This window comes from Hordeum vulgare, chromosome 5H, assembly GCF_904849725.1.
Source record: "Hordeum vulgare subsp. vulgare chromosome 5H, MorexV3_pseudomolecules_assembly, whole genome shotgun sequence".
NCBI lineage: Eukaryota > Viridiplantae > Streptophyta > Magnoliopsida > Poales > Poaceae > Hordeum > Hordeum vulgare.
In genome coordinates, this window is record NC_058522.1 from 130425202 (window position 1) to 130481260 (window position 56059).

Below are 56059 nucleotides of genomic sequence, written 5' to 3' on the forward strand. Positions count from 1 at the left end.
TTACTCAAAAGCTTAAGATCATTGACGTTTCTATCCACACAAGCACTTAAATGACTAAGCATACGAGCATTATGTTCCAATTGTGTGCTAACATAATCATTGAAACTTTGTTGTTTGACAACAAAGTTATCAAATTCATCTAGGCATAAGCTAGCAGGCTTACCAAAAGGAATATCACTCTCATTGAATCTACGAAGAGAATTTACCTCTACTACCAGTTTCGGGTTATCAAGACCATGGATCTCTTCGATAGGTGGTAGATTTTTGATATCTTCAGATTTAATGCCTTTCTCTTTCATAGATTTCTTAGCTTCTTACATATCTTCAGGACTGGGGAATAGAATACCTCTTTTCTTTGGAGTTGGCTTCGGAGATGGTTCGGGAATAGTCCAAGCATTCTCATTGCATAAGATATTATTCAATAGGATCTCAGCTTGTTCCACAGTTCGTTCCCAGAAAACACAACCAACACAACTATCTAGGTGGTCCCTAGAAGCATCTATTAGTCCATTATACAAGATATCAAGTATTTCATTCTTTTCAAGAGGGTGATCAGGCAAAGCATTCAGTAACTCGACAAGCCTCCCCCAAGCTTGTGGGAGACTCTCTTCTTCAACTTGCACAAAGTTATATATATCCTGCAAGGCAGCTTGTTTCTTATGGGACGAAAAATATTTCTCAGAGAAGTAGTAGATCATATCCTGGGGACTACGCACACAACCAGGAGCAAGAGAAGTAAACCAAGTCTTAGCATCACCCTTTAGCGAGAAAGGAAACAACTTAATGATATAGTAATGGCGAATCTTTTCCTCACTCGTGAATAGGGTGGTGATACGTCTCCAACGTATAATTTTTTATGGTTCCATGCTATTATCTTGTCAAACTTTGGATGTTTTGTATGCCTTTTATATATTTTTGGGACTAACTTATTAACTCAGTGCCAAGTGCTAGTTCCTGTTTTTTCCGTGTTTTTGACCCTTTTGAGCGGAGAATATTAAACGGAGTCCAAACGTAATAAAACTTCCGAAAAGATTTTTTCCAGAACAGAAGATACGCACGGGGCGTGAGAACCAAGGTAGAGGCCACCAAGGGAGGCCACAAGCCCCCTAGGCGTGGCCACGGGGGGGGCCCGCACCTAACATGCCTTTGGTCCCCCTGTGGCTCGTGTGCCCTACTTCTTCCGCCTATAAATCCTCGAAAAATCCAACACCACGGGAGAGATCCACGAAAATACTTTTTCGCCGCTGCAAGCTTCTGCCTCTACAAGATCCCATCTGGGGCACGTTTTGGTGCCCTACCGGAGGGGGGATTCGGATACGGAGGGCTTCTATATCAACACCATTGCCTCTCCGATGATGCATGAGTAGTTCACCATAGACCTTCGGGTCCATAGCTAGTAGCTAGATGGCTTCTTCTCTCTCTTGGATCTTCAATACAAAGTTCTCCATGATCTTCATGGAGATCTATCCGATGTAATCTTCTTTTGCGGTGTGTTTGTCGAGATCTGATGAATTGTGGACTTATGCTCAGATTATCTATGAATCTTATTTGAATTTCTTCTGATCTCTTATATGCATGATTTCATATCCTTGTAATTCTCTTTGAGTTGTGGGTTTTGTTTGGCCAACTTGATCTATGATTCTTGCAATGGGAGAAGTGCTTGGTTTTGGGTTCATACCGTGACCTCACCCAGTGACAGAAGGGGTAGCGAGGCACGCATTGTGTTGTTGCCATCAAGGGTAAAAAGATGGGTTTTATATCTATTGCATGAATTTATCCCTCTACATCATGTCATCTTGCTTAAGGTGTTACTCTGTTCGTCATGAACTCAATACACTAGATGCATGCTGGATAGCGGTCGATGTGTGGAGTAATAGTAGTAGATGCAGACAGTATTGGTCTACTTGTCTCGGACGTGATGCCTATATGTATGATCATTGCCTTAGATATCGTCATGACTTTGCGCGGTTCTATCAATTGCTCGACAGTAATTCGTTCATCCACCATAATATTTGCTATTTTGAGAGAAGCCTCTAGTGAGCACTATGGCCCCCGGGTCTATTTCACACCATATTTTCAGCCTTACATGTTTACTTCGTTGCACTTTCCACCTTCATATCTCACTTGCAATCAATCTTGAAGGGATTAACAACCCCTTTATAGCGTTGGTGCAAGCTCGTTTGTGTTTGCGCAGGTACTCTGGACACTTGGCTTGATTCTCCTACTGGATTGATACCTTGGTTCTCAAACTGAGGGAAATACTTACTGCTATAGTGCCGCATCACCCTTTCCTCTTCAAGGGAAAAAACAACGCAAGCTCGAGAGGTAGCAGGTGGCTATATCATTCAGCTTAGTAAGATGTGCTACAACCGTTTCAGACTCATAATCATGAAAAGGATCAGATTCGACCAAAGTGATTAACTCAGGATTGACAGAGAATTCATAATCCTTATCAGTCACAAAGATGGGTGAAGTGGCAAACTTAGGATCATATTTCATTCTAGCATTCAGAGATTTTTCTTTCCACTTGCGCAATAAATTCTCAAGATCATAGCTATCCTTACAAGCAAGAAAGTCCTCAGCTAACTCTCCCTCCATAACATAACCCTCAGGTATATCAGGCAATTCATATCTAGGAGAGCTAGTTCTAACAGGTGAAATAGCAGGTTCTATTTCAATAATTTCAGCAGTTTCAGAAGTATCATCACATTCAGCAGCAACTCTAGCAATTTGTCAATCAAGGAATGCACCCAGTGGCAAAGCAGTACCAAGCAAAGCATCATCATAAGCATCATGGATAGCAGAAGTAGCATCATCAAGCACATGCGACACATTAGAATTTATAGTAGGTGGTGGTTTCGCAAACTTACTCATAACTGAAGGTTAATCAAGTGCAGAGCTAGATGGCAGTTCCTTACCTGTCCTCGTAGTTGAGGGCAAGACTTTAGTTTTTGGATCTCTCGGATTCCTAATAGTGATCAACAGACGTAAATCCCAAGTGACTCAGAGAATAGAGCTAGGCCTCCCCGACAACGGCGCCAGAAAATAGTCTTGATAACCCACAAGTATAGGGGATCGCAACAGTTTTCGAGGGTAGAGTATTCAACCCAAATTTGTTGATTCGACACAAGGGGAAGCCAAAGGATATTCTCGAGTATTAGTAGTTGAGTTGTCAATTCAACCACACCTGAAAGACTTAGTATCTACAACAAAGTTTTAGTAGCAAAGTAGTGTGATAGTAATGGTAGCAACGGTAACAGTAGCAGTAGTGACATCAGTAGCGGTAACAGTAGCAGCAATGACAGCAGTAGTGGTAAAGTAATGTAGCAAGGACCAGTAGGAAAAGATCGTAGGCATTCGATCGGTGATGGATAATTATGTCGGATGACATTCATCATGTAACGGTTATAACATGGGGTGATTTGTAATTAGCTCAAGTTCGTCAATCTAATGTAGACATGTATTCCGTATATAGTCATACGTGCTTATGGAAAATAACTTGCATGACAGCTATTGTCCATCCCTCCCATGGCAGCGGGGTCCTAACGGAAACTAAGGGATATTAAGGTCTCCTTTTAATAGAAAACCGGAACAAAGCATTAGCACTTAGTGAATACATGAACTCCTCATACTATGGTCATCTTCGGAAGTGGTTCCGGCTATTGTCACTCCGCGGTTGCCGGGTCATAACACATAGTAGGTGACTACAACTTGCAAGATAGGATCAAGAACACACATATATTGATGAAAACATAATAGGTTCAGATCTGAAATCATGGCACTCGGGCCCTAGTGACAAGCATTAAGCATAGCAAAGTAGTAGCAACATCAATCTCATAACATAGTGGATACTAGGGATCAAACCCCATCAAAACTAACTCGATTACATGATAGATCTCATCCAACCCATCACCGTCCAGCAAACCTACGATGATATTACTCACGAACGGTGAAGAGCATCATGGAATTGGCGATGAAGGATGGTTGATCATGACGACGGCGGCGATCTCCCCTCTCCGGTGCCCAGACTCCAGATTTGCCCTCCAAAGGAAGAACAGGTGGTGGCGGCGGCTCCGTGTCGTAAAACGCGATGAACTCTTCTCTCCTTGATTTTTTTCCGGACGAAAGGGACTAAATAGAGCTGGAGTTGGAGGCGGCGGAGCCCCGAGGGCCCCACAAGCCGGCTAGGCGCGTCCAGGGGGGCGCCTCCTGGGCTTGTGGGCTCCTCGTTCCACTCCTCCGGTTGAATCTCGCGCTAGTATTTTTTATATATTCCACAAAAAATCCTCGTAAATTTCCAGGTCATTCCGAGAACTTATATTTCTGCGCAAAAACAACACCATGGCAATTTTGCTGAAAATAGCGTTAGTCTGGGTTAGTTTCATTCAAATCATGCAAATTAGAGTCCGAAACAAGGGCAAAAGAGTTTGGAAATGTAGATACGATGGAGACGTATCACTGGGTGACTATAAAGGTGCTCTACAGTTATCTCCAAAGGTGTTCGTTTCGTTAGTATGGATCAAGACTAGGATTTGTCACTCCGTGTGACGGAGAGGTATCTCGGGGCCCACTCGGTAATACAACATCACACACAAGCCTTGCAAGCAATGTGACTAAGTGTAAGTCATGGGATCTTGTATTATAGAACGAGTAAAGAGACTTGCCGGTAACGAGATTGAAATAGGTATGCAGATACCGACGATCGAATCTCGGGCAAGTAACATACCTAAGGACAAAGGGAATGACATATGGGATTATATGAATCCTTGGCACTAAGGTTCAACCGATAAGATCTTCGGAGAATATGTAGGATCCAATATGGGCATCCAGGTCCCGCTATTGGATACTGACCGAGGAGTGTATCTGGTCATGTCTACATAGTTCTCGAACCCGCAGGGTCTGCACACTTAAGGTTCGATGATGTTTTAGTATAGTTGAGTTATATGTGTGGTTACCGAATGTTGTTTGGAGTCCCGGATGAGATCAAGGACGTCACGAGGGTTTCCGGAATGGTCCGGAAATGAAGATTGATATAGGATGGTTTCATTTGGTCACCGAAAAGTTTGGGCATTACCGGGAGTGTACCGGGAGTGACGAATGGGTTCCGGGTGTTTACCAGGAGGGGCCTACCCATCCGGGAGTGAGCCCATGGCCTTAGGGTGGCGCACCAAGTCCTTAGTGGGCTGGTGGAGTCAGCCCAAGAGGGCTATGGCGCCACAAGCAAAAATACCAAAGGAAAGAGAAAAAAAGGAAAGAGGGAGGTGGGAAGGAAGAGGAGGACTCCTCCTTCCCAAACCGAATCGGAGGAGGAGGAGTCCTCCACCCCTTCGGTTGGCGCACCCTTGGGGCCCTTGTGCCCCAAGGCTAGCCCCTCCCCTCCTCCTATATATATTTGTGGTTTAGGGCTTTTTGAGACACAACTTTGCCACGTGCAACTCTAGCCTATTCCACATAGTTTTACCTCTAGATCGGATTTCTGCGGAGCTCGGGCGGAGCCCTACAGGAGTAGATCATCACCACCACCGGAGCGTCGTCACGCTGCCGGAGAACTCATCTACTTCTCCGTCTTGCTTGCTGGATCAAGAAGGCCGAGATCGTCATCGAGCTGTACGTGTGCTGAACCCGGAGGTGCCGTCCGTTCGGCGCTAGATCTGAACCGTTCGTGGGACGGATCGTGGGACGACGGTGATTTGAATCACGAAGCTGTACCACTACATCAACTGCGTTTCTTAACGCTTCCCGCTTAGCGATCTACAAGGGTACGTAGATCTAATCTCCTCTCGTAGATGGACATCACCGTGATAGGTCTTCGTGTGCGTAGGATTTCTTTTGTTTCCCATGCAACATTCCCCAACAGATATGCATGCATGCACCCCTCTTTGTTTGATTTCGTTTATGCTTGCATGTCCATTTCCATATCCATTTGTCAATATGCTTGCATGCAATTCATTTGTAGGCATTCCAAGCTTTGGAGGCATTCAAGGTCCAACACGAAGGCAAGCCCTTCCACCGATCTCATTGTTGGAGGATCTTCAAAGATGAGGAGAAGTTCAAGGCACAATTTGCCTCCCTCATGGCGCATGAGGGGAGAAAGCCGCGGAGGAGGTTGGGGAGTGCGAGAAGCCACGACCATGGGGGGAGACCAACTCTAGGAAGGAGGACAAGCGGGATGCGGCATCCATCGCCTTGATTACAACCGTGGAGGACATGATGAACAAGAAGGACTCAAGGGAGGAGAAGCGCCGACAAGACAAGGAAGATCAAATGAACGCCTTCATGGAGATCCAAAAAGAGGAGGCTTGAGATGGATGTGGAGAAGCAAGCTAAGTTGCTTGAGATGGAGGCGGAGAAGCAAGCCAAGATGCTAGAGATCGAGGCCGCCAATGCCAAGACCAAGGCAAAAGAAGTGGTTCGCGCTAGCATGATGACGGGGATGGAGATCATGAAGGTGGATCTCAACACCGTGTCGCCAAGGAAGAGGTCCTAGTTCGAGAAGATGCATGCCAACATGCTGAAGTTCGATGACGGGTGATCTATGATGCAAGCATCATCCTTTTTTTATATGTCGGCAAGTGTGCTGGCATGACCATAGTCACGATGGCGTGGTCGAACTCCCGCCCCTTTTTGTGTGCTGGCATGTGTGCCGGATGCTGGCAAGTGCGCCAACATGAACTATGTGGTATATTTTTGAAGTTGACATTGTATGCCGACCGTTGGTATAGTGCCGGCATGAACTTCAGATGACGGCATGGTCGTGGGCTTGATCTACAACTGCATGCCTTTTCAAATGTGTATGCGAACATGAAACGAATCGCGGTCATTAGATGCACTATCGATTTAAATAAACAGGGCAGACGTCAAACGGACGGCCGATTCCAACAGATAAAAAATTGTAAAAGTGTCGTTCGTTTGGGTTTGGAGGTGCTCTTACTCCCAATTAGAACATTGATGGCGCGCGTTGCAGCGCCCATGCATTTTTTTAGTTGGATGATAGGAAAATTTTGTAATGCATGGGCTTGTGAAAATAAAGTTAAGTTTGTGTAGATAAAGAATATATGTTTGACAGTAAACGAAACATTCGATAATCTACATCAATATTGTCTTAGAAAACATGTTGACACATCAACTATTTGCCAACATGGGAGAAGAATTATAAACCACCATAGCTAAAAGATGTAACCTGCACGAAATACAACACCTTCAATGGGTAATATTTCACTGCAGAAAGGATGGAGTACTATCATAGGGTTCCACCAGAAGATGATCACCAACCTGGATTAGCAAGTCTAATTAGAGCAGAGACGGAAAAGCATTATCTTCAGGGGAAAGGCTCCGTGAGAAATATGCATATGATGGATTATTTTGATGGAAAGCAAAAAAGAAGAGCAAACTTAAGGTTTTTGTTATATAACAAAAGAGCCCGATTACAAAAAAAGCAAAGCAATATAGTACATACGACATCACTGAGCAAAACCGTTTAATAAGTTGTAAGTAATCTTTGGTTCCGTTTGTACAACTCCTACAATATTAACACTTCTACATTAACTTATAGAACAATTACCATTTTTAAAATTCTGCAATAGAAACAAAATGTTACACCTCATAGTCAAAAAATTGCTTGCTTCCAGGTAGAGGTCAATGTGATCTATAGTTACGTATCTAGAAGCAAAGGGCAATACAATTCGACTATGCACTACTATTGTACAACTAAATTGAACATGGAGGTTTAGTCAGCATTCGAAAAATACTGAACTATCATATCAAGGAGTGAGTTGGGTCATACATACAGGAGCAGAGCAAAAGGGTTGACACCAGGTGTACCCATTGACAGGAGATGCAGAGCCCCAACCGATGATGCAGTAGAGAAGGGAAGCCTCTGCCAATATCTTATGTAAGAAGATTGAATGCGAAAGTATGTAGTCCTATTAGATTCAAATCCTAATAGTTAATCCAATGATTAAATCATGACCAAGGCATGTTCCTCCAAACCAATGAGAACAATTCCACAACCATGAACCCATACTGTTTTGTAACTGTAGGTGCCCACACATATCCATAATCAGATCCATGATAACACATCAAGAAAAAATAGGAAAAAAAGGAATTGGTTGAACAAAACGGAACACTGTATAGGGAAGCAAAATGCTGACCAAGAGTCCAGCTCTGAAAAAGAGCAGATTGCTGGTATGTGGTATTGATGTCGTTGATGGAGAAAAAAAAAGTTCAATGGAAGGAGAACAAAAGTCCGCCATCATCTCCCTCACCTACAAGCCGCACCCTCGGGTGACATCCCATAGAAGTCCACTTGGACGCCGCTGCAGGGGTAGAGCAAACAATATGTTGTCGCTATCAGGTTCATGTTGTAGAGACTTATTTGTAACACAATCCACTACAAATAAAATATATAAATACGAAGTTTAGTTTGCATTGCTGAGGCTCACGCTGAACTATCTATGTATACCTACAAATATAATAAACCTAGTCAACATGTCTCATCATAAAAATGAAAATATTAGCAAATAATTTTTTTAAGAAAGTAGAATCAGAAAATAATAAGTGAAAATCCAGATAAGAGCAGACTTTGAGAAAAATATTAGAGTAAGGATATGGTGCATCTTGAATCTTAATACAACAGATAGAGCATAAGTGGCACTGGCAAGAAGCAGCTAATTTTTGACGGCATACTTAAATGTTCATTGAGTTATGTGCAGAGTAGTTACAACAAGTAGCAGACAGAGAATCAGCGAGGGAAGCTGATATTTACCTCTGTAATAGCGGATAAGGATCCTTCAGAAGTTTAAGTTTCCCATCGATTCAAAGTGAATACCATAAATTAGGAAAGAGTAGATGAAGTCATCATTTTGGAACCTGTTTGAGGAAAATATCAAAATGGATTCAGTTAAAAAAATCATGACAAGGGAAATAAACAATTACAAAATAAATAAATCACTGATGCTGATTCACATTAAGCACATCATCCTCCTCTCGCCTTTCTACTTTACAATAGAAAAATCCTTGTGGGGACAATAAACAAATATGGATATTGTGCAATTAAATTTTTGACATACTCACACAATGCACATTAGAATGAAACCATGTCTGTCTCAGATGGAACAGTAATCTAGATAAGAATGCATGTTGTTTTTAGCATATTGTGTATAATTATCTTTGCATGTAACTTTTAGTTTACATTGCCCGCAAAGCTGAACTTTAACTTGTGCATGATCTCCATGCCAGAAGTAACTAACACTTATTAGATATGGAATAGGAAGAAAATATACTGATCGATTGGCCTTCAGGCAGAACATATGCAAAGATTGCTATCCTGCAACATGAATAAACTGAGTAAAAGAACATATGCAAAGATTTGTAGCATAGATCAACATTCAACAAAAAGTAAGGACTTCACGGTAGAAAGCAGTAAAAAAAAGCAAAGTTCAGTGACGAGCATCCATGCATAGATTAACATGGATAATTTTGAGTAAAAGGGCACTGACGGCGGCCACTTCCTGATTGTCGTGGGATACTACTCGGCATGTGGAAAGTAGGCAAATCTGAAGATTAGAACATCCAAGATAAAGAGAAGTGATATTTGCATAGACATGGGGATGTAGGTCCGGACCCTTTCCCCTTGCCAAGACGACCTCTGCAGCAAAGTTCCTCCCTGTTGTATCGATCTGAGAGAAAACCCTTCGTCGTCAGCGATTTGAGAGTGAAGCCCATACCTGCTGCCTGCACCTTCAGAGCAAAGATTGTATAAGGACAACACAGCTGGCCACCGTCTCTCACGCCCGCTGGATACCCTCGTCTGCTGGATCCATTTCCCTCAAGCGCATCGGCTGAAGCGTGTCCCGCTGGATCCCCTCGACCGCCTCCCCTCACACCGGTTTTTGCTCCCCATGTGCTGGATCGGCTTGCTTCTCTCGCGCTCGATACCCTTGCAAGTGTGGCTACGGCTCCAAGGGGATCCGATGCTTAGTGGCATGCCCAATGGCGTCCCCACCAGGGAAGGCTCCGAGGAGCTTGGGAAGCTGTTGCGCCGCCATCGCTCAGATGGAGACGAGCGTGACAAGGCAAGTAGCGAGGAGGTGGGATGGGGTTAGGCCATCCATAAGCATATCACGACCGTTTGTTCGTGATCGGACGTTAACTCGTATAGGCGAATGAGAGGGCTTCAAACTGGCTTCGGGAGTAGCAGCCCCCAGGACAATCGGCCCGTTAGTAGCCCACGCGTGAGTAGAGATCAGACAGCCCGTATAGGCGAATGAGAGGGCTTCAAACTGACTTCGGGAGTAGCAGCCCCCAGGACAATCGGCCCGTTAGTAGCCCACGCGTGAGTAGAGGCGCATCAAACAGCCCAGTTCGTGACCTGAACATTGATTTGATGGTGATCTACATCCCACACGCGAAATCAACGGCTCACGAGCAGGATGCGTGAGAGAGCTCGGAATAGGTCCGGTTTTACTGTCCTTAAATAAAATAATGTGGCGAGCCACATGAAAACAGGCTTGCCCATGATGATGGCCCTGCTCCAACGTAGGCGCGCCACGTCAGTCAGACCAGGTTCCGTTCCACCAACCGCCCGGCCCACTGAGGAAACACGAGCGTCCGAAGCGAGACCCCAAGCTTCCACCAGCCGCCAGTTCCAAGGAACGAGGCATCCATCTTCCGCGAGCTGAAGCGCACGCTCCCCCTTCTCACCAACCACCGCCACGCCGCGCGGCCCATCCTCTGACGACGACGGCCATGGCGGCGGCGATGTCGGTGTCGGCCGTGGTCCCGCCGGCGGCAGCGGTGGCGCGCGCGCGGACGCTGATCTGCGTGCCCGCCACGGCGCGCGCGCCGCGGGATATGGCGGCGGAGGTGGCCGCCGCCGCCGCGCTCGGCGCCGACCTGGCGGAGCTCCGCCTCGACCGCCTAGCCGGGTTCGCCCCGCGCCGGGACCTGCCCGCGCTCCTCGCCAAGCCCCGCACGCTCCCCACCCTCGTCACATACAGGTGGGTTTGGGTTTTTATTTTTATTTTGTGCGAGAAGGCAGCAGTCTGGATTGTGTTGGGAGGTGTTATAGCGGGGTTTAACTGAATGGGGGATTTTTTAACTTCGCCATGCATCATCCTAAGCAAAACAACAGTATGCACTTGTTTGGTTAATTGCCTATAAACATCGCCTGTCGTAACTAAATGTATGTTGTTTATTGTTGGTTTCATAGGCCGAAGTGGGAAGGTGGTGAATATGAAGGTGATGATGAACCGCGATTCGAGGCACTTCAATTGGCAATGGAACTGGGAGCTGAATACGTTGATATTGAGCTTAAGGTTTGCACCGAGTAAAACATTTCTTTCTCTTCTGCGAATAGAATCACAAGGCTAATTCACTAGACAAATACTCCCTCTGTCCCAAAATAACTGTCTCAAATTTGTACTAGCTCTAGTACAGAATTGTACTAAGCTCAAGACACTTATTTTGGGACGGAGGAAGTAAATCTTTATGCTCTGGAATAGAAGAATTAACATTCCACCCGCATTGTGTGTGTGTGTGTGCCAGTTTGAGCTGATGCTACGAAGTTCTTAATTTAAGAGACACGTGCACTAAGATGAACCCTGTGTAAGGTTAACAAGATACTGCTGCTAATTAGCATTGCTTATTTTCCGGGATATGACTCTTGCCTTCTGCAACAATGAATAATTTGGTAGCTGCTTACAGTAATCTTTGTTATTGTGCAGGTTGCTGACAAATTTATTAAATTCATGTCCGGAAAGAAACCTGAAAACTGTAAGCTCATTGTTTCATCCCATAACTATGATAACACTCCTTCGGCAGAAGAGCTTGCAAGCTTGTTGGCTCAGATTCAAGCAACAGGAGCTGATATAGTAAAAATTGCGACCACTGCTACTGAAATTGTTGATGTTTCAAGAATGTTTCAAATACTTGTACACTGCCAAGTAAGTTTGCTGTCTAATTCTAAGCAAGCTCAGCACACACTAGTGTTAGTCGTTGCTATTTTTCGTGTTTATAGTATTGGTCCGCAAGACTGCTCTATATACCTCATTTAGCCTAACATCTGCTGATGAAGTGATGATCCCTTAAGCTAAGGTCGAAATGATAATATTCTCTATGAGGAATCTTCTCTAGTAGATCTGTACTTATATCATCATATCCAGTGTAAGGACGTCCAAATATTGCTATTTTTAGTATAAGTATTGTTGTAGATAAATAGATAATGTACTGCGATGGCCCTTAATAGCAGAGAAAACTGTAAATTTCTTAGCTGAGAATGCACTTTCGATGCACAGGCATCAATTTAGGGGTTCTCGCACTTGAGTGAGATATTATGCTATGTGACATGTCCATGACTCCATGCATGCTCCATTTCTCAGGTGCTTTAGCAGGATTCCTAGTTCACATTATCTTTTATTTGAATAATGCATTAGGAAAAGCAGGTGCCGATCATAGGACTGGTGATGAACGACAGAGGTTTTATTTCCCGAGTTCTTTGCCCCAAATTCGGTGGATACCTTACTTTTGGCTCTCTTGAAAAAGGAAAAGAATCTGCAGCTGCACAGCCAACCGCTGCAGACTTGATTAATGTGTACAACATTAGACAGATAGGCCCAGATACTAAGGTGTTTGGTATTATTGGAAATCCTGTTGGACACAGTAAAAGCCCGATTTTGCATAATGAAGCTTTCAGATCAGTGGGTTTGCATGCTGTGTATGTGCCATTTTTGGTGGATGACTTGGCTAAATTTCTTTCAACCTACTCTTCGCCAGACTTTGCTGGCTTCAGGTACTTAATCTTAGTGAGCCACATCATATACTCTGTTTCAACCAGAAGTTAATTCTTTCCATCCAATGAACTGGATTGCAGTTGTACAATTCCCCACAAGGAAGCTGCAGTTAGGTGCTGTGATGAGGTCGATCCTATTGCCAGGGTAATTTCATCCTCCCTTCTGCTTCTCCATTCATTGGATTGTTGAACCATTTAGGACACCTAGATTAACATTTGGGAGTATGACATTTTCTGCAGGACATTGGAGCTGTTAATACAATTATTAGAAAACCTGATGGGAAACTTGTAGGCTACAATACTGATTATGTCGGTGCAATTTCTGCTATTGAAGATGGAATAAGAGGTTTCTACATGCCACTATATACTGAACCATTGTACTATCGCTGATCAGTATTCAATTTAAGTGGCTGTTAAAACAAATTGGCAGCAACACAACCAACGCATTCTACCACGTCACCACTGGCTGGAAGGCTTTTCGTTGTTATTGGGGCTGGTGGTGCAGGGAAAGCACTTGCTTACGGTGCAAAAGAGAAGGGAGCAAGAGTTGTAATAGCAAACCGCACTTTCGGTATGCATTTCCTTTAGACCCTGTGTTATCGATATTGATCAGCATTCATAGAGCACATGCTACATATTAAAAGTCACATCATTTTTCATGTTGTATCCTTACGTCGCTTCATGTTTCAGGCAACTATACAGTTTGCCGTTACATTTGAATAATTCTGAGTGTGTTGTATCTCAAATGTAACATTCATTGTACTTTCCAGCACGTGCTCAAGAACTTGGTAACTTAATTGGTGGGCCTGCTTTGACTCTTGCGGAGTTAGAAAACTACCATCCGGAGGAAGGGATGATTCTTGCAAACACAACAGCAATAGGAATGCATCCAAATGTCAATGAAACTCCTCTATCAAAGGTTTAAATCTCCGTGTTTTTTGCTACTCCGAATTACAATGGAATATCTTCTGTGTTTCTACTTTCATATACTAATGATATAATTTTGCAGCAAGCGCTTAAATCTTATGCTGTTGTCTTCGATGCGGTCTACACACCGAAAGAGACGAGACTTCTTAGGGAAGCTGCAGAATGTGGAGCCACAGTTGTTAGCGGTTTGGAGATGTTCATAAGGCAAGCAATGGGTCAATTTGAGCATTTCACGGGCATGCCAGGTAAAAAATTGATGCTTATATTTTTGTGTCCTTGTCCATGAGTTCGTCTGTGGTAGTAAGTCTTACATCGTTTCTCCTATGGCTCGTCATACAGCTCCAGATAGCTTGATGCGTGATATTGTTCTGAGAAAGACATAATAAGGTTTGTTCAAAATGCATCCTTCGCTTCCATAGGACTGTTTGGAAAACTACTTAGGTGCCATTATCTTTGCATGTTTCCAGGTTTCCAGTTTTCACGTTTTCATGGTAGAATCACGATGTTTTTATTTTCTTTCTGTTTTCAAGGTTGTGTGGAAGACTAAAATGTGTTAAATATCTGAATGAGGTGGCGGTATATTGTTTGGAAATGAAGTTAGTGTGGCGGTGTGGCCATAATATCTGCAGTTTTATTTCTACGGATGCCCAATGGTAAATTTTGATATAACTATGTCTTTGTTTTCAGCGGTTGATGGTAAATTCCGAGCGCTGGCAATTTCTGTGGACAACCCTAGTGCCGTGAAGGGAAACAGGAGCACATCACTCAAGCCTCGCTTGTGATAGACACATCCATGTCTGCGGGTTTTCGCATAAGTTTTTGGATTTGGAATCAGCAATCAGTTTGAGTAGATTGTGAGATGGCCTCGCTTGAAAATTTGCATTGTATAGCCCAAATATATTTGTTTGCCAGAAGTTGGTGCAATCAGAAAACAGCAAGGAGGCTTCGCTTGCCAGATTGCATGAGTTTTCTAGAATACTAGTAATAGTGATAAATTAATGTACACCTGTGGAATTTGATCAGATTTGCTCAGCGCCTGTTACTAGATACGTATTATGTTTTCCCTTTAGAGTTTTGGACTTAAGACGATGAGTCCGAACAATCAAATCATCTATAATCTTTATCTTTACCTAATAATAAAGAGGTTATAAAACCCACCGAGGTGATTTTACAAAAAAGCCTTTACTATTTATGACATTAAACTCGTAGTATATATATATTTTTAATACTCATATCTTTTAAACCGTAACTTTAAATTTAACATATTATACATGAAATTTGATTAGAAAAATATGTAGAATTTAAATATGATATTATTTTATCTGTTAAACGTTTAATAAAAATACTATCTAGGGTGCAATCTTAATAAATAAGTCATTATTCGTCTTTCTTTCATACCGGTACTCATCCGGGTTGGGGATGAACACGTCAACAAAATCAAGATTAGAGATGAAATTGAAGGTCACTTGACTGATTCTTTGTACGTATTAAATCTACATGCAAGCCGTGTTAAAATAGAAGACCTGTGAAATTTTGAACTGCATTTTTATAGGATAAGACCATTTTTGTTTGTATCGTAACTATAAATTCTCAAATTATAGACATTTTTTATAAATTAAGAGCGTGTGTCGTGTGGTATTTCTTTCTCCCGTTGCAACGCATGGGCCCTTTTGCTATAATAATAAAGCGGCTATTGCTTCCGTCGGAAAACCCACCATGATTTTTTTTAAAAGCCCTTGTAATTTTTGTTATTCAACCCGCACTCCATTTATCTGCAACGCAAAAGGAAAAAACGATTCGCTGCAAAAATTATACCCGTACGCATCGCCTCCTCCCGTCGATCCTCGGCCACCCTGGCCTGTGCCCAGGCCGCCGCCACACCACTCGCCGCCGCGGCCGACCTCAATCGCCACCGCTGCCGATCTCAACCCACCCGCCTCCGCGGGTGTACCTCTCCCCACTCACTGCCCCCGTTGCGGCGCTCGAGCGCATCGCGTCGACCCTGGTCCACCCCTGGCCTGTGCCCAGGCCGCTGTCACACCACTCGCCGCCGCGGCCGACCTCAACCACCACTGCTGTCGATCTCAATCCACCCGCCTCCGCGGTCGTACCTCTGCCTGCTTGCTGCCCCCGTTTCGGCGCTCGAGCACAGCTTCTGGATCAAATCAACGCGATAGCTACAGCGACTTGGGATGATGCGTCCGCTCGATGCAGAACGGCGGTGGCGTGCGGATAAGGCACGACGGAGCGAAGTACTTACAGGTGGAGGCGGGCCTCCATGGCTCACACGGGGAACTCCGAGGTTATGGCGCGTCAACGGTGACTCCTTATGGCCAGATAGAGGCGTCTAACCCTTGCTCCCCTCAATGTATCCCCTCCTCTGGCAGGAACTCATCATTTGGTGAGATCCCCTCCCCATGCCTCCAACCGTGTGCCAAGCACCGACAAGAAATTTTGTTTTGTGGGAATTTGTTTGCTGATGAATGAATGTATTTAATGTAAGATTGCATTGTTGTAGAGAGAGAGAATGAAACACCACCTTCAGTTTGTCATCTCATCCCACATTCTCTACCCCATGAGTGAAATAAGATAACAGTCCATTGATCAATTCAGGTAGCCTCTTTGTTTTGCTTTGTTTGTCCCGCTCAATTTCTCATCATGATGGAATTAACAATGGACGGGTTGATTTTCCAACAAAATAGGATAGGACTTACTACATTAGTTAGTTAGCTTATTATTTTAATAAATCAAAATGATTATAAAAATTAAAAGCGTGTGATATTTTTTTCTTCCGTTGCAACGCACGCACGGGCCTTTTGCTAGTAACTCTAATAGTAGTACTAGCATCGATCTCTAGGTTTTGGAAGACTTTCTTGTTCCTAGCATCCCAAATCTTTCATAGAACGAGGAGGAACATGAAAGAGCTAACTGACCTAAGAACATGAGGAGGAACATCCCAAAATCTTCAGATGAAGAGGAAGAAGCTAATGCATATCAAAACTGAAAATACCAAATCAAAGAACATAAATGAGTCCCATCAATAAGAAAGAACAATTAGAGGAGATGTTGGGCTGGTGCAATATTAAACAAAAATATAGTTAAAAATAAAGAAAAAAAGAAGGTATACTACATACTCCCTCAACCCTCTGACAAGTATTTTTGAACGGAGGAAGTATATAAAAAGAAAACACAAAAGAAAAAGAAAAAATGTTTCTTCGTTTGACATGCAATTTTTGAACAAGTATTTCCGAACATAGGAAAGAAAAAAAAAATGTAACTTCGTTTGACATGCATTCTTCAACAAGTATTTCCGAATAGAAGAAATATAAAAAAGGAAAATACAAATCAAAAGAAACGAAAAAATTGGGGCATTCCGAGAATTGAACTCGGGACCTCTCGCACCCTAAGCGAGAATCATACCACTAGACCAAATGCCCTTTGTTGATGCTGACAGAGAGGAATCTTTCTAGTACATCTTTACCACAGACCAATTGCACAAACTAATTGTCGCTCTGTGCTTCTGTGGTGATTCAGGCGATAGTTCGTCCTTCTTCGACTCCCCCCCCACGTGAACCGGAGCAGGAATTGCAACAAGAACAAATTCCCAATTCCCTCCGCCCCGAGCTCAAATCTTGCCCCCGCCTGCTTGATCGCCTCGTCTCCCTCGTTTCTCCGTCTCGCGCGGCTTGGCCAGGGGGATCCGGCGCGGAGAGGAATGGCGTCGCCGATGTCCGGAGACGCACGCACGCCGCCCCGGGGGGCGGCGCCTTACGCCTTGTACCAGTTCGGCACCAGCGGCGCCGCCGTCGCCGTCGCCACCGCCGCCACGCATCCGCTCGGTCAGCCAATTGCTCCTGCACGCTCAGTATATATCGGGTTGGGTTTGATGGGGACAACAGATTTGCTAGTACCATCTTCTAGCCCTTGCAGTAATCTGTCACAGGCATACGAATTTCGGGTCATAGTCCAGGCTTGGTTTTATTTGCATCCACCAGTGTTAAACGTTGTTGGCTGAGAAGCCGGGCGACAGATTACATAACATCATCGGACAAGTTGAAAGGAGATGGCCAGGGCCGGTTCCTTGACAAGTTGAAAGGATAAGGCAAAATGTCGGGTGATGCCACGTGCTCGTCACATAACATCGAGAGAGTTAGGCCTCTGTCTCCATTGAGCTGCAGTGCCGTGCGGTGTTCGAGATGCGCCTTTTTGTGCCCTAAGACCTTGTAAACTCTTCTATTGTCAATGAAAAATTAGCAGCTCTCCTGCTATTTTTCTGAAGAAAAGCACATCTGATTTGCAATGAATCAGTATACATGATGGAACTGGAAACTAGGTTTTAAGTAGATAGAGGCTTGGGATATTTTCCCTGTAGAAAATAACCGTGTCAAACAACATTTCTTGTATTGAATTAGGTTAAGGTACAGTTTTCCCAGCACAACAGGCTGTGTTGACAAGTGTTCATCCATCAGATTCAGAGCACATGATAAGCTGTGCTTTGGGAATATATGTCCTCATGGATGATGGTCTATATGTTGATATAGATGAAACGTTTATTTGAATGGAATGCGTGAATTATATGCTGTCTATGCTTATTACTTTGCCTAATCAGTGCATTCTGTTTAAATTCTTGGCTTGGTGTATTTCCCCGTTCAAACATTTAGTAGGGTTTGCTACTGAAAAACAGAATGCGACAAATGAGCCTCTTTTGTCTGGACCATACTGGATAATGGTTAACATCAGCAAACAAAAGGGTACATGTGGATGTGGATCCAAAGCAAATTAAACATATATTGGTTTGACCAAAACTAAGGAGGTCGCACGGCCCAGTTTTGTTGTGATTTTTCCAAGATATTTGTCAAGTAGCTCCTGGATTGGAAACTGTGTCATGCTTCTGACTTGATAAAAGTGAGTTGTTTATTGCTATGCTGCCAAGTGATAACGTTGCGAAAGGATAGTCACTCTTTTATGTATGTTTGTTCCTCCAATAAATAACAAACCCTTAATATATGTGCTATCGTTCTCATCTTGCAGATGTTATCAAAATTAGACTCCAAATGCAGCTTGCTGGGCAAAGAGGAAATTTAGTTGGGATGGTAAGCACAACCTCAGGTCTCGCATCAGCTATGTATGAGCTTTTAATGCTAAATTTAGTAGTTCTAATAATCCTACCAGGGGGCAATATTTAAACAAATGGTAGAAAGGGAAGGGCCTCGATCACTCTACCTGGGATTTGCACCAGCATTGACTAGATCCCTCATCTATGGTGGCCTTCGATTAGGACTGTATGAGCCTTGCAAACATGTCTGCAGCTATGCATTTGGTTCAACAAACTTTGCTTTTAAATTTGCATCTGGAGTAGTTGCTGGTGCCCTAGCAACTGCATTGACAAATCCTATGGAGGTTTTAAAGGTACAGTATTGTGATACTTAATTCAAAGTATGAAATAGTTTTATGGACTTGATCTTGATCTGGGCACATCCTATAGGTGAGGTCACAGATGAGTACAAGCAGAATTAGTACAATTGGAGTGATGAAGGAAATTGTATCAGAGGAAGGAGTCAAAGCGCTTTGGAAAGGAGTTGGCCCAGCCATGGTGAGAGCAGGCTGCCTCACGGCATCACAAATGGCAACTTATGATGAGGCCAAACAGGTATACAACATTTTTTGTTTTGTCTTTTGATTGGAAGGAATGCAGTTGTTGCATAGTACTACTAAATGAGCCACCACTGAATTTTCTTATTTATTTACTTTAGGTCTTGCTAATGTGGACACCATTTGAAGAAGGTTTTCAATTACATCTCATGTACTGTGAAATTTGTTATGCATTTTGATGCCTGTACTTCGATGAAATATGTTGATAGCTATTTTTCTGTGCGGCTGAAAGGTCGAGTTGCATCGCTGGAACGGCTGGTACACTTGTGACTGCACCTATTGACATGATCAAAACAAGGCTAATGCTGCAACGAGAGTCCAAAGGTGCCAGAGTATACAGGAACGGTTTCCACTGTGCGTACCAGGTGTTAATCTCCATCCTTAGCTGTAAATTTGTGTTTTGTAGTGTGCGTCCGTGAATGAAATTGAAAAACGTTGGTAAATAATATTAAATCTAGTCGCTTAACACAGAACCAAATTGCACAGTTAGTAGATAGTAGTTGGCACAATATGAGACAATTGGCATATATGAAGAGTAGAAATGCATGAATTTTACAGAGTAGCAACAATTGGCAATCTATTCAAAACAGTAAGATAGAAAGTTATCCCCACAAGCTATCAGAGGATTCACATTTTCTAGGACCCCATGTCATGTCTATAGTTTAATGTTAGGAATGAAGTGTAAACAAAAAATGCGTCCATTTATTTGGAGGTCTCAGATCTCAAATCTTAACTACTAGTACATCCAATTTTGGCTAACCTGGTTCTTTCTTTCTGGCTGCTAATGTATGTTATACATTCGTTTCTCGGTTCACAGGTTGTCCTGACGGAGGGTGTAAAATCACTTTATAAAGGGTGAGTAATTTTTCGCTTAATTCAACAAGTCTTGATCATGCTATGTTGTTAAATCATTTGCACCTCTTCAGATACAAAACGATGATAAATATGAACTTTACCAGTATACTTATGGAAAACGGTAACTAGTTAAAGATTGGTAGGATATGATTATATGAACCACAATCCAAAGCTCTAGTTATTGTCCCTTTTACATTGAAAATTTGTTACAGGACGTACAGCTACTACAGCTTGAATATAGTTTCTACTTGAGCCCCTTCCATTGTGATTTCCTAACAAACTCTGCAAAATTTGCAGTGGGTTTGCCACCTTCGCAAGGTTAGGCCCTCAAACAGCAATCACTTTCGTCGCGTGCGAGAAGCTGCGCGAACTCGCTGGAATGTCTGCTATCTAGTACCACGTGAGATTGAAGAAATATACGGTTCAATATTTGTCTAGTTGGAGGGCATATTTTACTCCATTCATTTATCAGCAGTTTTCCACATTCATGAGGGTCTGTCAGAATTGTAGCACTGACTTTTGAAAGGATAAAGAAATTGGGCTGCTTCAATGGTTAGCTTGTAGTACTTGCTACCGATCAGATTTTCTCTTCAGGTCACGAAGTAGCAAGGACAGAATAATACTGTAGTACTCTCCATTTTTGATTTTCAGCCTGAGCTTCGCATTGTTTATTTTCTTCAGACATTGCAATTTTACATCCAGATGGTGATTTTTGTCATGAGAGATCATGATTTTAGTTGTATTACAAAATGGATCATCAGTACCAAAGTGCATGACAGTACACAGTGCAATCAATTGCAGAATCAACTCCACCATCCGTAGATGCCTGTGCCTAGATAAACAATTTGTTCTCCTTATGTACGTACCAAGGAAGAGAAGAATAACTGGTATTCCGCTCCCGAGCTTAAATGATCCCTCGTGAACAGTAAAATCGAAAAAAGTAGTAATTTCTTTTAGAAGTTATGATTTTCTTTTTGTGATAAACTTCAACAGAATTTTTATACGCTTGCAAAATTTCAGAACTAAACGACATTCATGGAAGATGTGGCAAAAAAAAGTCAGCACTCCAAAATGTTCACAAAACTAGCATTTTTGGAACCTTTATTTTTTTTCCACGACTTCAACGAATGTCATTTCGTCCTGAAATTTTGCAAGCATACAAAACATTTGTCATAGTTTGCCACCAAAAAAATAAAAAAAAAACTAGTTTTTTTTTATTTTATGTTCATAGGGGAGCATTTGAGCTCGGATGTAGATACTCTATTTCCATGGGAAATGCTGTTCATTAAGTAAAGTCCCGAAGGATGGTAATTGTGTGGCCAACCTCTGCTAAGCAGGCCTGTGCCTTGTTGGTTTCAGACTCATGGCTAGAGGAATGTCCATCTTTCCTCATTAGCAGCCTTACGACGGATTGTAATCGGATGTTATTAAAGCAATAAAGCTCCCCATATTCCCGGCAGGGGAGAGAGGAGTACGGGAGGGAGAGAGGAGTACCTCCAGCACAAGTGTTTTGTGTGTGACGGCTGTCTCAGGAACAGGAGATGGCTGGGAGCCTCCTTTTAGGTTAGTCCCACTACATGGGCCTGGTGAAAAGACCTCGATGACGCCTAGAGGGGGGGGGGGGGGGGGGGGTGAATAGGCTATTTAAAAACTTCTTCGGATTTGGCTTGAACCCAATGCGGAAATAAACTAAGAGGGTACTTGTCAAGCACAAATCCTAAATGCACTAGGCACTGCAACGTGTATCAACAACACGATCTACCAAGATGGACACAATACAATTACTAACAAGCACAAGTAAGTTACACAAACTTACTTGAGCTATATCACACGACAAGTAGGTGAACAACACAAGATACTAGATCACACTATATCAACACGATGTATCAAGGGATGCAAGTATGAACGTGTGGATATAGAGGGTATGCTTGAATGATTAATCTTGTACAAGAAATGGCCAACACAATATAATGAGCACAAGCAATATGCAATGTATGTATGCTCAAATAACACAAGTAAACCACAAGTAAGAAGTTAGGGTTAAGGATAACCAAGGTCACTGAGACGAAGATGTATCCCGATGTTCACTTCCTTGGAGGGAAGCTAGTCACCGTTAGAGAGGTGGATGTTACCACGAAGGCACACCAACGCCACGAAGGCTCACCCTATTCTCCCTTTGAGATAACACCACGAAGGCGTTTCTCAACCACTAGTGGTAAGCCTTTGAGGTGGCTTCCAAACCCTCACAAACTTTTCCGGGGGAAATCACACGGATTGATTCCTCTCCGAAGAACTCCTACCGCCTAGGAGTCTCCAACCTCCAAGAGTAACAAGATCACAGGGAATGCTCAAAACTTGCTCAAATTACAAATAGCTTGGGTTGAGAGAAGGAGAGGGAGACGATCTATCTTTTGATTGGAACACCTCTCAAAGGGGCTCACAAATGCTCTTGGGATCTAAGATTTGGAGTGAGCAAATGTGTGTGAGGTGGAAATGTGTTCTTATGAGGATAAGGCTGTGTTGGGCAACCCTCTCACGAAGTGGGAGGGGGGTATTTATAGTGGGGAGAGAAATACAGCCGTTGGGGATATTTTAAGTCACACAGGGTCCGGACGTCCGACGGTTGTCGGAAGTCCGGGCGTCCGACAGGGGTCGGTCGTCCGAGGCCTGTAGATACGACTGAAACTATTTTGAATTACACAGCGACCGGACGTCCGGAGAGGACCGGAAATCCGAGTTATACAACTCAACTTCTACTGGTGGAAGGTTCCGGATTTCCGACGAGGGTCGGACGTCCGGAGGGAGCCGGAAATCCGAGTTATAGAGCTCATGTTCTTCTGGTGCAGGGCTCCGGATTTCCGAAGCCTGTCGGTCGTCCGAGCCTTGACCGGCCCTCGGACGTCCGGAGGGAGCCGGAAGTTCGAGTTATATGGCTCAAGTTTCTCTGGTGCATAGTTCCGGAATTCCGAAGCTGGTCGGCTATCCGGGCCTCGGACGTCCGGAGAGAGCCGGAAGTCCGAGTTAAATGGCTCTGATTTCTCTGGTATAGGATTCCGGATTTCCGAAGCTGTCGGTCGTCCGGCCCTCGGACGTCCGGAGGAGGCCGGATGTCCGAGGCACTGGTTCTGTTTTCAGATAACAGCGGAGCAGTGGAGATGTGGTCTGAATAGAAAGTGAAGATGTAGTTTGAGCAAGTTCATCGCAAAACCTGTGATCCCCTCTTAATAGTGCGGGATCCCTAAGGACTCAAGAATCATAAAAGAGTACTGATGATCCATACTTGAGTGTATACTTTTATTCGCTGATCATTACTCCGCACCACTAACGTCAAAGGAACTGATACCTTTGAGTTAGCCCTTTCACCTGAGCTTGATGTTGTTGTTCCTTCTTGGCTCAAGTTGAAAGCAAGACATGATGAAGTCTTCAAGTAGCTTTCCCATACACAATGCGGAAATCCTAGCTTATGTATTCATCTTCATTTGTCCACCATGTGAACATCCACAAGAATCAAGCATGAAGTTCTCAAGAATGCTTATCTTGATCTTGTCCTGTCCACCATGTGAACATCCACAAGAATCAAGCATGTAGTGCTCAGGAATGCTTATCTTGATCTTGTCCTTGTTAGCACATGAGGTTGTCCTTGTGAGCACATGATCATTGACAATAGTTTCAATGATATATTCGTGCTGATCCGCTTGAACTTGCACACCACAATCTTGATGACGATCACCACTTGACGTCATCCTTCATGGGTTGTATGAGATCTTCCTTTTGACGCAAGCCCAATGGAGGCACACCTAACCCCCACATAGGAGTCTCACAAAGACCATGGGTTAGTACACAAACACGTAATGGACAATGCTTACCATACCATGGGATCACTTGATCCCTCTCGGTACATCTTATACGCTTTGTGTGTTGATCATCTTGATTTACTCTTTGTCTGAGATCTTGATCAACCTAGTGTTTCTATGACCATTCTTTGGATAATACCTTGAATAACATCTTGGTCATCATATAAATTCCTTGAACCCAACAGATGGACTTCAAGAAGTGCCTATGGACAAATCCTATAAATATAACTTAAGGCAACCATTAGTCCATAGGAATTGTCATCAATTACCAAAACCACATATGGAGATATGCTCTAACACCTGGGCCCTAAGAGATAACTTGTATGGGCTGGGCCATACCGGTTCAACACTCCCCCTCAAGATGGGTGGTAGATATCTATCATTCCCATCTTGTCACATGCCAAGTTACAATCCTTTGTTTCCAGACCCTTTGTCGAACAATCTGCAAACTACTGCCCAGAACTGACATGAGTAAGGCTGATGACCCCGGCATCAAGCTTCTCCTTAATGAAGAACCGATCAATTTCCACATGCTTTGTCCTATCATGTTGAACTGGGTTATTAGCGATGGCTATAGCTGACTGATTGTCACACCACACCTTCAAGGGCCCCTTCCTCAGAAGTTTCAACTCGCTCAGTAGGTACTTCACCGAGAGCATCTCACACAACCCTTGAGATAATGCTCTATACTCAGCTTCTGCTGTTGATCTAGACACAACCGGTTGTTTCTTGCTTCTCCATGATACTAAATTTCCTCCCACAAACACGCAGTAACCAGAAGTTGATCTTCTATCATCTTGACAACTGGCCCAGTCAGAGTCACTATAGCCATCCACCTCAAGATGTCCACTCTTCCCAAACCACAACCCTTTATCCGGAGTCCCCTTCAAGTATCTCAGGATTCTGTGCACAATATCAAGATGCCCACTCCTTGGTTCATGCATGTATCTGCTCACCACCCCCGTAGCATACGTAATGTCAGGCCTGGTATGACACAAGTACAACAACCTTCCAACCAGTTTCTGATACTCTTCCTTATTCACTAGCTCTCCTGATTGTGCTGTCACTTGGTGATTTTGTTCAATCGGAGTAGGGGCAGTACGACATCCCATCATGCCCACGTCACTCAAGAGATCCAAGGTGTATTTTCGTTGGCACAAAGAGATTCCCTTCTCTGTCTGAGCCACTTCAATGCCAAGAAAGTATTTTAGGTTACTCAAATCCTTTACCTCAAACTCCTTGCTCAAACAACCCTTCAATCTCTCTATTTCCTCCTCATCATCTCCAGTGATGATAATGTCATCCACATAAATAGAAAGAATGGTGATCTTCCGATCAGAGTGCTTGTAGAACATCGTGTGGTCACCGTTACACTGACCATACCCCATACCACGGACAACACGTCTGAACCTATCAAACCAGGCCCTTGGTGATTGCTTCAGTCCATACAAGGATTTCTTCAGCCTGCATACCTTCCCCGTAGTCTCTGAAGTACCAAAACCTGGTGGTATTTCCATGTACGCTTCTTCTTGCAACTCACCATGCAAGAAGGCATTCTTGACATCTAATTGATGCAACTTCCACCCAAAGTTTGTAGCACAGGAGACCAATATCCTTACTGTGTTCATCTTTGCCACGGGAGCAAACGTCTCATCATAGTCAATTCCATAAGTTTGACTATATCCTCTGGCGACCAATCTGGCCTTATACCGTTCCACCTTCCCTTCAGGATTCTGCTTCACTGTATAGATCCACTTACAACTCACTGCTTTCTTTTCTGCCGGCAATGTGGTTAGCACCCATGTCTTGTTTTTCCTTAGTGCTTCCAACTCTTCTATCATCGCTTCACGCCACCTCGGATCTTGCTTTGCAGTCTTCCAATCCTTTGGAATTGACACAGTTTGAAGGGAGGCAACAAACGCCTTATATGTGGGTGACAAAGCCTTATAAGACACAAAATTGCCAATATCAAGATCATCACAAGCATCATCCTTCGGTAGAGCCTTCCTTGCTACTTCACCCTTTCTTGCCGCTTCACGTGTAGCCTTTCGCAATGCAATGGGCAGCTCCACTGTGTCAGATGAGCTCGTCTCACTATCTTGCTGCTCCCCCTGCACTCTTGCCTCATTGCCTTGTTGCTCCCCCTGCACTCTTGCCTCACTGCCTTGCTGCTCCCCTTGCACGTGTGGTTGCCGTCGAGAGTACACTAGGGTGTTCGTCTGCCATCGATCCCGAACAGGAACCCGAAAAGCACCAATCTTAAGTGTATCGACGGTTGGCTCGACAGGAACATGCACATCATCATCAGTGAGAGTACTAACCGGAATTGTTCCCACTATTGGTTGGACCTGAACTTGCACATCATTAGCAGTGTTATTGCCCACAGAATCACCCTGAGTATGAGACACATCCTTCTCCCCCTCTTGACCATCGTGCACATGATGTAGGTGGTCAAGCTCTGCAAATAGCAGACTGAGATCAGTCGGCGTACCATAGAATGGCTCGGACTCCCTGAAGGTAACATCCATACTCACGAACCTGCGTTTTTCAGAGGGAGACCAACATTTATACCCCTGCTGACTAGAAGAGTATCCGAGGAAGACACACTTCACTGCCCGAAGATCAAGCTTTCCAACAGATGGTCGGTGATCACGAACAAAGCAAGTACTGCCAAACAACTTTGGGGAAACAACAAACTTATTATCTCCAATGAGAAACTCACAGAGATTTCATACCTAATATCCTGGAAGGTGTCCGGTTGATCAGGTACGTGGCTATCATAACTGCTTCATCCCATAAGAACTTAGGCACATTCATGGTAAACATTAATGACCGAGCAACCTCAAGAATATGACGATTCTTCCTTTCGGCCACTCCATTCTGAGGTGGGGTGTCCGGACATGAAGTTTGATGAAGAATCCCTTGGTTAGCCATGAAATCCCCAAAAATATTGTTCACATACTCTGTACCATTGTCAGTCCTGAGCACGTTGACCTGCACCTGAAACTGGTTCTTTACAAGAGCACGGAAGTTCTGAAAACAGCTAAACACCTCATCCTTGTGACGCATCAAGTAAATCCAAGTCATACGAGAATAACAGTCAATAAAGGTAACAAAATACTTCTTTCCATTCATTGACACTACTGGGCTAGTCCATACATCCGAATGAATGAGCATAAAAGGAGATATGCTCCTAAGCCCCTTACTCACATATGAGGCTCGTGTGTGTTTTGCATATTCGCAAGCATCACATGTCAACTTGCCCTTGCCTATTCCACACATAACATCCGAAAAGATTCTACTCATCTTATCAAAAGATACATGACCCATTCTACAATGATGGATCATCGCCTGCTTCTCCTTGTCCTCCATGGTCGCAGCACACACCAAGTCCGGTTGCACCTCCTGGTCCATGTACCAGAGCCCCCTACGCCTGGTGCCAGTCCCAACCGTCTGGCTCGTCTGTCGCTCCTGAATCAAGCAACCGAACTTGTCAAGGATCACACGACGGTCTATTTGATCAATGAGAGCACTGAAAGAGACCAAATTGACAGGAAAAGCTGGCACATGCAAAACTGACGATAATGAGATGGCTGAAGTGCATTTGACTGTGCCAACCCCTACGACAGGCTGATTGGTACCATCTGCAGTTTGTATAGTGCCCTTGTGAGTAGGAGCATGCTTATGGTAAGACTCAAACACATAGGAATTACCCGCAACATGCTTAGATGCTCCAGAGTCTAAGACCCACTCTAAAGCACTCTCATTAGGAGGAAGACATGCCTTCATCGAATTACCTTCATCAGTGGAGGCCCAGTGAGCAAAGTCTCCATAAGCAGCCTCATCAACTCCCTTGCCCTGTGACGTCCCAGTGTCCTCTTCAACTACCATATGCGCCCTGCCCCCTGAGTTTCCTGAGTAGCCACCTCTGCCCCTAGAAAGTTGACCCCCTGAGTTCCATGGGTATCCACCTCTGCCTCGAGCATACCTTCCTCTGCCAGTGCCCCCTTTGTTGTATCCCCTGCCTCTACCACGAGTTGGACATTCCCTCTTCCAGTGACCTACCTCCCCACAAATATGACATTTGTTGGGATCTCCCCACTCCATGCGCTCAGTGACTGCAAATGTCGAAGCCGGCACAAACTTCACGTTTGCATGCGCAAGAGATAGCCTCACCTCCTCTTGAGACATTGTTGCAATAGTCTCCTCAATAGTTGCAGGAGAGGTTGGTGCAACAGGGAAGCCCCCTGCCATGAAAGCAATATCTGAGGCCTTCCAACAGTTTCAGCACGCGCCTGCGTGCAATGCACTTGCACCCTGACTCGATGCACGCCGCATCATAGAGTTCCAGAGGATCACAGTTATCCTGCTCTACCCACAAAGCCTGCAGCTCTGCTACATATGCCATCACTGACATGTCATCGCCTTGGCGCAGCCGACTGATCTTCCCCTCAATCTGAGCAATTAGCATGAAATTACCCTTGCCTGGGTATTGGGTGGATAGAGTCTTCCATATCTCGGCGGACGTGGATAGTCCCTCCACAGAGCGACCAATGGAGGGCACCACTGAGTTCAACAACCAGCCAACAAGCACAGAGTTTATGACCTTCCACCGCTTTCCCTCCGCGGTAGTCTTGTCTCCGGGTTCATCAACCGCACCCAATAAGTGCCCATCAAGTTCCTTCTGTTCCACAGCCAGCAATGCCCTTCTGGACCAGCTCAAATAATTTGTGGCCCCCTCTAGCTTCATGTCCAGGGGTGACATTTCGAGCTTCTGAGCCACTTCCTGTCGAGGAACGATGACCCCGGAGTTGGAGTTGGACTCCGCGAGGATCTTAGCGAGCTTCTCAAAAGCCTCAGCAAGCGCATTTGGTTCAGCCATCTCCGATCCGGTAAACAGCAGCAGCACAGCCCTACAGCTGCACGGTTGGTCCCTTTACGCCCCCTGACTAGCAGCAGCACCCAGCAACTCAGCAGCTCCAAGTGCAAGCAGCAACCACAGCCTCTTCCTCCAGCAGCAGTTCTCTCCCTTCTTCCTCTGCAAACAGCAGCAGTTCTCTTCCTCCTTCCTCTGCAAACAGCAGCAATTCTCTTCCTCCTTCCTCTGCAAACAGCAGCAGTTCCAGAGGATCTTGGCCTCCAACAGCAGCCAACCCCCGTAGCAGTGCTCCAGCTCCCGGTCCCTTCCTCCTTCCTCTGCAAACAGCAGCAGTTCCAGAGGATCTTGGCCTCCAACATCAGCCAACCCCCACAGCAGTTCTCCAGCTCCCGGTCCCCTGCAGACACACGCACACACAACAACACAACAAGGAGCTGCCCTTCTCCACTACCCTTCTCCTCTTCTCCTCCCACAGCACCACAACCCGTTGGAGACCAAGCCGCTCCTCGGCTTCCTCCTCCTGTCGCGCAGCACAGCAGCTCCACCTCTCCTTCTTCCTCTGCCGCGCAGCACAGCAGCTCCACCTCTCCTTCCTCTCCAACGAGCCGCACCTCCTGCGCAGCCACGCCGCGCCTCCCAGATCCGCCGCTGCCTCACCGAACGCCGCCCAAATCCGCCGCTACCTCGCCGGACGTCGCCGTCATCTTCTCAGGCCCCGCCTTCGCTGGCCTCTAATACCATGTAGGAACGGGTGGAGAGAGGAGTACGGGAGGGAGAGAGGAGTACCTCCAGCACAAGTGTTTTGTGTGTGGCGGCTGTCTCAGGAACGAGAGATGGCTCGGAGCCTCCTTTTAGGTTAGTCCCACTACATGGGCCTGAGCCCTAAGAGATAACTTGTATGGGCGGGCCATACCGGTTCAACAAAATTGGTCTGGGAAATATCAGTTTGAATCAGAACTGAGCAATGGATGATCATCTTCAAATGGCTGGAATCCAGCAAAATGTAACGTGCTAACTATGCGAAGGGGTTTTTCGCCTTCATTGAAAAAAAAGAACACAAGACGTGGGTTATTACAAGAGCAAAATGGCCCCCGTTTTTCTTCATATATTAATATGCTTCTCAATAAATTTACATACAAAGAACACGAGCTAGCTCCGTTTTATCTCAGCTCAACTCTCAATTTACTTTTCACCTCTTCCCTTACGTTCCACTGCAACCAAATCATAGTTAAGATCAGAATCCGATCAAATCAAGACACCGCTTAAAAATCATAGTAAAATGAACGTAATTCGGTTGCGTGTACCTGCATGTCGTTGATCTCCTCGTCTGTGAGCGAACGTTCCATTGACCTATAGGCTATCCTGTAGCAATGACTCGTCATGCCTTTCTTGTTTGTGAAATTGTCTATTAGTTTTACCTGTAAAACAAAAAACAGCCCTTTAGATTGAGAGAGATATGAACCTACCAAATTCCATGATACCACAAACTAGTAATACTAGATCAAGAAGCTTAGGCTCACAAAAATCACCGAATCACTGCGATAGCATTTCAAGATAGAGATTAAACAGCAAAAGAGTTTACCTATAGGTATGTTGCGTGGAGTTGGGGACACTGACAAGAGTTGGGGCCCATGGAGATGAACTAGAACCGTAATGTACCATACTAGCAGAAGGAACTACAAATAATGCAAGGAAAGTCTGGCACTAACTAAACCATTGCCGGATAGAGTACACAGTAAGGCTGCCATAAGCTTGCAGAGACTAGAGTAAATTCTTTGCCTAATTTGGAGCTATGTTATGCTATTCTTTGGAGTGCCACTTACTACAGAATGGCACAAGTGATATCATATAAGGTCGAAATTAGGAAGTTCAGGCAAGTGCTTAACACAAATTCGATTTACAGCCATGCGTCCAAATCAGAGTGTATACCTCCTCTACAAGATCTCCAGCAATGCCTCTAACAACCTCGCATAAATTGTTCTCTGTAAATTCATCATTTATCCAGAAACTCATATCCTTGTAACAGGGTGGAAACTGTAGAACAAAAAAAAAAGTCAGCTAGGGTAGCCTGATGCAATCATCGCAAGTGTATATATTGCGGCAATCAATGCAAATCATATTAGGATACATAATACAAATTTAACCACATTTACCCATTAGATGGATGACACAAACAATCCAAGCTGCAATTTCTAATACTAGATTATCCAAACGAATGGACGCATAAAGATTTGGTTTAATTTGTCCCAGTGGGCGTGCTTTGCATAGCCAAACGAGCTCAACCAGATTCGCAAGATGCAGAACCACTCTTATACTAGAACAAATTAATTTTATCTACGGATATACAGATACACGTAGTAAATGATATTGCATACCTTCGAGAATGGCTTGAACTTGACCCCAAGCTTGCCCTTAGAGAACTGAATAATAACAATACGCATATCTTAGCCATAAAGTTGAAAGTGTGCATATCAAGAAATTAGCTCAGCATAGAGTTATGGACCAAATTTTGTTCTGTTAACTAAATTTTCTGGTAGTACTGCAATAGCACTAAATAGATGGACCAGAGGTACACCAACTAAGCTAAAGAGAATAAACTGAGTTTTGAACATATGTGAGAACTCAGGACCAAACATATCAGTTATTATGTCAAGTGCGCATGCCAGCTCGGGTGGGTTCGAACACCGTGTCGAGCTCGAGCTCCGCGGCATCCCTGCCCATGCCTGGAATGTTGCCACAGCTGAGCACATCCTCGGCACGACGGTTTGGATCGAGCGGCTCCATCCTCGCACTCGATCCCGCGCCGACCTCAACGTGTTTCGACTTTGCTGGCCGCACACATGATCCTGATGCCATCCGGCGCGCCGCTACTCTGGAGGTCGTCGAGCTGCTCCCCGGCGCTGGCTCCTCCGCCCCGACCGTCCGCATCCTGTCGTACCCCATCTCCATCTCCCTCGCGCGCTCAGAGATTGACCGCGCCCATGCCCGTGCTGCGATCGCCGCCAGGCGCGACAGGGACGGCAACGCAGGGGATGGCAACGGCACCGCCCCGGACTACGGCCAAGACCCTGGCCGCTCCCGCCGCCGCGGCCGCAAGCGCCGTCGCGCCACCCCCGGGCCGTGCCGATGGCACTGCCATCGATTCCCTAGGATGTCAGGCCAAGGATCGACCTCCGCGTGCGGATGGTGTCGCCATGGCTCCCTGGGGCTCCTGCACGGAGGCGGCGCCGCCGGCCGGCCGTCGTCCCCTCATGTGCATACTGCCATGGCCTGGCCGGGATGGGGCCCGCCACTTCCGCTGGGATGCCAAAAGAGGAAAGGCAAAAAGGAAAGTGAAGCAAGCTCCTGTAGACGGTCCTCCCCCCCACGACTGCTGCAATCGGGGACGTAGGGCCAGCAGGTACAGATTCGCCAGGATGCGGGCCAGCTGGCGGCACAGAAGCCACCCCGAGTTTGAATTCGGTGTCGCCTTCTGCCCGAGATGACGGCGCTGGCGAGCCCAACTCTGACCCATGCAGCCCCAGGCCTCGTCGGGATCTGGCCCCTGTCGGCTCGGACAGCGAGGTACCAGATTCACAGCTGGCGGGTCCATCCTCACCGGCCAACAGCACAGCTCGGTCGGGGCAAAGTGGTGCTTTGGCCGCGTCACAGCCTGCCGCAGTTTTGGAGCCTTCTGAGGGTCGGTCCCCGGGGACCGCGATGACCAAGGAGGGGGAGGGCGCGCGAAGCGTTTCTCCCGCCGTTATTTTGCCGCCTCCCCCAGCCATGCAAGATGCTCCCCCCCACATGTCGGCCCTGCAGCCCACCACTTCACCAAGGCCCATGCTAGCTGCTGGACTGGTGCAAGACCATATTCCGTCTCCACCATCGTCGCCCCCTCCTCAGCTCACTGCTAGGGGGCCCACCGAAGACTGCGCTGCCATGCGCTCGGCTCCCAACCGCTTCGCCTCGCCGCCGGTTACCTTCCGTCGCCCTAGAGAACGTATTACTGCCGACATGCACTGGACCCTTGGGGACTTCCTTGCTGCCGCCACGAAACAAATTGTTGCCTCTCTCCCCACGCCGGGGAAGAGGCACACCCGACATCCACTAAGCTTCTCCGTCCCTCGCCGCGCCCGCTCTGCCTCCACTGCCAAATCCCCTGGAGCGGCGCCGCCCACTGCCGAAAGGAGGGCACAGGTGCAGGTCTTGCGCACACTTGGGATCATTGGCATCGACCAGCGAATCACTTCCGCGGAGATGCGCGCATATGATGGCATCTTCGCCGCGCCCATCCCGCTCGACGTACTCGCGGCTATGGCCGCACTGATTGATCGAAAGCTTCCGGAGGGACTTTGCCGTCCGACGAGCACCCCTGCGACCGCTGCCGGCGCCGGTGAGACTTAGCCCCCGCGCTGCAATCTCCGACCGTCGATCCCGTTGTTTATGGATCACGGCCCTAAGATTGTAGTTTGGAACGTCCGCGGCTTAAACTCTCGCGTTCGACGTTACGCTGTTAGATCGCTGATCGAGACTACGGGCGCGACCATCACCTGCTTCCAGGAAACAAAAATGGATTTCATTTGCTCGTCGGTGCTTCTCGATACGCTGGGTTCTGAGTTTGACGATCACGTATACCTGCCGGCATTAGGTACGCGCGGAGGCATCCTCCTCGCTTGGAAGAGCCGGTCTGTGAGCATCACAGACCCCACGTTCTCTACGAACGCGCTCACCGCTAAGGTTGCTCTCGGCACAGCCACTCCCTGGTGGTTGACGGTCGTATACGGCCCGCGGGATGAGGCGGCAAAGATCGCCTTTCTCCAGGAACTCCGTGATATCCGCGCCGGCTGCCCTGGGCCATGGATGCTTTGCGGTGACTTTAATCTGATCTACCGCGACGAGGACAAAAATAACGGCAATCTCCATCGGCGCATGATGGGCAGATTCCGACGGGTGATCAATGAGCTCGCGCTGAAGGAAGTATATCTCAACGGGCGCCGCTACACTTGGTCGAATGAGCAGTCCCCCCCCCCACCCTCGTGCACCTCGACAGAGTCTTATGCACCTCGGACTGGGAGGAAGCACATGCTGCGTGTCACCTTCGTAGCCTGGCTTCGGTCGTTTCCGATCACAGCCCGCTGTTGCTGGACTGTTCCCCCGTGCCTGCCGCTCAACATCGCTTCCGCTTCGAGGATCTCTGGGTGCGGCTCGACGGCTTCCACGACACGGTCGACGTAGCCTGGAATTCGGTCACCCATGCTGACCCATTCCACCGTCTGATGCTGCGGCTCCAGGCAACGGCGCAGTCGCTGACTAGTTGGAGCTCTCGATCTGTTGGGAACATCAGAAGCAAGCTCGCCATCTCTCGTGAGCTCATCTCACGGTTCGACAAGGCGCAAGAGGATAGGCTGCTATCACCCCATGAGGAGTGGCTCCGTAAGCAGCGCAAAATCTCCTACCTCGGTCTCGCCTCTATGGAGCGCACGTTAGCTCGCCAGCGTGCCCGTTTGGCATACCTGAAGGACGGCGATGCCAATACCGCCTTCTTCCATCGGCAGTGCTCTTATCGCCGGCAGAAGTCCAGGATTCTTGGGCTCGCCGTGGAGGGCCACCTGATCACCGAGCAGGAAGGTCTCGCCCAGGCAGCCTACGAGCACTACGACGCCCTCCTGGGCACCGCCCTCGACCGCGAACACACCTTGGAACTGTCGGAGCTGATCGAGCCCACGGACCTGGAGGACCTAGACCTGCCTTTCAGCGCCGACGAGATCTGGGCGGCGATTAAGCGCCTGCCTGCGCATAAGGTGCCAGGGCCGGATGGCTTCACTGCAGAGTTCCTGCGGGCCTGTTGGAGCACGGTTAGACAAGACTTCCTCGACGTCTTCCAGCAGCTGTTTGACCTACGAGGCAGGGGCTTTGCTAGCCTGAACCAAGCGCTGCTCTCCCTGCTGCCTAAGCGAGCTGGCGCCAATACGCTTAATGATTTCCGGCCCATTAGTCTGATCCATCTTGTGGCCAAGATCTTCGCCAAGGTCCTCTCGCTGCGCCTCGCCCCAAAACTCGATGGACTGGTCAGCAAGAGTCAGAATGCTTTCATCACTAGTCGAAGCCTCCACGACAATTTCATCCTTGTCAAGCATTCTGCGAGGCTGCTACACCAGCTCGGAGCTCCGAGGATCCTGCTCAAGCTGGACCTGGCGCGCGCGTTCCACTCCCTGTTCTGGCCCTTCCTATTCGAGGTCCTGCGGGGATACGGCTTTGGCAGCAGATTCCTAGAGTGGATAGCCATCCTCCTCTCATCAGCAAGCACGCGAGTCCTGATGAACGGTGAGCCCGGCCCCCCTATATGGCACCATCGAGGGCTACGTCAAGGAGACCCCCTCTCTCCGCAGTTGTTCGTGCTCGCTGTAGACACGCTCAGACGACTAATCCGGAGGGCCATCAAAGTTGGTGTTCTGGCACGGCTGCACCCTGCGAGGGCAATCCCCGCGGTGTCGCTATATGCCGACGACGTTGTGCTCTTCTGCCACTGCTCCGCACACGACACAAGGGCTGTACGTGAGATCCTGAAGCTGTTCGGATCAGCTTCTGGCCTGATAGTGAACTACACCAAAAGCACGGCAACTCTGTTGCACTGCGACGACGACACAGCCACTGCCGCCATCGCCAACCTGGGTTGCCCCATCGCCCAGCTCCCGCTCACCTACCTCGGGATCCCCCTCACATTAAGGCGTCCCTCGGCCGCCCAGCTTCAGCCCCTGGTGGATAGAATCGCCGATCGCCTGCCAACTTGGAAGGCGGGGCTGATGAACAAGCCTGGACGCCTTGCCTTGGTCAAATCCATCCTGGGAGCCATCCCCGTGCACCAGCTCCTAGCGTACGCGCCGCCGCGTAAGACGCTTCGTCAGATCGAAAAAATCGAGCGCGGATTCTTGTGGGCTGGTCGACGTGCAGCCAATGGCGGACAATGCCACGTTAACTGGCGCCGCGTCTGCTGGCCTTTGCAGCACGGTGGCCTTGGCGTGCAAGACCTAGAGCGCGCCGGCCTTGCCCTTCGCCTCCGCTGGCTCTGGTTCTCCCGCACAGACCCGGAGCGTGCCTGGCATGGCCTGGACTTGCAGTCCTCCTCCGAGGAACGCGCGCTCTTCTTCGCCTCTACCTTCATGACCGTCGGCAATGGCAACGCTGCCCGCTTCTGGGAGGACCGATGGCTTAATGGCAGGTCCGTCTGCGAACTAATGCCCCAGCTGTACACATGCATACCGAAGAGACGGCGCAAGATCAGGACAGTGGCTGAGGGTCTCCTTGGCAACTCCTGGGCCCGAGACATTCTCGGAGTTCTAGGCGTCCACGAGATAGGCCAATACTTGCAGCTCTGGCAACTTGCCCAGCAAGTCACGCTCTCAACCGAACCAGACAGGCTAACTTGGAAGTGGACGTCCAACGGCATCTACACCGCGCATTCTGCCTACCTAGCAACATTCCAGGGCTCCACAACGTGCTCCTTTTGGAAGCTTATATGGAAGACTGGGGCTCCCCCAAAGGTCAAATTCTTCCATTGGCTGGCCTGCCAGGACCGATGCTGGACAGCGGAGCGCCTCGCGCGCCACGGAATGCAGCACCACCCCCGATGCCTGCTCTGCGATCAAGCCCCAGAAACGATGCGCCACCTGATGCTAGAATGCCCATTTGCTCGCCAAACTTGGCATGAGATCCTTGCCTGGCTCAGGATGACTGCCACCCCACCAGACCATGAGGCCTCACTCATGGACTGGTGGCTGCAGGCCAGGCAGAATACGCCGAGATCGCTGCTCAAGGGCCTCGCGTCCGCCACCCTCCTCGTGCCATGGATGATCTGGAAACACCGCAACGCTTGCGCCTTCGAAGGGGCCCAGCCTTCCTCGCTGCAACTGCTCAGCAACATCAAGGAGGAGGCCACTGCCTGGGCCAACGCGGGCGCCCGTGGACTTAGAGTAGTTCCCCCACAGACCTGGGATGTCCACTAAATTCTATCGATTTCGCTTTGTAACTGGTGCCTCCTAGGAGGACATGTAACCCAAACTCTGCCTCTTCAATGATAAAAACGCAAATGTCATTTGCGCTTTCTCGAAAAAAAAATATGTCAAGTGTTAAACACTCATTAGGAAACACAAGTTGTTCTGGCTAAACTCTTTTCAGAAATAAAAAACACAAATTCTTCACATCAGAATTTCAAGTTTAGTACTAGTAATTAAAATCAACACTACCATGATTTCCATTTAGAGATCAAACACTCGGTCTTCCCAAATTTATAATCTATACATACAGTAAATTAGTAATCCTAGAGAGCAAAGGGTGTGGCACAGAAAGATGAGCTCTGCAGTCTGAATAGATCAGCACATAAGTTAGAGAGAGATTAAGAGGCTATATTGCCTCAATATGGACAATTACTTTTCACAGAATTTGTGGCTCAGCAGTATGCAGTTTTTGTTTAATATGTTAACATAGTGAGATAACCAACAATCCAATAGTAGCAGCAATACCTGGGATGTGAACCGCTGATCATTTGACCAGAACAGCCGAATATCTGGAATATCAAAGAGGACCATTGCTAGTCGCTCCAAGCCTAGTCCGAAGGCCCATGCAACATGATCTGTCCTACCATTGCTTTTCAAAATTTCCTGCTCAGTGACCCCACATCCCAAAACTTCCAACCAGTCACCCTGCAAAGGTGATACAGTTCTTTCAGACCAGGTATCATGACGACACAAGTTGTGTAACATGTTTTACTTCGATTCACTTACTACAACAAACCTGAAAATATATTTCGAGTTCAAAGGATGGGTTGGTGAATGGGAAGTAAGTATCAACCCAGCGCATCTCCACAGCACCTGCACAACATATCCTCATCTAGTTTACCTGACATGCGAAGCTATTTTATCATTTCCTTTGATGACAAGGAGTAAGCCAAGGCGTTTTACCAAATAAATGTGTTGCCAAGCCTTCCAGTGTTTTCTTGAGGTCTGTAGCTGCATATGCTGTCCCATCCATGCCGGAGCCTGACCAGTCATCTGGAGAGAAGACACGAAAGCCTTCCATCTGTATGTGTGAAAGATCAACAGAATTCATAACATATCTTGTTTTGGAAACATTCAAGTACAATCTGGCAAAATACAGTTACCTGATGGAAGACAGGGTAATGAGTTGAATCAATAGAATCCCTACGATAAACATCTCCAATTACAAGAAAGTGTGTATGCCCTTCTCTTAGCAGCTCTGCTTGATGAGCGCTGGTATGACACCTCAAGACTGTTTGAGCATCGACATAGTATGTGTCATTGTAACTCCGGCTTACGTGGTCGGCAGGGACCAAGACATCATCAAAGTTCTGCAGAATGCACCACCTCAAGGTCAGTGAGAAGGTAAGAACAGTCATGGTTGGTTTAATTGTAGATTTGTTAATCGGGTGAATCAGCACGCAGCAACTGAAGTGACCATTCACTAGAAAGGGAGGATAGCAGGAGAGCAAAGGAACAGCTATTGGACTTTTTCACAATTTTGAAACTTCGCGTTTTTCTCACACTCACTCTTTTCCACCCCAAGTGCCAGGTTTTATTTGACCACATAATTAGAGTTGTCCTTAATTAGTCACAAATGCCGCATCATGTTTAAGTGATTACCATAAAAATGTAGGGTCTTTTTAGCTAACATTCAGCTTTCATATTCAAGCTAATACAAGCAGTAAGGTATTTGTAGATCATACCTGCTTAGTAGAAACAAGAGGGCAGAGGTCATCGAACTTGACAAACTGGCTAGGAAAACTTTTGTCAAAGTAATCGTAGATAGTATTCTTGAGAATCCCTAGAGGGTGGTTATCCCTCCTGTGCAGCTGAAGGCCAATTTTAGAATAAATGGTGTCTGGCACATTGTTCGTCGGGTCATCCTCCTTGACGACATCTACAAAGGCCATCGAAACAAATCAGCGCCTACTAGCTTGAGACTTGACACGGCGCCGTGATACAATGCGATTTAACTCCCCACCAAATTCCATTGGGATATTTAGCTCCTCAATCAATGGCATTCCATCTTGGAACCCAACCGTTCAAGCGACCGCGCAGCATTTATACTACCGGCAAGCTCCGAAAGAATGTGAGCACTGGACGTATCAACTTCACCCTCCTCCTAAATCCCATTCTTAGACTAATAATTTTATGCCTGGTCATGTTCAAAAAAGAAAAGAAAAGGTCCAGTGCGGAACAATGCCAGCAGCCAAAGTTAACCAACAAGCATAAAAACCTCTCTCTCCACTGCCAAATGCTAGAACAATTCTCCTCCTCCGAGGCCCACTAACCGCTCCTAAGATCCCGCCATCGGCGGCAGGGGCGGGAGAACTCACCTTCTCGCGCGATCTTGACGCCACCCACCTCGACGGCGGCCTCCGCCGCCGCCGCGGAGGTCCGGAGGGTTCGTGCCCCTGCCGCCGCCGCCGCCGGCGCGGAGGGGAGGAGGCGGGTGGCGACGAGCAGTCGACGGGCGGGCGAAGGAGAGGAGCATGGGAAAGGGGCGCGTGTGGAAGAGAAGGCGGCGGCGGTGGTGGTTGGAAGCGTGGCCATGGCGCGGACACGAGCGCGGAGGCAGGCGGTTCGGATAAGCGGGCGCATGGCTGCGTTGGCCGGATTGTCGCCTGGTTTCTCCGGGGTGGGAGAGCGAAAACGAAAGGGGGATGAAGACACAGACAGGGGATGAGAGCGAGGGTTAAGAGGTTAACAGAGGAAGACAAAGTGTGGTTTAAGGCTTTATTAACCAGAAGGGAAAATGGTTCTCATCTCCGTAGATTTACTTCCTGCCCCTTTTTTTACAAAAACACAAATTCCTTACGATTTGGATGCATTGATAGAAAAAGAAGGATTGTATACAAATCTATATCAAATAATAAAGCGGCTATTGCTTCCGTCGAAAAACCCACCACAGCATTTTTATAAAAAAGCCCCTGTATTTTTTGTTACTCAACCCGTGCTCCATCATTTATCTGCAACGCAAAAGGAAAAAATGATTCGCTGTAAAAATTATACCCGTACGCATCGCCTCCTCCCGTCGGCCCTGGGCCACCCTGGCCTGTGCCCAGGCCGCCGCCACACCACTCGCCGCTGCGGCCGACCTCAACCGCCACCGTTGCCGATCTCAACCCACCCGCCTCCGCGGCTGTACCTCTCCCCGCTCACTGCCCCCGTTGCGGCGCTCGAGCGCATCGCATCGACCCTGGTCCATCCTGGCCTGTGCCCAGGCCGCCGCCACACCACTCGCCGCCGCGGCCGACCTCAACCACCACTGTTGTCGATCTCAACCCGCCCGCCTCCGCGGTCGTACCTCTGCCCGCTTGCTGCCCCTGTTTCGGCGCTCGAGCACAGCTTCTGGATCAAATCAACGCGACAGCTACAACGACTTGGATGATGCGTCTGCTCGATGCAGAACGGCGGCGGCACGCGGATAAGGCGCGGCGGAGCGAAGTACTTGCAGGTGGAGGCGGACCTCCATGGCTCACACGGGGAACTCCGAGGTTATGGCGCGGCAACGGCGACTCCTTATGGCCAGATAGAGGCGCCTAACCCTTGCTCCCCTCATCGTATCCCCTCCTCCGGCAGGAACTCATCATCTGGTGAGATCCCCTCCGCATGCCTCCAACCGTGTGCCAAGCACCGGCAAGAAATTTTGTTTTGTGACAATTTGTTTGCTGATGAATGAATGTATTGAATGTAAGATTGCATTGTTGTAGAGAGAGAGAATGGAACACCGCCTTCAGTTTGTCATCTCATCCCACATTCTCTACCCCATGAGTGAAATAAGATAACAGTCCCTTGATCAATTCACGTAGCCTCTTGTTTTGCTTTGCTTGTCCCGCTCAATTTCTCATCATGGTGGAATTAACAATGGATGGGTTGATTTCTCAACAAAATAGGATAGGACTGACTACATTAGTTAGTTAACTTATTATTTTAATAAATCAAAATGATTATAAAAGATTAAAAGCGTGTGGTATTTTTTTCTCCCGTTGCAACGCACGGGCCCTTTTGCTAGTTATAGATAAAAGCCACATCCAAAATTATGAACCACGGAAGGCGTGAAGGGAGGCGCTCAAGTGAAGGGCGCATCAATAGGATCATCTTCACTACGAGGACGGCGAGTGCAGTGGAGAGGAAAAGAAGAGACGGATGATAAGGGTGGGCAGGAGATACAGATGATGAGGGTGGGGAGGAGGATGGATGGGAAGGTGGTGTCGGTGGTGGATGGGGAAGAGTGAGATGTGCCGGAGGAAGGGGGAAACAGGAGGCACATAGGAGGATGTATCCGAAAAAAGAAGAAAAGAAATATCGTCCACAGAAAAGCGCCATGAGGAAGGGATGGGGTAGTAAGAACGAGGCTCACCGAAAGTCACATCACGCTACCAACAGGATCCCAAGAGCGATAGCCCTTGTGCTCATCACTATAGCCAAGAAAAACACACTCGACCGACCGAGCAGACAGTTTGGTGCGTTCTCGCGGGGCAAAAAAGACATAGCATACACATCCAAACATACGGAGAGTTGAGTAGTCACGAGAACGACCAGTGAGACACTCCATAGGAATGCCACCCTGCAAGGCAGTCGATGGTTGAATGTTGATGAGATAGGTGGATGCGGAAACAACCTCAACCTAAAAATGGGGTGGAAGGGAAGCGGCGATCATCAGCGCACGAGCCGTCTCACGTAGATGATGATGCTTACGTTTCCCGACGTCATTCTGAGCATGGGCACCAGGACATGAGAACTGGGCAAGATTACCCTGTTCCACGAGAAAGGCACGCAACATCTCGAAGATATACTCTCCGGCAGAGTCAGCACGAAAAGAACGAATAGACGTGGAAAACTTGGTGTGAACCATGGCATCATATTGTTTGTATATAGAGATGAGGCCAACTCCACCGCGCGACCCCATTCTGTACGGCCCCGTCCGTTTGGGGTAAAAGGGACAAACAGGTCGGCCCAGCGCGAGACGACCCGGACCCATCTTGTTTGTTTTGTGTCCGGGGCGACCCACTTCGAGCGCAAACTTGCGCGGGGTTTGGGTCGCAGCGGACAGCAAACGGACGCGCGCTCGTCCGCGTCGGGGCCGCATGGCAGGCGGCCACCTACCTCCCACCCACCCACATCAATGCGCACGAACGGCCGGGCCCGCCTGTCATCCGCCCAGGAAACGTTCGTGGTCCTTCTTAAATGGGGAAGTCGTGGACCGGACGTCGTCCACACTTCCCACTACACCCCGCGAACTCCTCGAAACCCGACACCTCAAACCCTAGCCTCGAACTCGCCGGCCGGCCGCCTCGCAGCCATGGGGCTTTGGAACTACGATTGCAAGGGGAAGCACGACCGCAAGGCTGGCTCCTCGTCGGGACGCCGCCGCGGCTCCGTGAAGGAGGAGGCCGCATCGCCACCGCGTCGGGCCTCCGCGCCTGCTCCCTTCACCATCAGCCCTAGGCCCGCCGGCCAGCGCGACCGGCAGTACCTCAGCGCTTAGGTATGCTGGCGCTATTGGGAGACGAGGACGCCGGTCCCGTGGAGCGACGTTCACCTCCCAAACAACTGGCATCTCTCCGCCGATCGGGTCCCGATCCCGCCGGTGCCGACGAGCGGTCGTGCGCGCCGCGACGAGATCGAGCGCCGCCGTCGCCTCCTCCCCGACGACCTCTACTACGACGACAGGTACGCCCCCGATTCCGTGCTCTGGGACACATGTCTCAGGGACGAGCACGACGTGCGGTGCGCCTCGTACATTGTCGGCACGGTGTCGGGGCCGCGGCGGACACGTCGAGAGGTGCGCGGGCGTACACGGGTGCGCGGCCTCACGCACATGCCGTCGCCTTCCCCGTCTCCGTCACCACCTCCACCTCCTCGCATGACAGCGCAGGAGGAGGCCCGGCTCATGCAGCGTGTCATGGAGGACTCCATGATAACGCATGATGAACGCCAATGGTCGGGCCTAGAGGACGCGATGGCCCTCTCTGCGGCCGGCGACGTCGCCATCCCCGAGCTGATGGAGGCGGAGGAGGTGATGGAGGACGCCCCGGTGGCCACGTTCCACCCGGATCTGGTGGGCCAGCAGTGGAGTTGGTCATGCACGGCTCCGGAGATGGCGCACGCAGTGGGGGCGTGAACTGGTGCCCCCACGCGCCGCGGTCACCGGAGCGGAACGCCTCACCACGGGAGGAGGTGGTGTAGGCACCTACCAGCTTCCAGCCCGCCCCCGCGCACCACGAACCGCCAGCCCACCTCTGGACGCCGTCGGCCTACGTCGACCTCGTCAGCGATGACGACGACAGCGGCGACCACTGAAGACGGCGACGGCCACGGCATTGACGGGTGTTTTTTAATTATTTTGTTATGTTAATTATGTCAATGACGGTGAAATTGGGCTGTTGTGTGGCCGTGACCCTTAATTTTATGTTTTAAGTTTTTTTAACTGTGTTTATTTATTTATTATTTTAGTTTTTCTATTTTTTTAATCACGTCCAACACGGACATGATTTGGGGTGCGGCCGCGCGGTGGGCGCACGCACGACCCAACGGACAGAAGCGGACATGGGTGAACCCATTGCCGCCCTAAACGGACAAAATCCGGCCAAATCGGACGTCCGTTTGGGATCGTACGGTGGAGTTGGCCTGAGAGATCGATAGAAGAGGTGTCTAGAGGGGGGGGGGTGAATAGACTACTTGCATAAATTAAAATCCTAGCCTTTTCCCAATTAAATGGTTGGCAGATTTTAGCGATTCTAACAAGTCTAGTGCACCCTACACATGCTAGTCGACAAGTATGATAGCGAAAAGTAAAGACTTTGCACATGTTGTAAGGAGTAGAGTTTAGGAAGATCAAACACGAAGAAGTTGACACGACGATTGTTGGCATGGTTTCGATACGTGGCGCTATCATACGTCCATGTTAGTGGAGACTTCAACCCACGGAGGGTAACGGCTGCGAGAGTCCATAGAGGGCTACACCCAAAAGGGGTCCACGAAGAAGCGACCTTGTCTATTCCACCACGGCTTCCGACCACACAAGACTAGCGTCACTCACGGTAATTTTTCAGGAAGTAGGCGATCTCCTTGCCCGTACAAACATCTTGGTTCAACTCCACAACACGAAGTAGGAGGCTCCCAAACGATACCTAACCAATCTATGAGGCACCACCCTCCAAAAGGTAATAGATGTGGTAGAACGATGAACTCCTTGCTCTTGTGCTTCTAAAGATAGTCTCCTTGTGACATCCCCGGATTTGTGCTACAGTAACCCCTGTAATCAAGCTACAGTAATCCTATGCTAATGATGCCATGTCACCGTGATTACTATTGTTAATCTCACGTTAGTTCAAAGTCGTTCAAATTCAAATTTAAAATAAAATCAAACGATAAAAGTTTTTCAGTGACAAAATAAAAATATGCGGTGTGTGTCAAATATTGCATAGATAATTGTCTTTTAGGAATCAATAATTCTGGAGATATTTAAGTTCACTAAAATATACTAAAACTAAAACAGAAACTAGAAATAAAATAAAGAGAAAGCAAAAAAAGAAGAAGAAAAAACCCGGCCCAACTGGGCCAACCGGCCCACCCACCCAGGGGTATAAAAACCCCTGGAAACCCTAGCCCACCCCGTAGTTCACTCCCTCCCCACCCCAGCCACCACCAACTCTCCATGAGGGGATCCCTCCCTCTCGATCCCCCACATCCATCGAGCCCCCCCACCCACGCGCGAGCCCCTCCCCTTGCCCGTTCTCCCTCACCCACGCTCCACCGAGGCCACCCACCAGCCCCTCGACCCCCTCGTTCTTCCCATCGCTACCAGCCCCCATGGCCACCCCACCGCAGGCTGAGCCCCCACTTCGGCCGAACCCTCCCCAGCCACATGCACCTCCTCCTCTGGCCGGATCCAGCCGCCGGCCCACCTCCGCCGCCCGCTGCCCGCAACACCGTCGGCCTCTTCCAAACGGGCCTCCTCGGCCGACCCTCTCGACCGGCCGAGCCCCTCCTCCAGCCGCCCCCTCTCCTCATCGGCCTCCACTCCAGCCGAGCCTCCGAGCGCCACCTCCGTTCCGGCCGCCTCCAACTGCCGTACCACCGGCTCCCCATCGGCAGCCCCCTCCTCCGGCTCCTTCCTCTCCTCCGGCCGACCCCGCCGTCACCGGTTCGTCTCTACTGCATTATCGACCGGTTCCCGCCTCGCTGGACTGCATCACCTCGCCACCGCACCGCCGGACCTCTTCACCTCCACCTCGTCGGTCCTCCCCAAGCCGCTGCTTCCCCTTCAACCGGTGGTGAGCCACCGCGGCTCCGGCCACCCTCCTCCTCCCCGTTTTTCCCCGCATTCCGGCGAGCCGCCGGCCCCGTAGTCGTGGCCAGCAGGGCCTCGCCCCTGCGCCGTGTTCCCTCCTGCTAGTCAGGAGGAGGGGGGATTAGCCCGTGTGATCGTTTAGAGAAAAAAGAGAAATAAAACAGGATATAAATGTATGTATGTGGATATGTATGTATATGCATGCATGTGTATGAGAATATAATGTATATGTATGCATGTGTATATGTATGAACGTATGTATAAAACGTGTATAACCAATGTGTGTGCGTTTAGTGTATGCGGTGCTCGCTGTCCCAATGACATGCGGGGCCACGCCCTAAAACAAAAAATAAAAATAAAAACATTTAAAATAATAATTAATAAATAGTTTAATTAATGAAATAATTAATTAGTTAATATGACGATTAAGATTAATAGATTAATTAGTAAAATTGTTAATTAATCTGTTTAAGTATTTGTATGACACGTGGGTCCCTCCCACTAATTAAACTAATTAATTATTAGTTAATCTAAAAATAAATAAATGTGTCTATGACACATGGGACCCACTGGTCAGTTTGACCAGTCAACCCTACTGTTGACCGTTGATGTCATAATTGAAATATCTGAATTATTTAAATCTGTTTAATTCCAAATATTGAATAAAACTTTAAAAATTAATATAAAATAAACCGTAAGTCAGATGAAAATATTTTGAACATGAAAATTCATCTGCAAAGCGAGACGAACCCGGATACGCTATCCGTTCGTGTCTCGCGCCCCTAGCATAGCAAACGCGGAACTTTTCCAACGTTTCCGTCTCACCGGTAGTAGCTAGAGACCCGGGTAATATCATCCGATATTTTCCCGGCCCGTATATGACGGATAGCACTGCGTTAGCTCATGCCTAACTCTCTGTTGACATGTCAAGCTTAGTGTTTGCATCAGTGTTATATTTATTGTTTCTTCCCCCCTCTTCTTACCGATTGACCCCGAGACTGACGCTGCTGACGGGTACGACTACCCCCCTCACGACCAGCCCTTTGCCGCAGCGCAACAAGGCAAGCAAACCCCCCTTAATCATTCCTATATCGCCTATTTCTTTCTCCCTCATGCTTGCATTAGAATTTTGCTACTGTTGTAGTTAGTTCCTATATCATATGCATAGCCTAATTTTGATGAAGTGCTACTTTCAGTACCGCACTTTAAACTGCTTAGTATAGGTGGCTCGGTCATCCCCTTTGCCCCCTTAGTCCAATTGCCCCGCTTTATCATCAAGTATCGATCCCTGATCGACGAGCCAAGACCGACATAACACTTACACCCCCTTAGCTGTACGACGCTGCAGAGCTACTATCGGGTACCGAGGGTGACACCTCGCCAAGTACTCATGATGATACCTCTGTAGTGTAGCTAGTCGGTCATGGTTATCGAGGGTGATTCCTCCTTCACCACTCCCGACGATGACTCTGTCATGCAACCCCTCAAGTGTGATACCCTCGAGGGTGATTCCTCTAAGTCCACCTTGACGGTTACATCGTTCAGAATCCAACGAGGGTGATGCCTCGGATCCCCCTAATGTTACAACCACACAGTTACTTGACCGTGTTACTGGAGCATTATTGAATAAATGTTAGGCGGGTGGATTCCCGCGTGGATGTGTCGATGAGTTAATTAAAATGTTAATGGATTTGGGTATTTGATCTGGGTTGGTAGGAGACCTTATTACACACTAACCGTCTACGTGGGATAAGTTATGGGTACTCGGCGTCGTGGTATCAGCCGAACCTCTTCAGACGTCAGCAATGGAGTGGCGCGCGCCCGAGTGGTCCGGATAGGCATTGCGCTTGTAATAAGGGGTGCTAGGACTGACATCGGCCGCCCTCGCATCATGCAGGAGTGCAAAGGGTGATGGGCCCATGACCCATGCGTGCTTAGGATTTAGACCGGCGGGCTAGCCTCTTTGTTGAGTCTAGGTGGGGTTGCGACGTGTCGATGTTTCGAGGCCGGGCATGACCCAGGAAAGTGTCCGGCTAGAGTTTATCGAGCGTGACGGGGAATATGTTGTGCACCCCTACAGGGAAGAACTTATCTATTCGAATATCCGTGTCCACGCTTACAGGATGACTTGGAGTTGTGCCCTGATCTTATACAACTACAACTGTTACTTAACTGGAATGTTTGCTCCGGGATTGCTTCCTCGCAGGGAGTCGAGGGAGAATCTCTGGGCGTGACCTCATATTAATATTGTTGCAACAATATGACTATTATTTGTGTTCCCTGTTCTACTCTCGTCTATTGCTGCAAGATCCCTGAAGATGCTAGTCTTTGATAGGACTAGGCGTTCTCTCTCTATTCTCGCATTGTTGCAGTTAGTCCACATAAACCTATTTCTTTGATACTGATGCATACTTAGCTTAGTTCTGATGTCAGTCTTGCGAGTACTTTGGATGAGTACTCACCGTTTCTTTGCTCCCCTTTTGTCCCCTTGATCCGTTGCTGCGACGAGATGATGGAGCCCAGGAGATGGAGTATCCCGCCGACGACGACTGCTACCCCGGCGGTGCCTACTACTACATGGAGGCCGCTGAAGACCAGGAGTAGTTAGGAGGCTCCCAGGCAGGAGGCCTCGCCTTGTTCGATCGTTGTATCTTTTGTGCTACCCTTCTCTAAGGCACCCCATGTTTACTGTCTGTACTCAGATATCTTTGTTTCCACTGACTCATGTGTTTATCGAGTTTCTATATTCTAGCCCTCGAGGCCCCTAGCTTGTAATATGAAGCTTGTATGTTTTATTTGTGTCTAGAGTTGTGTTGTGATATCTTCCCGTGAGTCCTTGATCTTGTTCATACACATTTGCATGTATGATTAGCGTACGATCAAATTGAGGTAGTCACACTCCTCAACACTCAATCACTCTCTCTCAGATTTGGCAGGGGTAGGAGAGATTGATCTTGTGGAAAGCAACTTGGAGAGGCTAGAAATCAAGGTTCAAATGGTTGGAATGGAATCTCTTGATCTCAACACATGAGTAGGTTGCTCTCTCTCAGAAAAATGGATTTGGCAAGTGTAAGTGTGTTCTGAGTGCTTCCTCTACGAGTCAGAGGTGGGTGGAGGGGTATATATAGGTATCTCTTAAAATCCAACCCTTACAACATTATTGTCCAACTCGGTGACACCGAAATGTTAGTCTCGGTGGTACCGAGTTACACTAAATGTGGCAACTTTGAATTCTTGATGAGACTGATATAGTAATCTCGGTGGTACCGATACGATGACCTAGACTGGTTTCCAAACTCGGTGAGATCAACTTCAACTCGGAAATTTCGAAACTTGAAGTTACCTCAACAAAATGTTGGTCACCCAATCTCAGTGGCACCGATAGAAATGTTGGTTGTACCGAGATGGTGGGTTTGGCATAGGATTTGTCTAAGTGTAAAATCGGTATAGACGAGTGGGAAATGTTGGTAGCACCGATTTTGCATATTTGGCTTGTGGAAGGATCAATATGGTTGACTAGAGGGGGGGATAGGCAACTACCAATTTTTAGCTTGTCTTAATAAATTAGGGTTAGCAACAAAAGGTTCTCTATATGAACAACTAGGTGCGCAACCTATATGATGCTAACAACAAGGACAACAAGTGCAAGCAAGGAATACACTACAACAATACTAAGTACAAAGTAAAGGTAAGAGATAACCGCAAGTGGAACCGGTGGAGACGAGGATGTGTTATCAAAGTTCCTTCCCTTTGACAGGAAGTATGTCTCCGTTGGAGCGGTGTGGAAGCATAATGCTCCCCAAGAAGCCACTAGGGCCACCGTATTCTCCTCACGCCCTCACACAATGCGAGATGATGTTATTCCACTATTGGTACCCTTGAAGGCAGTGACCAGACCTTTATAAACAAGGTTGGGGCTATCTCCTCACAAAGCTTGGAGGCTCCCAACAAGACCACGAAGCTTCACCACAATGGAATGCGGCTCCGAGGTGACCTCAACCGTCTAGGGTGCTCAAACATCCAAGAGTAACAAGATCCTCAAGGGATTAGTGGGGGGAATCAAATATCTCTTGGTGGAAGTGTAGATCAAGGCCTTCTCAAGCAATCCCTAGGAAATCAACAAGTTTTATTGGCTACGGAGAGAGGTCGGGGAAGAATGAGATTTAGAGCAACAATGGAGCTTGGGGAGTCCAGAGTACCTGCGCAAACACAAACAAGCTTGCACCCAACGCTTCAAAGGGGTTGTCAATCCCTTCAAGATTGTTTGCAAAGTGAGATCTGAAGGCGGAAAGTGCAATGAAGTAAAAAGTATAAGGCTGAAAATATGGTGTGGAGTAGACCTGGGGGCCATAGTGTTCACTAGAGGCTTCTCTCAAAATAGCAAATATCACGGTGGGTGAACAAATTACTGTCGAGCAATTGATAGAACCGCGCAAAGTCATGACGATATCTAAGGCAATGATCATACATATAGGCATCACATCCGAGACAAGTAGACCGATACTTTCTGCATCTACTACTATTACTCCACACATCGACCGCTATCCAGCATGCATCTAGTGTATTGAGTTCATGACGAACAGAGTAACGCCTTAAGCAAGATGACATGATGTAGAGGGATAATCTCAAACCAAAGATGAAAACCCCATCTTTTTACCCTTGATGGCAACAACACGATGCGTGCCTCGCTACCCCTTCTGTCACTGGGTGAGGTCACTTCACGGTATGAACCCAAAACCAAGCACTTCTCCCATTGCAAGAATCATAGATCTAGTTGGCCAAACAAAACCCACAACTCGAAGAGAATTACAAGGATATGAAATCATGCATAAGAGAGATCAGAAGAAACTCAAATAAGATTCATAGATAATCGGATCATAAATCCACAATTCATCGGATCTCGACAAACACACTGCAAAAGAAGTTTACATCGGATAGATCTCCATGAAGATCATGGAGAACTTTGTATTGAAGATCCAAGAGAGAGAAGAAGCCATCTAGTTACTAGCCATGGACCCGTAGGTCTATGGTGAACTACTCACGCATCATCGGAGAGGTCATGGTGTTGATGAAGAAGCCCTCCATGTCCGAATCCCCCCTCCGGCAGGGCACCAGAACGTGCCCAGATGGGATCTTGCGGAGACAGAAGCTTGCGGCGGCGGAAAAGTACTTTAGATGATCTCCTGATATTTTTGGTATTTTTAGGGAATATATAGGCGCAACCCCTAGGGCAAAGGGTGTCCAGGGGGCCCACAAGCCTGTGGGCCGCGGCCTCCCCCTGGCCGCGGGGTGAGGGCTTGTGGGGCCCCTGGGCCCTCCTGCCTTGGCTCTCAAGTCTCCTGATCTTCTTCCATTACGGAAAAATTATTTTCGGGGATTTTATTCCATTCGGACTCCGTTTCAAAATCTCCTCTGAAAGGGGTCGAAAACATGAAAAAACAGGAACTAGCACTTGGCACTGAGTTAATAAGTTATTCCAAAAGATATATAAAAGGCATGCAAAACATCCAAAGTCTGACAAGATAATAGCATGAAACCATAAAAAATTATAGATACGTTGGAGACGTATCAAGCGGTAGTAAAAAACTACTACTGCCCGGAGAGCGGTACTACCGCCCACAGAGTGGTAGTAGAAAACTACTACCGCCCAGAGGGCGATACTACCGCTGTGCCAACGGTACTACTGTTGTGCCAACAGTACTACCGCTGGCACCAGCGGTACTACCGCTGGCCCTTTTGCACATACAAGGAAAACATGGTAGGAGCTCCATTTGAAGTAAGGGAAAGGTGGTGCAATAGAAATTTGTACGTGTTGATTCCACCCAAACCTTTCCGAAGCGGATGCCCTCTTAATAATACGGCTTTCCTACAACTCAAATCCACCAAAGAGAAGCATAGAAAGCAACCGTCTTTGAAAGACTTCGAGGGGCATCGAATTGTCTTGTGCCTAGTCATGAATTATCTGAAATGCTCAATGCACACGATTAGTCCGCACACGCATTGTCATCAATCACTAAAACCACTTAGGAAGAAATATGCCCTAACAATCTCCCCCTTTTTGGTGGATTGATGACAATACATGATTTGCACTAAAGGATATAGAAATAGCATTTGCAAACCCAAAATCTACAAACTAGAGACACGCTCCCATTGGATGTGTGCATACTTTATAAAAAGGATATGGACGTTCAGCAAATCCATAAACTCCTTCCACGTAGCAGACAACCTCTCCCCATTGGTCATCCACGACATAGTGCGCTCGTCATCAAAGTGAAAGTGGACAGTAACAAAGAACTGCGCCACTATCTCAGGATCAAAGTCATAATGAAACGTGATGAGCTCCTCAATCTGAAGCTGTTCCACCATGGCCAAAGCTTCACCAAAGTATGCAGGGTCCTTCTTCAGATGGTCCATGTCAATCCACTAAACCGGTACATATATATTCTTCTTCGTCTTGATCACATCTTCATAAATCAGAGACTGCTGCTTAGACCAGAACATTTTACCTCCAAGGAACTGAACCCTAGGGCTGTTATAGGGGTTGACCTTTCGGCGAAGCTAAAACTCTGCAAGTGGCATAGCATCCCAATCGACAGTGTTTGTCTTGTCATTGTGAGCGGGCCGCTCGAAATTGCGCTTCGGAGCCTATGATCCCTCTGGTGCTTCTGAAGAACGAGGTCGCTTGGAACTGGCATCCCTAGGTTGGTTAGAGCGCCTGGTGCCATGATATGTCTCAAACGTATCTATAATTTTTTATGGTTTCATGCTGTTATCTTGTCTACTTTGTATGTTTTATGTACCTTTTTATATCTTTTTGGGAACTAACTTATTGATTCAGTGCCAAGTGCCAGTTCCTGTTTTTCCGTGTTTTTGACTCTTTTCAGATCTGATTTTGGAACGGAGTCCAAACGGAAGAAAAACCCCGAAATGATTTTTTCCCGAATGGAAGAAGTCCAGGGAGACTTTGGGACAGGCCAGGTGGGCCCGAGGGAGCCCACAAGGGCCCACTCCGACACCAGGGGGGAGGCGGCGGTGGGCAAGCTTGTGGCTTCCCTGGTCGCCTCCTGGCCTAGGTTTTGCGCCTATATATTCCCAAATATTCCACAAAAAATCAGGGGAGCCTCGAAAATACTTTTTCGCCGCCGCAAGCTTCCGTTTCCGCGAGATCTCATTTGGAGACCCTTCCCGGCGCCCTGCCGAAGGGGACTTTGGAGGTGGAGGGCTTCTTCATCATCATCATCGCCCCTCCAATGACTCGTGAGTAGTTCACCATAGACCTATGAGTCCATAGCTAGTAGCTAGATGGTTTCTTCTCTCTCTTGGATCTTCAATACAAAGTTCTCCATGATCTTCATGGAGATCTATCCTTTGTAATCTTCTTTGGCGGTGTGTTTGTCGAGATCCGATGAATTGTGGACTTGTGATCAGATTATCTATGATATATATTTGAGTCTTTGTTGATTTCTTATATGCATGATTTTATATCCTTGTAAGTCTCTCCGAGTCTTGGGTTTTGTTTGGCCAACTAGATCTATGATTCTTGCAATGGGAGAAGTGCTTGGTTTTAGGTTCTGCCATGTGGTGACCTTTCCCAGTGACAGTAGGGGCAGCAAGGCACACATCAAGCGGTTGCCATCAAGGGTAAAAAGATGGGGTTTTTATCATTGGTTTGAGATTATCCCTCTACATCATGTCATCTTGCTTAAGGCGTTACTCTGTTCTTATGGACTTAATACACTAGATGCATGCTGGATAGCGGTCAATGTGTGGAGTAATAGTAGTAGATGCAGAAAGTATCGGTCTACTTGTTTCGGACGTGATGCCTATAGAAATAATCATTGCATAGATATCGTCACGACTCTGCACAGTTCTATCAATTGCTCGGCAGTAATTTGTTCACCCACCGTCTACTTGCTTTCATGAGAGAAGCCACTAGTAAACACTACGGCCCCCGGGTCTATTCACATCCATCGTTTACAACTCCGCTTTTACTTTGCTTTGTTACTTTGTTACTTTCAGTTCTCATTTGGCAAACAATCTATAAGGGATTGACAACCCCTTCATAGCGTTGGGTGCAAGCTTTTGTGTTTGTGCAGGTTGGTGAGGTACTCTTCCGCCGGATTGATACCTTGGTTCTCAAACTGAGGGAAATACTTATCGTCGCTGTGCTACATCACCCTTTCCGCTTCGAGGGAATACCAACGTGCAGTAGTAGGAGTATTTCTGGCACAATTGCCAAGGGTACACAACAAACATCAGAAGTATTTCTGGCGCCGTTGTCGGGGAAGAGGATCGCTTGCCGAGAAGGATCGTGAAGAATATTCTCCCGACAACACGCCTATTTCTGGCGCCGTTGCCGGGGAGGAGAAATCAAGATCTATCCAAGTAGGTCTCACAAACTCTTCTCTTGCATTTACTTTTGTTGCCAGTTTCCTCTCGTTTTCCTCTCCCCCACTTCACATTTGCCGTTTTCATTCGTCTTTCGCCTTCGCCCTTTTCTCTTGCTTGCTTTCTGTTCGCTTGTGTGCCATGTTCCCTCAATATGCTTGCATCTTTGCTTGCTGCAAATCTAGTGATATGGATCCTCATCCACTTGCTAGTCTCTTTAAGAGACCCACTCGTGTGGAACAAATTGCTATTGAGTTGAGGGAAATTGCCTATTTCTTTGGAGTTTTGCGTAAGATGCGTGAATCTGAAAATTGTGAGGAAGAAATTCGTGAAGTGATTCACGAGGGCTCCTTGAATGAAAAGCATGATTGCAATGGTTTCACTATAAATCCTATTAGTGACAATCATGCTAAAAATATGCAAAACCCTAAGCTTGGGGATGCTAGTTTTGCTTTGTCCACTACTTGTTGCAATAATCATGATTGGGGTAATGATCTTTCCTATGACCTTGAAAATTTGTTCAAACAACATGATGAATATGATATTTGCAACAATACTGAAAGTGGGATTGGAGAAGTCATGACTTTATTTGATGATAATCCCACTATTTTTGAAGAGCGTCGACTTTGCATGCATGTGGATCATGAAAAGAATATCCTTTGTGATAGTTACATTGTTGAATTCGAATATGATCCCACATGTAATAGCTATGAGAGAGGAAAATATTTTGGTAGAAACTTTCATGTTACCAAATCACCTCTCGTTATGTGGAGATTGGTATTGTCTCTTTCTTCTTCCTTGCATATGGCAACTATTGGTTGTCTTGACAATCTGTTTTCCTATAAAATGCCTATGCATAGGAAGTATGTTAAACTTAGATGTGATTTTCACATGCTTTAGGATGCTCTCGTTGTGCTTCAATTCTTTTCTTTTGTGAGAGCATCATTGAATGCCTAGCTAAGGGCGTTAAACAATAGCGCTTGCTGGGAGGCAACCCAACGAATCTATCCTTTTTTCTTTCTGTTTTGTGTTTTTCACACTTTCATAATTCTGTTATGATTGTGTTTTTTGTGTTTCTTTTTGCGTTTGTGCCAAGCAAAACCGTTATGATTAGTCTTGAGGATGATCGTTTGGTCATGCTGGGAAAGACAGAAACTTTCTTCTCACGAAAAGAACTTTCATTTTTTTATGTAAGAGTTTTTGAGTTGATTCTTTTTGCTGCTGATTGCTAAGAAAATTCTTCAGACTTCCGTGATTTTTCACAATTTTTGAAGTACCAGAGGTATACGAAACATACAGATTGCTACAGACTGGTCTGCTGTTAACAGATTCTGTTTTTGTTGTGTTGGTTTCTTATTTTGATGAAACTATGGATAGTATCGGGGGGTATTAGCCATGGAAGATTGAAAGTACAGTAACCCAACATCAACACAAGTAGAATTTAAGTTTGCTACAGTACCTAAGGAAGTGGTGGTTTGCTTTCTTGTACTAATGTTATCACGAGTTTCTGTTTAAGTTTCGTGTTGTGAAGTTTTCAAGTTTTGGGTAAAGTTCTTATGGACAAAGAAATAAAGAGTGGCAAGAGCTCAAGCTTGGGGATGCCCAAGGCACCCCAATAGATTCAAGGATGTTGTAAAAGCCTAAGCTTGGGGATGCCCCGGGAAGGCATCCCCTCTCTCGTCTTCAATCCATCGGTAACGTTACTTGGGGCTATATTTTTATTCACCACATGTTATGTGTTTTTGCTTGGAGCGTCTTGTATCGTAGGAGTCTTTTATTTTTGTTGTGTCACAATCATCCTTGCTGCACACCTAGAGAGAGAGACATGCACACGCCGTGATTTTGTCGAGCTTCACTTATATCTTTTGGTAGACAATTCAGCTCACATGTGCTTCACTTATATCTTTTGAGCTAGATACTTTTGCTCTATGTGCTTCACTTATATCTTTTAGAGCGCAGCGGTGCGTGGCTTGGTAGTTGATCTATGCTTTGAAAGTAGTCTCAAAAGGGGTATTTATTCAAAGGGATACGAAAACTCCCTCCTTCATGTGCATTGAATAGTTGGAGAAGTTTGATTCATCTCAATTAGTTTTGAGTTGTGGTTATGGTAATATTGAAGTCATGCTAGTAAGGTGTTGTGGATCTAGAAATACTTGTGTTGAAGTTAGTGATTCCCGTAGCATGCACGTATGGTGAACCGCTATGTGATGAAATCTGAGCACGATTAGTATATTGATTGTCATCCTTTGCGTGGCGGTCGGGATCGCGTGATGGTTTATACCGACCAACCCTTCCCCTAGGAGTATGCGTTGAATGCTTTGTTTTGATTACTAATAAAACTTTTGCAACAAGTATATGAGTTCTTCATGACTAATGTTGAGTCCATGGTTTAGATGCACT

At 47.1% G+C, this 56059-nt stretch overlaps 3 protein-coding genes, 1 long non-coding RNA gene and 1 other non-coding gene across 6 annotated transcripts; 2 read left to right on the forward strand and 3 right to left on the reverse strand.

Annotated features, from left to right (window-relative positions):
* The first annotated feature begins 10605 nt into the window (after window positions 1–10605).
* On the forward strand, window positions 10606–14763 carry LOC123399365 (bifunctional 3-dehydroquinate dehydratase/shikimate dehydrogenase, chloroplastic-like). 2 transcript variants are annotated; one of them, XM_045093781.1, is made up of 11 exons: window positions 10606–10997; window positions 11210–11315; window positions 11724–11942; window positions 12432–12787; window positions 12869–12932; window positions 13028–13133; window positions 13218–13358; window positions 13558–13706; window positions 13797–13959; window positions 14054–14101; window positions 14402–14590. In XM_045093781.1, exons 1-10 carry the CDS (start codon window positions 10747–10749, stop codon window positions 14095–14097), a joined length of 1599 nt encoding a protein of 532 aa, XP_044949716.1. In that variant the 5' UTR covers window positions 10606–10746; the 3' UTR covers window positions 14098–14101; window positions 14402–14590. The 2 variants fall into 2 exon arrangements, with proteins under 2 accessions (XP_044949716.1, XP_044949715.1); XM_045093780.1 differs by lacking the exon at window positions 14054–14101 and having other exon boundaries at window positions 14402–14763.
* Window positions 14764–17079: 2316 nt separating this feature from the next.
* On the reverse strand, window positions 17080–17151 carry TRNAP-AGG. The gene has a single exon. It is a non-coding gene; the product is annotated as a tRNA-Pro (tRNA).
* LOC123399366 (mitochondrial substrate carrier family protein ucpB) lies at window positions 17147–20939 on the forward strand. Its single transcript, XM_045093782.1, has 8 exons — window positions 17147–17553; window positions 18746–18807; window positions 18887–19123; window positions 19200–19364; window positions 19468–19517; window positions 19599–19731; window positions 20184–20221; window positions 20519–20939. Exons 1-8 carry the CDS (start codon window positions 17430–17432, stop codon window positions 20613–20615), a joined length of 906 nt encoding a protein of 301 aa, XP_044949717.1. The 5' UTR covers window positions 17147–17429; the 3' UTR covers window positions 20616–20939.
* Window positions 20940–27185: 6246 nt separating this feature from the next.
* On the reverse strand, window positions 27186–28265 carry LOC123395756. Its single transcript, XR_006609818.1, has 2 exons — window positions 27873–28265; window positions 27186–27546 (listed from the first exon to the last, which is right to left on the reverse strand). It is a non-coding gene; the product is annotated as an uncharacterized LOC123395756 (long non-coding RNA).
* Window positions 28266–29899: 1634 nt separating this feature from the next.
* Window positions 29900–39651, reverse strand: LOC123395735 (phenylalanine--tRNA ligase, chloroplastic/mitochondrial). The gene is made up of 10 exons (XM_045090763.1): window positions 39309–39651; window positions 38676–38869; window positions 38094–38300; window positions 37894–38011; window positions 37727–37803; window positions 37456–37635; window positions 31330–31374; window positions 30884–30988; window positions 30259–30372; window positions 29900–30165 (listed from the first exon to the last, which is right to left on the reverse strand). Exons 1-10 carry the CDS (start codon window positions 39571–39573, stop codon window positions 30115–30117), a joined length of 1356 nt encoding a protein of 451 aa, XP_044946698.1. The 5' UTR covers window positions 39574–39651; the 3' UTR covers window positions 29900–30114.
* Between the last annotated feature and the right edge of the window lie 16408 nt (window positions 39652–56059).

Bases quoted from the DNA above. Each gene is read 5' to 3' on its own strand.
- LOC123399365 (XM_045093780.1), top strand. From the start codon at position 10,747: ATGGCGGCGGCGATGTCGGTGTCGGCCGTGGTCCCGCCGGCGGCAGCG. The intron at 11,316-11,723 runs GTTTGCACCGAG...GTTATTGTGCAG, and splicing joins ACGTTGATATTGAGCTTAAG to GTTGCTGACAAATTTATTAA. The intron at 13,359-13,557 runs GTATGCATTTCC...TGTACTTTCCAG, and splicing joins AATAGCAAACCGCACTTTCG to CACGTGCTCAAGAACTTGGT.
- LOC123399366 (XM_045093782.1), top strand. From the start codon at position 17,430: ATGGCGTCGCCGATGTCCGGAGACGCACGCACGCCGCCCCGGGGGGCG. The intron at 17,554-18,745 runs GTCAGCCAATTG...CTCATCTTGCAG, and splicing joins CGCCGCCACGCATCCGCTCG to ATGTTATCAAAATTAGACTC. The intron at 20,222-20,518 runs GTGAGTAATTTT...CAAAATTTGCAG, and splicing joins GTAAAATCACTTTATAAAGG to TGGGTTTGCCACCTTCGCAA.
- LOC123395735 (XM_045090763.1), bottom strand. From the start codon at position 39,573: ATGCGCCCGCTTATCCGAACCGCCTGCCTCCGCGCTCGTGTCCGCGCC. The intron at 38,301-38,675 runs GTATGATCTACA...TGCATTCTGCAG, and splicing joins CTCTTGTTTCTACTAAGCAG to AACTTTGATGATGTCTTGGT. The intron at 38,012-38,093 runs GTAACTGTATTT...TCACACATACAG, and splicing joins ATTACCCTGTCTTCCATCAG to ATGGAAGGCTTTCGTGTCTT.